At 38.5% G+C, this 72089-nt stretch overlaps 4 protein-coding genes across 5 annotated transcripts; 1 reads left to right on the forward strand and 3 right to left on the reverse strand.

Annotated features, from left to right (window-relative positions):
- Positions 1 to 11660: 11660 nt before the first annotated feature.
- Positions 11661 to 17961, reverse strand: LOC6566131 (protein yellow). The gene is made up of 2 exons (XM_001992163.2): positions 17579 to 17961; positions 11661 to 13210 (listed from the first exon to the last, which is right to left on the reverse strand). Exons 1-2 carry the CDS (start codon positions 17808 to 17810, stop codon positions 11802 to 11804), a joined length of 1641 nt encoding a protein of 546 aa, XP_001992199.1. The 5' UTR covers positions 17811 to 17961; the 3' UTR covers positions 11661 to 11801.
- Positions 17962 to 30256: 12295 nt separating this feature from the next.
- On the reverse strand, positions 30257 to 40676 carry LOC6566134 (mucin-19). The gene is made up of 6 exons (XM_032738995.1): positions 40608 to 40676; positions 39800 to 39920; positions 33106 to 34682; positions 32326 to 32484; positions 31514 to 32263; positions 30257 to 31394 (listed from the first exon to the last, which is right to left on the reverse strand). Exons 2-6 carry the CDS (start codon positions 39811 to 39813, stop codon positions 31171 to 31173), a joined length of 2724 nt encoding a protein of 907 aa, XP_032594886.1. The 5' UTR covers positions 39814 to 39920; positions 40608 to 40676; the 3' UTR covers positions 30257 to 31170.
- Positions 40677 to 55768: 15092 nt separating this feature from the next.
- Positions 55769 to 56766, reverse strand: LOC6565770 (PE-PGRS family protein PE_PGRS26). The gene is made up of 3 exons (XM_001992168.2): positions 56671 to 56766; positions 55964 to 56601; positions 55769 to 55889 (listed from the first exon to the last, which is right to left on the reverse strand). The coding sequence occupies exons 1-2, from the start codon at positions 56735 to 56737 to the stop codon at positions 56219 to 56221; spliced, it is 450 nt and encodes a 149-aa protein (XP_001992204.1). The 5' UTR covers positions 56738 to 56766; the 3' UTR covers positions 55769 to 55889; positions 55964 to 56218.
- Positions 56767 to 59560: 2794 nt separating this feature from the next.
- Positions 59561 to 68352, forward strand: LOC6565771 (neprilysin-3). 2 transcript variants are annotated; one of them, XM_001992169.3, is made up of 9 exons: positions 59561 to 59609; positions 64615 to 64731; positions 65036 to 65189; positions 65248 to 65368; positions 65838 to 66152; positions 66212 to 66706; positions 66984 to 67813; positions 67878 to 68020; positions 68092 to 68352. In XM_001992169.3, exons 1-9 carry the CDS (start codon positions 59598 to 59600, stop codon positions 68266 to 68268), a joined length of 2364 nt encoding a protein of 787 aa, XP_001992205.1. In that variant the 5' UTR covers positions 59561 to 59597; the 3' UTR covers positions 68269 to 68352. The 2 variants fall into 2 exon arrangements, with proteins under 2 accessions (XP_001992205.1, XP_032594705.1); XM_032738814.2 differs by lacking the exon at positions 59561 to 59609 and adding an exon at positions 62389 to 62783.
- Positions 68353 to 72089: the final 3737 nt, after the last annotated feature.

Genomic DNA, 72089 nt, shown 5'->3' on the forward strand with positions numbered 1-72089 from the left:
AGAGTTTTTTTTTGTTTCTTTTTCAGCTGCTTTTGATTATTGACTTAGCTCTCTCTCTTTCTCTCTCTGTCTGTCTGTCGCGTGCCGGCTGTGAACCGGTCTCTGGTCGTGTGGCGGCTTTGGGGCCCCAAAAGCCGCCAGCAGCAACAGCAGCAGCAGCAACATATATGACGTTTAATGCATTAATAGCCAAGGCATCAAGGAATGAAGATCCTAGTAGACGGGAGCAACTACATATGGGTATCTACCCATATATATTTATATATATAAGTATACAGTTGTGGTCAAAATTATAGTAGGACTGCTTCTCGAAACATTTAATAAAATCGAGACCCCTTCAAAACTTTAAATATAAAAAATCAATTCAATTGAAAGCAAAAATTTTTTAATTTCTCTTTTTGGAATGCTTTAGAATACAAATATTTTCCAACTACTGAACGTAGTAAAATATAATTCCCACAACACCAAGTTTTTAGGAATATTATTTAGCCTCAGGGAAAGCTAGCTTGATTGATTGTACCTTAATAAAATTATCATAATTTGAAACTATATTTTAAGTATTTTTTTAACATTTTCCAATACATATACATATATATATATATATATATATATATATAAGACTGTTCATCGCTACTCCAAGGTCTGTCGCTGCTGCTGCTGCGCTCCTCGGAGGCAGTTATCTATTAACACTTCTAATGCCTTGATGTCCTTTATGGGCAACGTCCTGGACTGGGCTCGACTGGACTGGACTAGGCACCCGTTGTGTGACAAGGACAAGTTGCGCCGCACTCGAAAGCATTTTGAAAGCATTTAGCAATTGGCATTCAGCATTCAGCATTTGGTATTTAGCATTTGATATATTTGGCATTGTTTGCTGTCGCAGCGAGAGTTGTCCTTTTAGGTGTTTTATTTTTCTTTTTGTTGTGTTGTGTGTCCTTTCCGACTTGGTGTTGGTTGCACGCTATGCCAAACCGTGTCAAACGCGTTTGACATTGGACATTGGCAACTGGCAGCGTTCATGCTGTGCCTCATTTAACACTTCGTTCAGCAGCATTTATAGCATTGCATTGCATTGCCCAGATGTTCCACATGATGATGCCAACCGAGAGTTGACCAACTGGTCAACTGATCAACTGATTTGGGAAACATCTTGCCATGCCGTATAATCATTGTTGATGCAATAGAAATTCGCTGTGGCCTCAGTTTTAGTTGCAGTTTGCGTGCACATCGCTCGCAAACGTTCATATAAATTGTGAATTATTTTTTGCACGCTTCGCGTTCCCTTCGAACGTTAACTCGGGGCCAGTTTCAGTTTGCTTTCGGTTGGATTGGTTCTTAATGCCGCTTGAGCAGGCAACAATAACGGAATCACAATTGGCAGACATAATACGACAAGTGAATGCTCTTTTTCGGTACAGCATAAAAAGCGTCAGTAGAGTTCTTACTTGCCGAGTCCTGATATTTATTTCATATATATTATTGGTTCGATATATAGAATTATCACTTTTAAGGGTTCATGTCTGAGAACTGATTAAGTTGGCTCAGAAACATTTCACTCATATCTGAAACTCTATACTCATAATTTTTGTAAATTGGGGTCGCAATCAAAAACTGTTGTTATTGTTGTGGACGCGGCTTAATGCCATTTGTGTGTAAGGTGCAACTGAGATGGAGATGCAGCATGCCGCACGCCGCATGCAGATATATTTAGCAATCAGCAGCAGGCGCTATCGTTACCTGACGCAGAAATTTAATATAAATTATGTTGACATGTTGGCTTTAATATGCGAATATGCAAACGAGCGAAACCCCGTGGATGGGGGCAGATAACTGAACGCAACGCCTCAACAATATGGATCAATAATATTTGGCCGCTTGTAATTGCTAGTAAGACACGGCCAACAGCAAAATGTATCCCAAATGGAATCAGCAAAATGAATCCACACAGCCAGAGTCAGCAAATCCACTGTAAAATTGAAGCTGGCGCGATATCCGCGAATGAAGTCGTCATTAATATCGACTTGGGCCTGTCAATAACTTGACAACGCATCATCATTTCGCTGCTTCTTCTTCTTCATTTTTTTTTCTCGAATTTTTTCTCTTTTTGCACACTTCTGTGAGCGGCTCCTGGAACTCCTTTTCAGATCAGACACAAAATATTCGCAGTTTTACGTTGTTGTTTTTAGTTTCTTCATCCTTTTTTTTTTTTTTTTTGTTTTTGCCAACTTTCAGACACTTTGCGGTACGATTTTTGACGCGCTCCAAGCCAAGGTCGAGCTTCCAGGTATTTGTTGTTACTGTCGATGTTGTTGCTGTTCATTTTCCCTCATTGTTGTTGTTGTTGTTGTTGTTTTTATTACTGCACTGTTGCACTTTGCATAAGTTTAACGTTAATCACATTGCGACTGTGTCATCTTGAATTTATTTTTTTATACACATAAAGTATGTAATGTTAATGATGATGGTGGGGCATCAACAACAACAAATTCAACAGCACCAGGGGTAAATTCCAAAAAAAAAAAAAAAAAAAACAGTCAGCGAAATTTTTGACATTTTTGTGTAGTTTCTGTGTAATAAACTGCTTTTCATATTGCAATTATTTTGTATTTGGTGGATAATTGTATTTTTCAAATATCTACTGAAGTGATATTATTTCTTTTACGCTTAAAACTATTTAAGTTCGAAACAATTTTCTATTATTTTATTTCTCGATGTAAGCTTAGTACTTTGATCTATATTATTCTACATAATTTAGATTCGGCAGTAAATTGGCTGAGATTTGAAGCCTAATAAGAGGGATATCTCGTTGGTATTTGGGAGATAGGCATGGCTTAGCTCTCTCACTCATCTCTTCCGTTTTTTCTACCTCTCTCTCTCTCGCTCTTAATCTGACCATCAAAATGTTTGACATCTTGCCTGTCAATTGTTCATGGCCATCAAATTGCCGCCTGATGTCCACATAAAAGCATAAAAGCCGCTAAATCTAAAGGATGATGCAGTATAAATAGCTGTAGATGAAACTACAGCCACTCTCTGCTGACACCCACTCGGAATGGTGTGGATTCCTTGTGGCTGGTACAGGAGCTTGTTGGCTAACTGATTTATGTGCGGCTGTCAGCGGCTTTTGACTTCTAAGGTGCGCATTTTGACGCCGCCGCCGTCAATTCTATTGGCCACATTCGCAATGATATATTTATGGCCAGCGGTAAACGCCAAATGGGTAATGTAAGGATATGGTAGGATAGGGTAGAGTATCTGTTGTGGCCTGTTGTGGTCGCCAATGTGGATTTTTGATTAATTGTAATGCGAGAACTTTGATTAATTGCGGCCATGTTTTGCGGCGGCCCTCAAAAACATAACAATTTGTTTTCGCCGTTGCATTAAATCAATGTGATAGGAAGGAAACGTTAGCGAGGAGCTCTTCCTCAGTCCCCATCCCTCTGCCTTTCTGCTCAGACGTGTGATTGGATGTCCAACACCTTTGTCGCCTTCTTTTGGCCATGGTCCACAATGATATCGATACACCAGTGGTGTTGATATCGATAGTATTTATGAGTTGTTCGACCAAATTTATGAATGGCCCTAAAAAATGAACAAACGATGTCAAAAAGAGTTGCTCGACAGCTTCTTCAGCATCGACTCGCCGCCTCGCTGAATCTTGTCTTGGTAATTATGCAAAAACTTGTCAAATGCAGCGCTACAAACGAGCACAGACTAGAGGTGCTTGCCGGCCGGCGGGTTATGGGGAGGCGATGGTGGTGATAGGGACGGGACGCGTGGCCGTTGTGGCTATCAGCAAAAAATATAATTAACAACAACAACAACTGCAGCAGCAAGTACAAGCAACACAGCAACAGTAAAAAGATGACAACAGAAAATATTTCGGCTAAAAATGACCCAAAAACTGAAAATTGTACCAGTTTTAGGTTTTTTCTTCTTTTTTTTTTTGGCTTGCAATTTACATGTCTTTCCTCACTGCCCCTTTCGCATTGTACAAGCTATTGTCCTCCCCTCTACCTGCTTCTTGTGAAGCAAAACCAATCAACGCGTCTGTCAGTCGCAGAGTCGTTGCCGTCGTCGTCGTTGTGGTTGCCGCTTATCGGTAGCCGCGCTGAAATCAGCTTCTGGCACTCACGATCACGCTGCGCGTTGCCTGCCAGGCAGCAATACTCAATCCTCCTCCCCCCTCCCCCATGCCCATTCCCATGCTCTGCCCCTACCACCCCTTTGTAAGTCAGCCCATCGGATGACCCTTTTGGCGATCCGTGCTCGTTGCTCCTGTCACAATTACAACAGCAAGTGCAGCAGACTAATGACAACCACAACGACGACAGTCTTCGCACAGTGGGGCAAACAACATCGCAAAAAAAAAAAACAAACAAAAACAGCGGAGTTTATGGTAGTCTAGCTCACTCGACTATAGCTTTTATTAATAATTCATTAATCACAATAAACGATTTCTCATAATCTCGGAAACTAACCTATTCATATTATTATATATAATTTTATCGCACATCGTTGATTGCTAACCTGATTTGTATAGCAAACCATTGATATTTAAAGGGACTGTTTTAGACACTCGTCTTACTTGACGAGGCTAGGTTGCAACTTTTGTGTGCCCACTGTGCGAATGTGTGCCCAAGTTGACACGGGGGAAACTTGATATTTCACACACGAGTCTCGAGTCTCGAGTCTTGGCCCGAGCCCTGGGACTTTTGACTTGCGTCTTGGCGTGTGCGTGCAGTGCAATTAACTTGGTTGTAAGGCAGCAACACTTTGACATTGACTGGACTTGCCCAGTGTCAGGGCAGCAGCAAAGAGACGCGAGACGGGGCAGGTTGCAGGAGGGACAGGTTGGTCTCGAGGCACACGGCGACAATTTCACCTGTTGCAACACGAATGCGAACTGATCGCTGACACAGTAACTTATATATTATTTGCATGCGTCTGCAGTTTAGGATGAAGTCGGACATGTGCCCGAGACTTGAGGCTAAGACTGAGCCTCAGCCTCAGCCACAGCCTCAGCATCATCCTCAGCCTGAACTGGTTTCCCAAGATTGAAGAGGATTGAATGCTGCCACGTGCATATTATTGCCTAGCCTGAAATACAGAATGAAAGAAAAGTGGGTGGATCGGCGGGTCAGTTGAGCTAATTAGACCAAACAGTTTCAGGTGCATTGCTGAATCTTGTTAGGCAGCGGGTATCCTGCTGCGCTGGATGGGCGTTTAGCTGCATTCCGACCTCTGACCAATTAAATATGGGTCGATTTGCAATTATTTGTGATGTTTTTCTTTTATTTTTTTTTGTGCAATGTTTGCAGCTTAGCACATCATTAGTAGCAGCAGCAAGCAGGAGCAGCAGGCGCAGGAATCTTGAGTCTTCACTGTTCATTTTTTAAATTTATTATTATTTGTTGTGGTCAATGAGCTGATTGCGTGCGTCAGCAACAGCATCCGAGTGCCTAACTGATTCTCATTGATTAATTGCCATCATTAGCATATGTGGAACGTCGGCATGATTGACTTGAAAACTGAAAGGAGCAGCAGCCAGAATTGCAAACATTGTAAGCAGACCACCAACGTTGTTATTGATGCTGAAGCAGCAACTGAATGTAACTCTTAATGTGCACCCTATATAAGGGCAGGCAACAAAATGGGGCAGCAAGTGTAGCGCACCAAGGCTTAGAGACTTGATTGCATGCCACAAGCAGTAGCAGGAGCAGCAGAAGCAGGAGCAGATGGAGCAGCAAGAGAAGGAGGAGTTGTTTGTTCGCTTCGGACTGAAGCGATAATTGTTAACAAATTGTTGGGTCAACCCGGCAAGTGGAACCGGGCCAAAAGGCAAATTAAGAGAACGCAAATGACAAAGACACGCGATCTGAACCCCGTCAACCTCGTTGAAATTGGATTGGGTTGGGGCTGGGTTGAATTTGGGTGCATTGTGTGCTGAGCACACGCAATCCGCCCGTAAGTGAAAATCCATTACAAGCCAAGGCTCGCAGCGGGTCACGACACGCAGTTGGGCAAATGCAACTGAAACAGCAACTGCAAACAGCAGCAATAACTAAAGCTGTACACGGTAGCACACAGGGCGACACATCCACAGAGGGCCAATGAGACAGACAATCGGACCGACAGTCGTAACACTCAAACAGTGAGTGGCAATCTCAGCTAAATTGCTGGCGGCCTTTTCAGCTTTTATTAGATGCCAAACAATGTTGCCTGCCGCGGCAGCAATTGAAAAAACCATCTCGTTTTTTTTTGTTTTCTTTTTTTTGATATTGCATTATTGAAGTAATTGCTGGTTTTAGAGCTTGATGTTGATGATCTCGTTTATAGTTTATTTATATATAGATACTTGCAAAAATGAACTTTACTTTACTTTACGAACACATACAAACAGCCAAATAATTTTAAATCTGTGCTGCTTGTTTGAAAGAGTTACTTACTTAGCATTACCGAGAAAGTTGCACTCTTCATTAAATAGCCTCGATACATAATTGAATCTTGACTTAATTCCAACTCTTCCAGTTAGCAAATGGCAAATTTGCTACAAGTGATAATCAAGAAAATCGTTTGATATACTTTTATTTTAAGTACACATACTGTGAACTTGAAATAGTCTTAAGCATTTTCTGTGTTGCTTGACAGAAGTAGATTCTCGTAGCTAGTTTTTGATTGAAATATTTACCTGAGCTTCATTTTAAACAAAATTCAAAGACGCACGTTTCTCTTTATGTTTCCTGTGCTGCTGCTGATTTTTCATGAGTTCGCTGCTCAGCTTTTCAGCTTGTAAACTTTTCAGCTAATTGGACGCTTTTAGGTTGTATCTCGAGTAAGTATGTTATCAATGGCTAGATGGCCGCCCCATAATCTGCAACCATTATCATCAGCGAGAGCGGACTCCAAAAGGGGGCGAAGGGCTAGCCCTGATCACTGGTTCATAAATGCTGCTGGGGCCCCATAACTTTCCATCAGGAGTTTCAATTTCAATATTAAATCGCAATGCGACAGTGGCAATTGAACGATCGAACGAACTGCTACCATCTCTGCTCCTTGGCTTGGGTAAAAGTAAGTAACTACTACCAGTTTTTTGTTTTTTTTTTTTTGTTGTATTTTTTTTCGTTTTTTGGATGAGCAATAAGTGCGTTCATCCATGAATCGCTGCTGTTGATTCGATTGTTTCGCTGCGGGCCACATTGGAAATTCATTTTCACTCTGGGTGCTGCCTCAAGCGATACATTGTCATGATGATCATTGTCGTCACCATGATGATGTTCGACCGCAGGCAAAAGTGTGCTCCAGTTTAATTGAAAGCGGTTTTCAAGTAACGGCCTTGATGGTCAACAACAAAAACAACAACAACAACAACAAAAACTCGGGGCACATGCTTCGAGGTGTGAGCTCTGCTCTGTACGATCAGTCACTGCACTTGTTTTAAATGTGGATATGGTTGTTGTTGTTGTTGTTGCTGCTGCTGCTGCTGCTTCTGCTTTTATTGATTGTATTGATGAAATGGAAATTTGTCAATTCTCACCTGGCACAAAGTGAACCAACAACAACAACAACCACAACCCCAAAGAGATGAGTGTTGGTTGAGCTTTTGCTTCTGCGGCTAACTTTCAGTTTTGAATGCCCCACAGTCAAGGACGGTGGTCAGCAGCACAAGAAATAGGGTAGGGTTAGGAGTAGTGGCAGTGGCAGTGGTCGGGGTAGGGGTAGGGCATAATAGGGAAAAGGTCTTTAAGATAACGCACGAAGCAATCGCAGGCTGTGTGAGAGCAGCTACAAGCGTTTAAACAACTCAATCAAAAAAGTATCTGTGTGTGTTTTTTCTCTCGGTCTCTCTCTCTCTCTCTCTCTTTCTCGGTCGCTTGGGTTATCTTTCCTTCTCTCACTCGCTTATTCAGTCACTTCCTATCTGGCATAGATATCCGGACTTAGAGGCTGAGCCGCCTGGCGACATACACGAATAACCTTTTAATTAAGCCATGCAACGGTTATGGCGACAACGATAACAAAATCGTTTGACGCTCTTCACGCGTGTTTCGTCATATCGCATATCGCCAAAGTCAAAGTCAAGGATCGAGGCCAAACCGAAACCCAAACCCAAACCCGATCCGATCACAGACGCAATCCGCATCCGAGTCGATGAAGCAACTGGCCACGTTATTATTTTTATTTTTTATCGCGGGTTGTCGCACGCAGCGTTGCCAGGCGTTGCTTGGTTGCGCTTCCAGCCAGCGTTTGTTGTTATCAATGAACGCAAAAGGCAAACCCCAAACAAAACCCAAACCAGACCAAAACTCGAGCGACTCATTCGTGAATGAGACTGCTGCGGCCGCTTGACATTTGCCAGCGATTAGATTGTCTGCATTTTGAGTACCCTATAAAGATGCCAGGAGTGTATCCTTTAATCTGGCTCTATGAAAGCCAGCTAATGGAATTAAGAAAACAGCACTCTTAACACAAAATTGTGCATATATCAAAGCTAGAAATTTCGATACACAAACTTTAATCAAGAATATGAGTTTTAGTATAAGAATTAAACTAAGAATCAGATGTAATCAGAAGTTGTTCATGAAATAAATTGACATCTAGTCGAGAATAAATTCTTAGTTCAAGCACTTGAGCAATGAATATATTCTTGGTTCAGAATTGTTTTATCCAGTTTAACAGTACTGTTTGAAAAATGCATGAAGAGCTAATTACGTGGTATATGTGAGTCGTTGCTAAAGTTGTGATGCACTTGTACTGTCTGTGTGTGTGTGTGCATATGGATGGATGCGAGAGTTCTCGAGTGAATATCTCGCATCGCTTGGGCCGAGAGACAAGTAAGTACATTAGTTGCACAGCTGCGTTGTCAGCTCTACCTGGCCGCAGATAGCACAAGATACAATTGTATCTTTCTGGTCGTTGTGTGACTGCACGCTACACTTGTTCTCTGACTAACTGACTGACTGACTGACTGAATGTCTGTCTGTTTGTCTGTCTGGCTATCAGCAGCAACAATTTTTATGCGCCTGCCACCAACAACGCTGCGAGGGGGCAAAAGTGGGCTGCGATGCGAGCAATTTCGTGTCATCCTTTGAAGTTGCTTTCATTAAAAAGACATAAAATGTCAATCAAGATAATTTCGCAGCTTCTCTCCCTCGTTCGTTGCTCTTGGAGCCATTTAAATTGCAACTTGCAACTTGCAACTTAGCAAAAAAAAAAAAACAAAAACAAAACGAAAATATTTGTTGGTTTTTTTTTTGTTTTTTGGTTTGTGTTTGTTAATAAAGCTATTAAGTTGCACTTTCTTTTTCCAGGACAATGCGCGAGCTATTTGCAGAGTACTTATGAGTACTCACTCTCTCTCTCTCTCTCTCTTTCCTTTGCCCCTTTTGCACATTTAATTTCCTGTCCGGCAAGCTTTCAAGCTGTCTGCTTGCTACTGGCGGCATTTCACGCCTTCACTTTTGTACAATCAATTACGACTTTGTTAAATGCGCATAAAATTTGTTGCATTGTTCGATAAAATTAGCGTCGCTTTTAATTGAAAAACAGCCAGCCAAAAATAAGACACAAAAACGAAAGACTTAAGCAACGAACTAGCTTGGTTTTCTCTGCTTTGTTTTTAATTTTTTGGTTTTTTGTTTTTTGCTGCTGCTTGTTAAGATTAAGAGCTGCGACAGCTGCACAGCAGGTCAGCAATTGTTGTTGCAACACAGACAGACAGAGAGAGAGAGAGAGAGAGAGAGGGGGGGAGACTGCAAGTGCCACGCCCACACACTTAAACACCGCCCGCTGCTTGTTGGCGCCTTCAATTAAGTAGCTCAGCTTACAATCAGCACTCCCCCCACCCTGTCCCCCATTCTATCTTTCCCCTATTTGTTGGACAGATTCAAGGCTCATCAGTTGAATTAATTCTACAAAACGGAAGCCATAAATGGCAGCTTGATATTAACGCCCGTCTAGCATAAAATTAGCAACAGCAGCGTTTTTTTTCGGTTTTATTTCTCCGTTTTTTTAATACCCAAAAGGAAACACCCATTCGCGGATTTATTGCATTTGAATATGCGTAGCAGGCAGAACTAAATATAGTGCTGTCGTTGGTCTTGTTATCGTCGCGACTATCTCAATATTTGTTTAAGCTGCACCCGGCCCCAAATTTTCTATAATTTGCATGTGCGGTTTCTCTTGTCGTTTTTTTTTTTGCGTATTTGTTTTTTGGTATCCAGCGAGTTGCTCTGATCCTATGTAAATCATCATTCGGGCAACCGCAAATTAGCCACACGTTTGCATTGGATTTTTAGCTGGTGTCCGTTTCTCGTTAACGGACGCGAATGCGATGCGGCTTCTTCTCCACCTTAATGCTTTTCAATAAATTGTCAGACAGAGTCCACAGAAGAGGCGGCGCTGAAGGGGAAGAAGATGATGCGAAGAAGCTGAAACTGCAGCAGCAGACGCGTTAATAGAGCAAGTGTTGCTTTGCTCACTTTTGGCGTTAAGTGCTTCGCACAGCAGCCAGCAGCAGCAGCAGCAGTGGCAGCATCTTCTCACTCCTCAGGCAGATGGGCACAATGGACGCGGGAGGGCCGGCGGGGGGATGGGGAAGCTGGAAGTGTAGTTCGTATTCGTAATCAAAAAGTAAATAAATGCCGGCAGTCAACGGCTGCTGCTGCTTTCGCCTCGTTTGTTTGTTTTTTGTGGTTTTCTGCTGTTGTTGTTATTGTGATTTTTGGCCTTTGCAGGAAAGTCACTAGCGGCAGTATGCAACAGTATGCCACGCCCATAACACCCATCCATACAGACACTTACATATATAAATCATATGCATAAATTGAACGAACCCAGCAGCACCAGCAGCAGCACTTTGAATTCCCTTTTTGCTGCCTTCTCAGTCTCTCACTTGTAATTATGTGTGAATTTTGGCACAGCCATCATTTCTGAACACACCATATCTCCAGCCCATCCCCTACTCATTACCCCCCCTTACAGCGGGCGTGTTGTATGCAAATGAATGGGCCAGCCGTCGAAACGAGTTTTATTTTTGCTTTTTTTTTTATTTTGACTCTCTTCTGAATAAAAGTGTGAGTGATGAGCGTCGTGTGCAGACTGTGAATTGTATGCATCATCATTCATATTCAAATATGAAATTTAGCTAGTCACACAAAATCAAATAATCAATTGTACTCTCGACCAGTTTTGTCTACTCCTATTATAAGTTATTTTTTTCTTTGATGTTTCTCTTTTTGACAAGCCTAAAAGTACGCAATACAATTTACACGTACATCGAGTGGCGTTCACTGGCGACTGTTACCGGTACTGACTTTAAGAGAGCTCCTAAAATTATGCTATAAAATGTTGGTTTGGTTTCAGTGTAAGCTTCCTCTGGCTTGTGCAAAAGTTGCTAAATATATTTTTAAATATTATGCAAAATGTCACAAATTATTACTAATAACAATTTAGTGGTCGTTTGCAATATGATTATTTGCTGAAAAGAATATGTCATTAATTGAATATGCCGATTTTTATTTACCAGGCGGCATCTTGCGTTCAGGGATTCTTCTGGTTACCGAATTGGCAAATTCAAAACATATAAAAATTTCAATATAAGGAATAAAAAAAAATTTATTACATATAATATACAAAAAACCAACTACACAAATATATATGTATATATTGATATATTCTATTCATGTGAGTGCGCGAAAGTATTGCAGAGAGAGAGAGAGCGAGAGAGAGAGAGAGAGAGAGAGAAAGAGAGAGAGAGAGAGATTTGAAAAGCAGAGTGCTCGACGAGAAATGTCCTAGTCCTAATGATGATGATGCCACCAGCCAGCTTGGCGGGCATTCACATAATTCTTGAGTCCCTCCCGCTGCCCGGCCGGTTGATGAACGGGAAACATGTGCGGTCCGCTCGTCTCATAGTTGAGGCCATTGTGCTGATTAAAGACATACGCCTTCGGCACATCCAGGCCATTGGGCAACAGACCCTGCGATACGGTCACGCTCGATATGCTCTGCCCGGACGATGGCCTCTCCGCTGGTAAATAGCTGTTAGCCGGCGCCAGTGGTGCTGGCGCCCAGTTTGTGGATAACTGGGTCTTTGGTCGCAGATACGATGGCTGATAAATGGAGGTGACTCGTGGTGGTGGTGCCGGTGCTGGTAGTGCTGGCAACGCAGCCTGTGGCTGTTGGGGCAGCGTTACGGTATTCGATGGACCGTACACATTATTCCGCAGATCACAAACCGTATTCTCAATGAGTTCACCCAACGGTGCTGTATATATACGGAAATTGATATCACTGTAGTCGAGATCGGAGAGCAAAAAGACGGGCATACGATCGGACAGCACCCACACATTCTTTTGCTCATCGATCTTGACATCGGCGGGAAACACGAGACCGACATCGTCGCGATCGACAATGCCATGGAATTGCGATGTGTATGGCATCGATGAGTGCCAGCAGCCGACCGCATTCTGATCGATCAGATTAAACAACTCTATGCCATCGTCGCTCATCACACGGGCCGTGGTGTGAGCATTAGGACCACGCTCGTCCAGCGCAATGAACTCATGATAGCTGTCCTCGGTACGCTCTTCATCGCGCAGGATGCGCGTGGAGACGGCAAACTGGCGATGGCTGGCCAGGGGACTGAAGTACAAGATGCGATAGCCATCGGATCGTATCGGCGACAGGGCAATGCCAAAGATGCCCTCCTCGCCCCATTGGAAGTTCAGACCGGCAATGTTGTAGTCGCCCCTTAGGGGATCTGGAAAGAAATAGGAATGGGCGGAGAAACGCCAGGATTTATTCTGCTCCCAGGAGTAGGCAATCAGGCCATAGCCCAGTTCATCTGAGAAATATGCATAGGCATCGTCACAAGTTTTGCCAATATCGACGGCAATGTTGGCAACAAACGTATTCGGATTTGTATCTTCAGCACGCAGCTCATATCGCCGTATACGGGTATTTGTGGTCAGATCGAAGACATTGACAGCATACGGACAGGGATTTGTGGTTGTGTTGCCAATGCCCACAGTGCCCGTATCGAGTACCCAAAGTCTGCCGCATTCATCCACCTTGATGCGATAAGCTGTCGTTATGCTATTCGCACAATCCCCAGCCGTATTGCTTCGCCAATCCGGATAGGGTATCAATTCGGGTGAGCCCGTCAAGCTGTGATCCATGTTGATGTACGTCAATGTTGCCGGAATGCCTACAAAATTATGATTGATTATTATTACATATCTAAATATTGTAAAAATATTATTTCGTCGCAGAGAAAACGGTAATTATAATAAAAACTACAAATAATGATCATAATTGACAACTATATTTTGAGCATGTTTTCTTTTTCACATTTTCCCAAACTATGTGTGCACCATATTATGCACCACTAATATTTTGACAGCAGCTATACATTCAACGCTTAATATAAGTAAGAAATGAGCAAGTTTGACTTGTCAAAATAGTTGCTTTTCCTGTTTACTGACACTAACTGTTATAGCCAAAGCTGGCATCATATTTATTATCTGGTTTAAATATATGACTGGATCGATTAGATAGTTAAATATATCCAATCTGGCTGTGTGATTGCACTCGACAGTAATTGTGAGCCGACTGAATTAACGATTTGCTCATGGGCCGTTTGCAATTGTTGCAACTGCAACTTCCTAAAATTAGACCCGTTCCCCCCTCCCCATCCTCCCCACCCACTATTCATTCACCATTCGCATTTTGTCTCGCCAGCCTCTCAAGTTGAGTGCTAGCAATTTATAATGTGATTATCCACATTTTGAGTAACTGCACACATGTCCACACATATCACATCATTGTCATCATCATTATCACCACCATCATCATCATCATCATCATCATCATCATGGTTAGCAACAAACTTTAAAGTTTCCGCTCCAGTTGAAACGGCGCCAACAGAAAGTCAGTGAAACCAGTTGCGGGCGTGCGACATCACTTGGCACTTTTCTTGGCCAATTTGCGTTGTAAATTTTATCGATCACCTCTTTCTTCTCCCCTGCTTCTGCGATCTTCAATTACAAGCGACGATAAACTGTTACTTATTTTATATTGTATGGAAATGTCGAGCAACTCTGTTAACATACCTATGCATTAATTTTTATTAATATTAATTAAGTATCAAGCCAAAGGTAGTTGTTGCCGTTATGGTAGACTGCATTCCGATGGGAATTACAGCTGCGACCAAATATGGCAGTTAAGTCTTACAGCAGGCGTTGGTTTCTATTTGATTTAATACAAACTTATGGCTACGCTGATTCGTAACGTAAGCTTTGATGTGATTTTAATTAATACATTAAAAGAATTTCACAATTTTCTCTCAGAGTTTCATATGATCAAACTGCCGTTGGTTTTAGAATTGTGATTTGTGTGATTTACCACCCCATTTACACCAATAAACGTAAATATGACTTTAACTTCAACTGAAGCCAGCCCACGACAAATAATAGTTAATTAGTCAAGCTTGAGTTTTTGGCTTGATTACCAGACACTTGGAATGCATTTAACTCAAATGTTAAGCAACAAATCCCATCTATATCACTAAGCCATTTTTTTATCGTGGAATGCAATACCTTTCAATATACAATTGCAAGCATTTCGTGGTGATTAATCGCTATTACTTTATAATCGGGAGCACAAACATCATTATTATCTGTCAACCGGCAATCACACATTTTAAACGATCTGTCGTTACGATCGGACAAGGATCTGCTCACATGTGTATTTATCTTAATTTCATTAACACCAGTTGGCGTAGCGCGCGTTTGAATACTGTAACATGAGCTTTCCATTAGGCAACTGTGGCGACGGCAACCTGTTTGCCAGTTGCCTGTAATCAATTAACCATTTGCTCAACTCAAATGACAAATGAAAATCATTCGTACTCATGTAAATTAATAGCTCAAGCTCATTGTAATTGCTACGACATGACCAAAGCAAGCGTTGGTTCGCCTTAATTAAAATTAAATTAACTTAAAACCTCATTTACCTTTTGCGTCGATATTTATATATGGGTGAACCTTATTGGTTTTTTAATTATTTCATGTCCGAAATTGGAAGTAGTTTTAATCTTAAACTATTGTATAAAATTCATTAGCAATTCCTTTGCGCATTAAATCCTTTTTAGACTAAAACTCAGCTGTCAACCAATTCCTAAAGAAGTTTTAGCAAATATTAAGAAATAATACTTTGCTCCAATGTAAGCAATTTTCCAGTCGTGTTTTCGTCTCGGGTTTCGTTTTGGGGTTTCGAAGCAGTTTCACTTTTTGTTGGAATCAAAGTTTGATCTTATCGATCTGAAAATTCTCGAATGAACATTAAATTTGTAGACTTTGTTCAAATTTCAGTTTCAGTTGATCTGTGAATACAAATTTTTTTTTACGAATTGAAATTGTCATAAGACAAGATTATATTGTACCATTTTTCTACACTCTACAATCAATCTTTCAATCCGAACTAAACACATTTTCAATTGTCGCATAACAATAGTATTGTAAGGCCTATGCTTTGTTTTCCAACACTATTCGATGTAATTTAGTTCACTTGATTGATCAATTCTATTTTTCCATTCATATTTCGCAGTCAGTGGAAGTGAGTAGGCATTCGACAATCCACTTAGCAACCACTCGTCATAAGTCATAACTGTCAACTGGTTGCAAATGTTGTTTCTTACTGTTGTTGTTTTTCATTATGGGATTTACTCAAGATTAGCTAATTGATTTGCTTTTATCCGCTTTTCGCGGCGTGGCTTTCGCTCTTGCGCCTTTTGGCGGCTCAAAATTCATTGAATCCATTGAAGCATTTGCTCTGACTTGTGTCTTGGCCTTTGGCTTTTTATTTGAGCGACCTTCTTACTGCTCAGTGGCATTCCAATTCATTATTGCGATTCTTGAGATATTTAAAAAGTTTGTGTAATATTCAATAGTCAAGCAGCTAAATAGTCAAGCTGTCAAGTTTCTCTCTCTATCTTTTTTTCTTGTCTTAGCGTATCTTTTAACGCAAGTTTCCTAGGATATTTTCTGCAAAATGAACTGAAAAGTTTTGAAGGCACACGGAAGGATTATGTTGAAGAATCCTGTGTGATTTCTGTTTAACTCGATTTGAATTTCGCAAAAGGATAAAGCTAACATTTGAGTGGAAATTAAATAATTTCAACTTCGTTCTGCTCGCGTTTTGCTTATTAAAATTCCTTTATTATTAAATTTCAATAAAACTGCACTCAAACTTAAATAAATATGCACATTTAATTCGATTTCTCTGTGCTTGTCTAGTATTTCATATTTTTTTTAGGAAGCATTCATGCATCTTAGTTAACGGTATAAATTAATGAATTTTTTGTGAATTTCAAGTTCGTTTATTCGGCCAGTTTCTTAACCATTTTACAATTCAATTGTCATATCGTGCAGAACATGAGCAAAAAACACAAAAAATTCGAATATCAAAAAAATCCAACAACAACATGCACGGTGCACTTTAGTATTTACAACTCTCACTTTTCATCGACTCGCTACGAATTGTTGGTTATTGCATATTTTTTATTTATTTGCTTTTTTCTAATGTTTTATTGCTGGTTGATTTGTAACGGTATAGCATAGTCAAGGCTGTAAAGAAGCCTTCAAAATTGCGTTGGTTGTATTTATAGATATTTCACATTAAATTTATTCACTTTGTAATGCTTATGAGATATATATTTATTGAAGCCTTCAATGCCGCATGTATGTATTTATATTTTAAACAGTTAGTTACTCATTTAATTAAACTGAATATAAATTAGGGTATGATTTCAGCAGCTTACACTTGCTTAAAGAAATTGATTTTTGATGAAAACAAGAACGAACAAGAATTAAAAGTGATTGCAGCAAACGTTTTAATATTTGAAAGCCAAAAAAATTCGATGCACAACACAAAGAAAATAAGTAAGTGAAAAGAAGCACTTGGAGAGTAAATATCACTTTCAGCTAAAATCGACCATAAAATACTATCAGCCAATGAACTGAACATATTTATTCATAGTCTTCAACCCCACAACATCTAGATAAAAGCTGAAAATTGACGATTGTTTAAGGATGCACAACTTGTATTCAAATTTTTGTATACAAAGCTATTATGGATATGTGAAATATATATATTTTTTTTTACTTAATGCAAGTTTATTGTGTTTTCACGTCCATTATTGGAGTCAAGGCAATTAAAGCTGTCAGCTAACAAGGAACTAGAAATGTTGAAAGCCTAATTATAGGCAATAATGGGCAATATGATTTTGGTTGTGTCTGCATTGCATACAAGTTGAAAAGGATTGTGCTGCATTTATATGTATTATCAATTAACAGAGCAACTTGCCTTAACGAGTGCTCAGCGAACAGCTCAAATTACACAAGCAAATTTAGCGAAAACAAATTTTGTACATTGTAATTGTAACAAGACTAGCTGGAGCGCCAACTCTAAAATTTGTGTTGTCTTTTGGCTCTATGTAGCCTAAATAGCCAACTATGTCCAAAAATATGTTGTGCGAAACATTTGTTAATTGGACAATTTGGTTGGATGAACTTACCATCTCGCCAGCGGGGAACTGTGACAAATAGCCGATTGCCAAAGTGCTCAACGCCAACGGGGAGTCCGTTCTGTGGAATATAATCGCCGCTGGCGATCGCCTGCTCCTTGAGCCTCTCATTTGGGAAGGCAAAGTCCAGTTGGTTCCAGCTATAGCGCTCCTGCAGTTTGTAGGCGGCTTGAGTTGAACCAGCAGCCAGCAGGATCAGGATGTGGATCAGGTACGGAAACATTAGCAATCCGTTTTTCAATTGTCTTTAAATTTGTATAATAGTTTGATGGCAACTTTTGCCACGGACCACAATCACCAATAACCAAAAAATGTATAATAACAAAAAAAAAGGATTGTTGTAGATTTTCAGGCGTGTCTCAGGATCGCTGTTCGTTTTGGTAGTATTAGCTGCCGTGTGGCTGACGCGTTAACAACTGATGGTTATTATGTTGCGTTCACATTTTATATAAAGTTGCGTTTTGCAGTCGGCGCAAGCAGCAGTAACAACAATTGCGGCGGCAGTAGCAACAACATTTGCCGAAGGCGCAAGTTCGTGGCTTCCTACATTCGGCATAAATCGTTGACGCTTGCCGCTTGCCGCGTGCCGTTAATCGCTCGACTTCGGCTTTGACCCGTTGCTTTTTGATTTGGTAGCCCATGTTTGATTTTCACGCACATTCAGATACCCCTTGCTTCCCTACCACCACTTGCGGGCTGCCGCCCTGCTGACAGCCGTAGTTCCCTTTAATGAATTTGCTTTTAATCAAAGCGGGGCTCAGCAAATCGCTGCTGACAACACACCAAAAAAAAAAAATAAAAAAAAAAATTGGGCACCCGTGACCTAACTGACCACGGAACCCCCGTTGCTGCCCCAACGTCATCGTCATCGTCATCGTCATCATCGCCTTCGCCTTCGCCTTTCGCTGCGATTTTTTTTGGCCTCAAAAGTTGTGTGCGCGATTTTTTTCTTCATATTTTTGCTTTGAGGCCTGAGTTTTTAGCAATGATTCATAGCCGAGGGTCAAATATGCGTAGTTTCCGCCTAAGGTGTTGTGTTCGTATTACTCGTGTACACCAATTTTCTATTCTATTAGATAACTCTTGTCTTGCATACGGCCAGAAACTGCTCCCTGCTCAAATATAGTCTTTAGCAATAACAATATATATATATATATATATATATATATTCATATTAAGACGTTTTCTTTACAATCTCGTAGTCTTTTAATTTCAAATAAATTGTTTCCAATCACTTTAAGTAAACTTTTGCTACAATTTGTAATGGTGCTTAACCATATTGATTGAACTTGTCCATAATCGAATTGTCGCAGCATATTTACACGGAGAAAAATATGTAATCTACCAAAATTAAAGAGTTTAATTTGATTTTAGTTCCTTTATTTGATAATAAACTGGTTCACTTCAACATCAAGAATATATATTTGGGACTTCAGTTTTTTTGCCTCACTATTGATATGTTTTGTACTTGAATTTTCTACTTTCAGATTGCTGATTTTTTTCTGTGCAGCTTTGTAAGTATTTTTTAAATATTGAGGCTGACAAATCACATTAGTTTTGTCAGTAGCTTTGTAGTCTGTATTAGTGTAACAAATTACAGCACTAGCAAAAGAACTTTAGCAGAAACGAGTATCTATGCTTCATTGTTCTTAGTTTCCCCTTTTCTGCTCTTGCAAAAATACAAATTTTTAAAAATAATAATAATTATAATAGAAAAGGCGGCTTATACTCTGAATCCATTAAAATCGATCTATAGGGTATATTAGTAAATGGCAGACGCAATCATCTCCACATCATCAAGAGCCAAGTCGATCTAGAAACTATAAAAGCTAGATACTTAAAACATAAGTTCTTGAATAACATACGCAGATCAAGACTATTTCATTTTATCGATGACTCCCTCAGCGAATATCGAGACAAATTGATTTCCTAAAAGCCACAATTTTAAAGACTTACACTTTCAATTGATATGCTATATAATTTGCCATATTTTTGGCATCGAGTATGCATACTTTTGACCAAGACCAACATCCGCGTCGTCTATCCGTCTACCTGTCTCAAAGAGTCGAGCAGAGAAAGTAAAAGCTTGGTAAAGGTATCGAATTATGGTTGATATGTTAAATACCTTGGCATGTTGTTGAACAACTGTATAGAATTTCGTTAAGTTCGGATACGAAACTCCTAAAAACCAGTTCTCATATTGATCTCATTCCTATCAGCATTGGCATAATCGAAGCAAGTGTCAAAATACTTGTGTATGTGTTTGTATTCTGCATCTACCCGTTTTCTAAGAATGCGATTTTAGAAATACGCACTTATGCAACATTTGTGTTGATACTCGCTTGTCGTAAGTCAAAGATTTTGGAAAAGGCTTCTGACACAAACATGGATTGCATTCATTTTTGTGCACCTTGCGCAAATGGCATACGGAGGCTTAGGCAGGAGGTTGAGGTGAGAAAATAACCAGTCGGCACCCATTAGACGAGATCCGAAAGCCGTCCCTAAAAGCTGGGTACGCCCTTGCTCCTGATAAATTCTGCATTAAATTAAAACTGTATTTTAAATAAATAATATATTTATTAGCTAAATTCAAAGGTATCTCGTAGTCCAGATCACTAGTCTAGATCATTGTTATTGGTTACTTGATTTTTTTTTTGGCGTAATTGGTGTTTGAGCCCATGTTTAATGCCTTACTCAGCGTTTTACAAGGAGATAATCAAAGCACATTCTCTAAACATTTACTATCTACGGATATAAATTGAAAAAGTTAAAAATCGATTTCGATGAATTTGATTTGAGTCAATTGTGTCAGTTTCAAAACAACTGATCAGATACTGTCCCTGGCCTTGGGACTGTGCCGACTGCATGATGACCACGCCCAACTCGATCCGGAATCTCTGTGGGCCAGCCAATTAAAAGTGTTGCGATCAACCTACATGTGAGCCAAGCTGATCGGAGTTGCCGAAATGCCCTTCCTGCTGGCCAGGCCACAAGCCGATTCGCAATACGCATTTGAGTGGCGGCGGCAGGCAACATTCAAAACAACAACATGTTGCAAGCAAAAAAATAGTCACAATAAACCGCAACACTCCACGCATCGTGTTTCATGGTGCGTGTTTCATGGTGCGTGTGGCTTATTAGCCAAATCATTTAACTGGCTGGTTAAGTGGTCGGCTGCAAGGCACTCAAATGCTACCGAATGGGGTGCAATTCAAGTTGCAGCATGTACAAAATCCACCTGATTTTTAGGTAGCTCCAATACCAACTCCTCCTCGCTCCGCTACACATTTTCGATTGGCATTAGTATTATCATCGCAGTGCGAATGCTCCAAATGCAAATCGGTTTATTATAACATATTCATTATGTTGCACATTGATTAAAATACAACCTAAGATCTAAAGTTCATGAGTAAATTTTTGAATTTATAGAAAATTCCTTCTAAAATACAATTGAAATATAGCTCTGGAATATACAATACCAATTAGTTAAATAGTAATGCCTACATTCATTTGCAATTACCGTACAAAAATATTCCAATCAATTAGATTGGTTTAATAAATATTTAATGACTTGACAAAGTAGTTCCCTTTGGTTTAATTTTTCGAGGTGAACCACTCTAGTTCTAAACTTTCATTGCGCCTGTTCCTAAGACACCGGGTCAGACACAACGTTCTTCGTCAGGTTTCTTAATATGTCTGATTTTAATAAAAATCAAGCTGAATATAGTGTAAAAGAAATATACATATATACATCTTTAACTTCATTGTGGTCTCTTAGACAAAATAACGACAAGATAATCAAAATTAATAAAATGAAACATCAAATCATAATAATTTATTTTAAATTTAAATTTAGCTAATTCGTCTGTTTCTGGTTAGCAAAGTCAATTTGGTATCCAAGAATATAGGCGAGAAAGTTAACTTGTATAAACCAACTCAACCTGTCAATATCCGATCTTGGGAATACAATCGAAGCATATCTCTCTATATTGTACACTTTCGTTAACCAAAAATAACCACTGAAATTTTCTAGTCATATCTTATTGGAAAAAATTACGTTATTGCGATTGCAATTTTCCTGTGGAATGTCATTAGAGAAAACTAACACAATTGCGAATTCATTAATCATAAAAGAGATATTAGATGCCTGGAATCTAGGATCACCTTTTTATTATGCCTTTTAATTGGTGAATTTAACATGAATTATGGCAAGACTTTATCTAATTTTCTGGTTTCCCGCCACCTGTAACAAGAAACAAGTATACAAGAAACAAGTATGTATTGACAGGGACTCAGAAGAACGAATAAAAACAAAAACAAGAATTATATCAACTTACTTGGGCACGCCGAAGATTGCACACTCTTGCAAGGGGATTGTATCTGTCTGACATGGTATCTTAATGTTGCTTTTTTATACTCCTTATGTGGTGTCCTATGGTATTCCAGGCTGTCGTCTCCGCGGCAAGAGTTAAATACTTAACTCTTCAACATTCTGCAAAAAATCAAGAGAGCACGTTGTAGTCGGGTCTAATCGGGGGACTTGGGGCGGCGAAGGTGGGCGTGGCATATGGTAATCTTTGAAGAACATGGCCAATAACCAACCAACCAGATTTTGTGATTGTAGCGTGGAATTGTGGAAGATATGTGGCCTTATCGACTTGCGATTATCGATTTTATCGATTTCCTAGCCTCCAAGTGGATGTAGTGGACTCCAATTTGTGCACTTGAAGTTCCAAGTCTCTATCTCTGAGGGTTTCGATTTGCATTCATAGAGACGGACAAACGGACAGACAGACAGACAGACACCATGCCGGACATTGCACAAAACCAATATACCGAAGGTATCATAGTATATAAAAAAAAACTGGAATTGGAACTGGAACTGTAGTTGCAAATGCAGTTGCAATATTTGGCTACTGTTGATGTTGCATTAGCTGTAGCACGGTGAGATGAAGAGAGGGAAGCGGAGAAGTGCAGACATCGACCAGACGATGTTTGTTGATTACTAGCATTGCCATGATGTGCGAATAATTTGTGTGCATGTATGAATTATTTATGAGCTGCACTTTGAAGTTGCGACGATAATGGCAACGGCTTAAGCTTCGCCCAGTTGTATGGTGACTTTTCGCTGAAAATTAGATTGCAATCTAAGGCTACGATTTTACCAGGTGAAAATTAGAGTGCAGCCAATTAGCAGAGTTTCTTTTAAGATCAGCTTAGTTCATTAAAAAGTCTTTCAGCTGCCTGATTTAAATATGAAACCGCCAATGAAATTCAGGAAAACAAAAATAATACAAGAGGAAACTTTGGATAGTTGAATTTTCAATGTCCTTTATATAGAGGAATATATTCGTAAATGTAGTAAGCCCATGCAGTCAGTCATCTTGTCAAAATATAAATACAATAATTGTTTCTCAATCGTCAGATTTTGACTGAGGCTTCATGACAGAATTATTTCTTCAGTTTGTCATATCTGTGAAATATACATATAGATATTAATGTACCTTTGTAGATGATATTATAGTTATAACGTGAAGTTTATTATGCATTGAAGGAGTCGTTTGCGAACCCATAAAGTATATATACATATATATATATATATTAGCTGTGTCGACATAGCCATGCTTGCCGGATCGGATTACTATCATAGAAAGAAAAAGCAACACAGCCAAAAATATTCAAATAGCGTCTATTGAATTACAATTAAACTACAAAAAAAAAAATCGAGTTCAGTATTAGTGTCAACGTCATTTTGTAGGAAATTCATTTCCGCTTTGCGTGAGTGCGGTTTCGAATTTTCTCATTTCAGTTGTGAAGCCGGTGTTTGAATAGGACATCAATTTATTGCATTTTTTGCTTTGGACTCGGGTTTACTTCTTTTTTATTTCTTTTCTTTTCTTTTTCTTGCTGATATTTATCAATGGTAGTTGTTTATTTTGCGATTTAATGGCTTTTTGAGCTCGATAATTATCTCATACCTGAAATTCGCATTGTTTGTTTGCTGCGAATGGGGTCTGAAACTGGTCATCAGTTGTCCAAAACTACCGTTCCAAGTTGCACAACGTCCCCGTTCGCTGTCAAGTTCAATATAACTGGCCGTGACATGCCTATTGCTCTGTGTATGTTTATATTTGTATTGTATTGAATTATGAATTGTTTATCGTTGTTGTTGCTGGCCGCTACTGGTCTTGTTATCTTTTGACCATTAATGTGGCCACCAACAATACCCAAAATACATCAAAAACCACAACTGCAATATTTTGGCATTTTGTTGCACAGAAATTTCCTGCTCCCATTCAACGAGGAGGCGGAGAGTTCCCGCTTGATGAACTAGCTGAACATTTGGTTAACTGCATTACCAAACAGACACTTGAAATTTATGGCAATCTCAGGACCTGTTGGCTACTAATATTAACCCGCTCGGTTTGCCGCTGGCGGCCAGTTTGCCACTTGTTATTTTGACACCAGCAAAAATGTCGTCAAATAGGTGGATTTTAATTGCATTCTTCGATATCGCATTCACCTGCAGTTGCCAACTGGCAGCTACACTGTGAAAAACAATTGCCTTGGATTATGAAAATATTTTTGACTCGAGTAGAAAACGCACTAATAATATTTATGTGCCTAGATTGCGTCTGGTTTTTTTTTTAGTTTTAATTTATTTATATTATGAAAACAAGATAAATAAGATGAAAATAATAGTAGTGTACACATATATTTTAAAAAATTAAGAAAACAAAAGATTAAAATATATCTAAAAAATTATGAACATTTTGTTTAAACACAAGCAATTAACACTGAAGATAAGTAAACATTAAAAGTTGGCATAGCTAAATATCAAATAATTAAATTATTATTTAAACTTATAATTATAATTCAGCTAAATAATATTTCGAAAAACTAGATATGGATGTATTTAACTACTTTTAGTATTTGGAAAATAATAATAGTATTTTAAAGCATTCTCAAGGGAGAAAGCAACCATTTTTTGTTTTGCTGAATCTAATTTTTAGTCGAATCTTTATACCCCTATTTCAAATATAGGGAATGGCTCTCAAGTGTCTCCTTTATAGCACATACTAAATTTGTGTCGGGTTATCTCAATTAATTTGTTTCTTAACTTTTTACTCTGCTCTACATAATCTAATTTGTGCACGTAAATATTCCAAATTGGGTCTTATAAATGTTATTATTCAAAGATAACTTCTTTAATTTATTGAATATTTAACACTTGAATATTTTAATACATAATAATAAATGTAAACAAGAAAAATCTATGATAATAGCTGTAGTGCTGGTATGTTCCTTACCACCACCATGGTTTTGGAGGTCGTTTGTAATCGTTGACATCAATATAGTAATCGTTGGATATCTCCGCTTTGGGCTCAGCGGACTCAACCGAGCCAGAGGTGTCTGCCTCATCGACAACCTCGACGGGCTGCTCAGCATATGCAGGCTGCCCGGCAGCGGCTAGCGCCTCCGCTTCAGAAAGTTCTTGCGATTCAGCAGGTGCGGCTTGGATCAATGGGGCAAGTAACGCCATTGCAAAGACAACGGCCAAAATAATGTGGCACCTCATTCTTAACAATTACCCGACTGCTCAACTGAGATCCAATGTGTGGATTTGCTTGACTTTCTCTAAACCAGCCGCTTTTATATGATTCCACCACCCACACAATGATTAACAATAATTCGCTTTGCTATTAGTACGTCTTACTATATATTTGCTTTACGATTTTTTTTACCAAACCTAACTGTTTGCCTACTTAGGAGTTATCAGACAAATAATGTGTCTGGCGTTAGCGTCAGACGCGTTTGTATGACAATAATACTAGAACGAGAGAGAGAGAGAGAGAGACCAAAACTCTCTGTAAATGTGGGTTATCTAAATGAGGTTATTAAACTGCTGCGATCTGGAAATTTTAGCACTACATTTTAACAGTAAAGAGAAAAGCTCCAGCTAAATAAAATATACATAAGTACATTTTTGTACTCATTCGATGTTCGATAAATTGCTTAGGTTTCTTAACAAAAATTAATTATTGAGCCTCAACCAACATCTTGTATTGAATAAAATGTTTATAATATAAAAATATTCACTGTAAATCAGTCTAGTTGTTTCTCTTTCAGTTCCTAATATTTGCATAATAAAGTGAACTTATCTTATCTGAATTCTCTTGGCGAGAGCAACCTGTCCAGATATATTGTTTGTTATCAAGCAGATTCATTATCAAAGTGAATTCTCTTAAGAGGTGTATATGCATAGTTATTATCTCTATTTTATCTATTTCAATAAGATAACAGCCAATTCATTTGAAGAAAGTAATTATTCAAGTTCATAGTCTTATATATAGCTACGAGCGTTTTCTTTTCCAGGACATCTATTGATTGTCAGTGTTGCTTCATTACCTCCAGTATCCATCATTAAAATTTTAAAAATATTTTCGTTTTGCAAAGCTTTTTATCGCAAAATCTCGTATGCAAATTCGATGGAATCGATTGAGATAAGGAAGACACTGACCGCTTAGAAAACATTGGCGAATTTCAAAATATTTTATTGAAATCATAATTGGTCACTTTGCTGAATTAGCTGTCCGTTCAGATATGCGTGGAAGTTTTCCTTCGTTTTTTTGTTTTATTTATTACTCTCAGTTTTTCCGTTGCAAGTCTCTTTTTTTTGTTTTCTTGTCGGCTTCCTGGTGAAAAGTTGTCAGTACTGCCAGCAACGGATGGGTGCCGGTGGTATTGGCAGCTGGTGGCATTTAAGTGGCTTGAATACAAATAACGAGAGACGATAAGATGCTGATGTATCGCGTACATTTTCTTTCCTGTTTGGAACTCGTTCAGCTCAATTAGTTTCCATACAAATACTATTTAAACTATCCGTTTCAATGCAGCTGAATTGTCTGCCAAAACAATCGTCAACTATTTCGTAGGCTGTTTTGCGAATTTGACCTACACATTCATATACTTCGCCTTGAAATGAATAAATAAATATTTCAATTCATTATCTTGCCGGCGAGTGCGTTCGTTTTAAGATCAGCTCGCATAACATATTGATTAATTAGTTGGCCTCTCCTTTTGAGTAAGATTGGTTATTTCGAGTAGATATTTAGGTATTATTTCTTGGACAATGGATGCCCTGCTGACAATGCGAAGGACTTGAGTTAGCTGTTTTGTCAGCCATAAATAGCTTACATATCTAATTATGCGTGAAAACTGTGCTTCTTGTGCATTGTGAAATTCAAATTGGTAATTGCTACGAAGCTTGAAACCATAAGAAAACAAAGAAATAGAAATAAACGGCAAACATTTAATTAAGAACTGGTCCGAGGTATTACTGCCTTTTGCTTATTGCCTGAACTAAGTGAACTACATGACAGCTTGTTTGGCTAATAGACGAGAGTCGGGTTGTTGTTTCGTCGTTACGTCGATTCGTCGTCGTCGATTTTTGTTTGTACAACTGCACAACAAACTGTGAGCCAGCTAAATTATAAACTGTGTTAAATGAAGTTCTGGCAACCGCCCCGCGCTCATGTTACTTAGACTTGGAAAACTCCACACACTGTCTATGTATGTGACTCACTAAGTATATTTATCTATATTCATACATATATATGTATGCTTATGTCGACCTTGCCACGGTTCTGCTCTGCTTGCTTCTTTTGACAACAGACAACAGACATCGAAATCGGAAATCCAAATTTTAATGCGAACACAACTCTTTTTAACTCAACCAAAAAATGTATTAACTAGCTAATAAAAATGCATTTGGCAATTGTTAATTGTTAAGCGCAATCCGCAAATTAATTTTACAGGGTATACGAAGCTTATGCCAACAATAGTTTTTGCATTTATAAATATTGCAATTATTTCTATTTCTACAAAAAAACATACAAAAATATAATAAAAGTTAAATTCGAAATTTACTTGCACTTGCCTGAACTTAGCAAACCTTGTGCAGAAAATAACAGGGTATCTGCTAGTTGCTGCACTCTTGATTTACTTATTTTTTTAACGACTGATTACGTATACGCCCTAAAAGCCAAGGCTGACAATGAATTAGCAGGCAAAACAGCAGCTTGTTCTTTGATTTGTTTATGAATTTGGCATTTATGTTGTTTGTTGTTTGTTGCTACACCTTAATGCCACAAGAAAAGTCCATGCCACAACCAACTGCAAATTGGCGAACAAAGCAAACAAAGTGCCAAACCGCCAAAAAGTGACCCGCGCTGCCCTCCACATGGCATTGGTTTCTTTTGTTTTGTTTTTTGTTTTGTTTTTGCTGCATTGCACGAGCCTCCAATTTTTTCAATCAATCAAATAAATTTAGCATTTCACTTTGGCTAACCGCAAAAAAAAAAACAGAAAGCTGAAAAAAACTCTTCACTCGCATAAAAGAATACCCTTAATAATTTGTGGTATATTAACTATGTTAAACAGCTAATCGAACTTCTTCAACTTAAATATGTGCATTATTTAATTGGCCTTCTTGAAGACAACGATGAACCCATTTTATAGATAAATTCCATGATTTTTATTTTTATTTGCAAACAAATCAATTTATTTGCGCACGCACTAAAGCTGCTTGCTATGTGCCACATGTGGTCGGTGTCTTGGCTAGAGCAAAGGTAGAGCACAACTTTTAAGCAAAAGGCTTAAAAAAATATTAGAAACAAATAAATAATAAAAAAAAAAATACATCTGTAATACTTGATAAGTTAGAACCACCAGGGCAATGGCTGTGGCTCATAATCCCTAACATCGAGATAGGAGGGATTCACATTGTCCTCCTCGGTGGATGGATAGGTGCCCGAACGTGATTGCGCCTTCAAAGCAGCCAATGCTGTCAATGCTGCCTCTTCTCGTGTGTCCAGCTGTTTGCTATTGGTTCGCCACTTCATCCGCTTGCTGTTGGGTCGCTGCACCGCCTCCAGGGTATTTGGGGGCTGTCGTTGGCCAATCCGCAGCAGCTCGTCGTCATTAATCACTTTAAAAGCAGCTGCCCACATTCGCTTTATATCTGAGTTATTCACATTTTTAATATTTGAGATATTGTTGCTGTTGTCGTTTATGGTGTTGTTAGTGGTGCAGGTGGTGGTCTTGCAACTGCTTATTGCAAGCAAACCCACAATAATCCATTCGAATTGCATTGCTGAAACGGTTAATGGCTTCTGTTCGCCGCTCGGCGCTACTACTTCACTTTTATAAGCTAAGCTCTGTCGAGTGTGTCTGGGTGTGTGTGGGTGTTTGTGGTTTGCTGGGAGGTGTGCCTCAAACAGATAAATCAATAAATAGCTGTGGATGTCGTTTAAAAAAAGTGACATACTGCAATAGTCGCCAATGTTAGGCAAGTCTTGACATCATTCAGATCATAATATTTAAACTGTGCGAGAATCGAGAACTGTTCCCTCTGCTCCTATTCCTCTCTCCCTCTCCATCTCTCACACTCTCTTCAACTACATCAAATGTATGTCGTTCGCTTAGTCTAAATTTCTGATTAGCTTTAGCATATGCGTAAACACTTAAGTTACGTAACGTAAGCCAATATGTTAGATGTATTTCAACATTACGCCAGCATTCATTATCTACACAATAATAGGTCAAGATCATTCGTAGCACATGTATATTTCCCAAGATTCACCTATAAATCCAATTTCAAGAAATGCTCTTTTAACTTCTTAAGTCTTGTCAAAACTAATTTAGCTCCACTTTTAATTGAATTTCATTTCAAAAGTCTATCACAAAATATGCACTTTCAAAGAAAAGCCCAAAAGTTGGCTACAATACTTAAATGGAATATGCTCGAGCGCCGCAAACTTATCCCAAGTATAAATATGCTACTATTACTGTGGGAATCTTAGCCGAGTAAGCGATGCATATATTCAAATCTAGATTTGACTATTCTTTTATTTGAGCCAATCGACTTACTTGCCCAATTTGCAGCCAGCTGCAAATGTTGCTTTTTAGCTCTCTTGGCAACAACCAGTTGCTGACAGTCTGCTTTGAGTGCAGAGCTCAGAATCATTGGCCAAAACAAATGAGTCGCAAGTTGTGTTCAGTTTAGTTAAGGGAATAGTGGCAAATTTTCGAAATATTTCTTATTGCTTATAAATTGGCCAGAAGTGTCTTAGAAATGTATGCTTGAATCAGGCTGTCAAACCGAAACGAATTTAAGTTCCGATTCCAATTTTGGTATGTAAAGTATAAAAATTATGCTACAAATTCTGGTATTCTTCCAAACATTTTTACGATATTCGGTTGCGAATTGGTACCTTGATTTATGTTTTATGTTATGTATTATATTGAGATCTGCAAGGGTATCTTATCTTCGGCGTGGAATACATTGTGACAAATATCGCTGCCAACTTGTTATAGCTACTAAAAGGTCAGTTGGTACATTTAAGGTTTCACATGACAAGTCTTTTGATTTTTTCGAAGACTACAAATATATATGTTATATATTTACTATGAGGAAATGTCCAAATGGTCGAGGTATGCTAAATAAACTGCCAACCCGTTTGATATGCATATTTTCTGTATAGTTTAACCTTTTAAAGCCAGAAAACTGATTTCATTATTTCATTCGTTTATTACCGAAGCTGTCAATTTGCTTGATTATTTTAATATTTATGCCCAACTGGATTGAAATAGACATTTTTCATGTTTAGTGTTTACTTATTTTCGTTTTTATTTAAAAACATATCGTTAAAAGTCGTTGTTTATATTGTATCAAAAAAAAAAAGAAGGTAAATGAGAGAGAGAGAAAGGAATACATTTTATAATATATCTTGCTATTCATAGACACACACAGACAGATGCCAGATCTTGAGCTTTATGTTCTCTGGCTAGCTCAGATGTGCGAGAGTTATGTGGTATTATTTTTATCAATCAATATTATTTTTTGTTCAACTTAAGGATCTATAAGTGGCTTCGCTTTCGCTTGCAAGTTGCTTTATTTTTCTTCTTCTTCATTTCGTTCTTTATCATTTTGCTTTTCTTTTATTTTTTATTTTATATTTTCATTTGATTTTTGTTTTTGTTCATTTTTCTCATTTTGGTGACTTTATGTTCGCAAAGGGGGACTTAAATAATATTTCAATATTTTATTTTAATTATTGTATGTGTAAAAAGCTAATCGCGTTTTAAGAACAGTACATAAGAAAGGCGAAACCTATGAGAAATTAAAACACACAAAAATTTACAAGGAGACGAGAGAGAAAATTGTAAAAATTATTATCGCTGGTTCGGGTGACTCGGAAACCACCCAATTAGGAGAATAGCAGCAGGACAAGGGACACAGTAAGAAAAACAGAGAAAAAGAGAAAGAGAGATAGAGAGAGAGAGAGAGGGAAAGAAATGGCAGGAGCAGTTGGCAAGGAACAAGTGGAATTTTTTTTGGGATCATGGTTGAGGAGAAGGGTTAAGAATAACTGCAACATCTGCTAAAGTTTCATTTCCATTCCAGCTTCAGTCACATGAAGTCTACTTGCTGAAGTGGTAAGGGGCAGGAGGGAGGATTGTAGTTGCTGCTGTTGTCATTTGACGGCGTTTCTGTTTTTTTTTTTGTTTTTTCCCAATGTTTACAGTATGGTGCCAGGCTTTCGCAGCGGCAGACGGCGACGCTGGCCAAGAAGGCCGAGTCCTCGCGCCTGTTGCTTGGTGGTTGCCTCAGCGGCTTCAGTTGTATCCTGCTCCTTGGCCGCACTATCCCCGGCCTCATCGGAGTTGGCAGCGGATGCAGCGTCATCCTTGGCCTCCTGTTCGCCGGATCCATCCGATGCGGCTCCACCCTCAGCGGGCGCCTCTGCAAAAACAATTTCAGAATTCAGTTGGACTCAAATACAAGCGAGAGGAGAGCAATTTTTTTGTTGTTGTAGTTTTCGGTTTGTAAGGATTAGGATTTTGATATTAAATTAAATTTACCTGTGGTCGAGGTAGCCGCTGCTGCCGCCGCGCCGCCCAAATGCAGACGACGCTTGGCTAGCAGCGGATTGATTTTGCGCTGCCCAGTTGCCGATGAGGAGGGAGCGGTGGAGGAGGAAGCGGGAGCAGCCGCACCAGCTGCGCCGGCAGCAGCGGCTGCCCTTGGCTTGGCCGCCGCGTCAGTCTTGTGCAGCGCATTGAGGCGCGGTCGATTCTTGAGGCGATTGAAGCCGGGTGCGTGTCCGGCATGATTGGCGGCATCGGCCTCATCAGTCTTCTCCTCAGTCTTGTCGCCAGCGCCCGCTTCTGCCTCGCTGCCCTTGACATCGTTGTGATGGCTGCTATCCGCCGCCGAATCTTCGGCAGTCGAATCCTTCGGTGCCTCCGTGCTCACACCGGCACGTCCCAGCTTGCCACGTGGCAGCAACCGGTTGCCACCGGCCCGATGATGCAAATTGAAGCGAGATGGACGCACAGGTGCCGGCTCAGCAGCTGCTGGCGGTGCTGATTTCGCCTCATCTGTGCCCTCCTCGGCATTGGAGCCACTCTCTGCTGGCGGCGCCTTGGTTGTGGTGGTGCGACTACGTCCACGCAAACTCAAACCCGGGCGACCACGCAGCGTGCTGCGTGCCGTGGTGCTGGGTGCAGCATCGGCCGATGCACTGTCGACATCGGCGCCCTCCTCAGCTGCTGCGGATTTCTCGGTGGTGCTGGTGGTGCTGGTGCCGCGCAAATTGAAACGATTGCGTGCTGAAAAAATTTGTGACGAGTTATTGGATAAATTTGTCATTTGAATGAATGCTACTACTTACGCCTGCCACGTCCGAAGCCGGAACTAACGGGTTTCACTTCCTTGGCGGCAACAACCTCCTCCTCGACAGCGTGTTCAGCGGCGGCGGTGGGCTCGGGACTGGCGGTGGTGCGAGCTCCAGGACGAGAACGGCCACCAATTGAGGGACGCGAGAAGCGATCTAACGAGAGATGTGATTAATCAATTCTGGTTTCTAGCAAATAAGCCTTCCCACTTCCAACTTGAAGTTGCTGCTTAACCAACTCAATTAAATTTTGTATTTCAAAATGAATTAGAAAATGTTTGGGCATACTTCGAAGTAAGTTCCAATCAACTTTATTGTTCTTTCGATTTCTTCGACTCAAATCTGCTGAAGCTTTATTGTAAAGTCAAGTGACTAATTTCTGACTCTATATTAGTCCAGACAAAGTTGTAAGAAAACAAATTATGTGTTCTTATGAAGTCCATATTCACGAAACTGATGAAATGTTCAACTACCTTAACCCTACTCTGCACAGGATACTTCGCATGCAGGAGCTCCTTCAAATCACATGCTCACAAAACTACCTAATCAAGCCCACTTTGAGGACAGGGCTCTCGCTCGTATTTCGAAGCAGAGGAGTACATTTAAATCACCTTTAACCTTTAGCCTTTAAATGCCTTCCTTACTAATTTCTAAGCTTTTTCGGCAAGGTGCAGCCTATGAAAGAAAAGTTTCCATATCCAGTGGCACATCTTATGAATTCCCTTCAATCACATACCCACAACTTTAGTTAGATTTGCTCCATTTGAATACACTTACTTCTGCCAGCTTTCGTGGGCTCTGTGGGCGCTGATTCGGTGGTGCTGGTGGTACTGGTTCCGGCACTGTCACGCAACTTGAAACGATTGCGTCCAGCCAAACTGCTGAGACCGGAACGTCTGCCGCCGTATAGAGATGGTGTTGCTGTCGTTGTTGTTGTCGTTGTTGTGGGTGCCTCCGTTGTTGTTGTTGTCGTCGTTGTTGTCGATGTTGTCGTCGTTGTTGTCGTCGTTGACGAGGCGAGTTCATCCTGCAGTGTGGTCAAACTATCATCATCATCAGTGCTAACGGTATCTGGACTAATTGTTGTATCATCCACGTTATCCGCAACGGTTGTCTCATCATTGTTGAGATTCTCATTGGTCAGTATCGCATACAGATCAAGTGCTGCCTTCTCCATAGAGGGTGTCGTCTGCTCACCCTCCTCCTCTAGTTTGCCTGTGATCTCCCTTTGCATTTGCTCTTCCATTCGCTCCTTGGCAGCCTTTGCTGCTGCTGCGGCTGCGGCTGCGGCTGCTGCTGCAGCTTCCTGTTCGACGGCAATCACTGGCTTCAGCTCCTTGTCGCCGTTGCGTGAGCCCTTCAGCTGTTTCTCATCGGTGTTGAATGTCTCGCTGTCGACCAGCTCCAGGCTGGGTCGCTTAACGCTTATCTTCTTGCGCTCCGCGGCCGTTTCCAGCGAGTCCAGCGCTGGCGTCGGCTGCACATCGATATTCTTGCCACGACTTGGGAAACGGGTGTTCAGCGGCAAACGTTCCACCTCAATATCCTCCGAGTTCTGTTCACTGACCGCCGCATTCGAGGCACGTCCCTTGGCCTTGCCACTGTGCAAACTATTCTCGCTGGGCGTTGCCGGCGTGCTGCGATCAATGTTCGAGTAGCGCGTCTTGCCACGTGTATCTGCTGTGAGATCGGTGCCTGCTTCGCCGGTTGCCGGCTTGGCCTTGCCGTCGGCAGCAGCATCAGCGTCTTCCTCCTCGTAATAGTAGACATACTCGTACTCGTAGTCCTGGCCATTGGGTCCCTTCTTGATCTCGATGCGTGACTTCTTGTTGTTCTCGCTGCCGGCGCCATCAAGCGCAAAGTTCTGATTGACAAAATCATCGTGTGGATCAATCAGCATTTCATCATCGAGATTGTCAATCTTCTTGGTTGCGGCGGGCGCCACTGTTGTCAGCTGTACGATTGGTGGCTCGGTGACAACCTTACCCTTTTGTGCCAGCTCGTCGAGAGCAGCCTGCTCGATTTCACGACGCACCTCGGCCAGTTCCTCCTCCTCGATGGCACGCTTCGCCTCGATGCTCTTCATCACATCCTCGTTGATCAGCGCACTGAGCACCGGATTTAGTTCGGGTCGTTCCTTGGTCGCCAGCAGATTCATCGAATAATCAGCCGAATCTGCCGCACGAATGCTTATCTTGTGTGCCGTATGGAAACCCTCATCACTCACGGCACTCGCCTCCGGCACCTTGTGCGCTGTCTCAAATTCACTTGTCGCAATCTCTCTCTTCTCAGCGGATGCGCCCACAGCCAGCTCCTCGCCGGCCACCAGCATCGCCAGGCAGCTCAGTAGACAACTGTAATAGTAAGCACATTGAGAGATATGAATTAAATTTGTGCTGCAAACATTTAAAAAAATGTTTATTTCCAATACAAAAGAATTCCCATGATTATATCTTAGTTAGAATTTGAATCTGAATTTGCATGAATTGGAATTCTTCCATGAATCTTCTTACATTCATAGAAAATGTGCAAAATAATGGTCAACTGTAGCTGGAGATAGATAGATAGAGAGAGAGTCTAGCGAGATACCGATTTCTCATTCCTAAGATTTCGCGTTTCTCTTAGAGTATTCCCATATCTGGATCTTAGTTCTATCAAAGTTTAGCGATGGTTACACTCATACATAGTTGGTTAATCAGACTGAAATTTGGTGAGCACAAAATATGTCTAATGAGTTGATAATTTAAACAATATTATTGACGGTCAAGCCCTTGGATATGAATAGATCTATTTAGATACCCCAATGACCTCAACAGATTTCAAACAAAGATTAATCGATATACAACATAATTGAGTTATTAAATTTCAACGAGAAAGAAAGAAGGAAAAAAAATATATTATATACAAATTTTGGTGTGGCTTGCAGCGTGAAGTGATGATTGATTTGGCTTAGACTGAAGATCATCGCGTGCTTTTTTCTGTTTTTTAATGACCGATCATGTCTGGGGCCATAGACGAACGATCGCGTCGCTTTGTGCTGCATCATTTGTTAATGTTGATTGTGGTAAACGAAAGAAGACAAACAAAAATAAAAAATAAAAAAACAAAAACCTTTCACAATTTCATTAGCCGTCTGCGAACTACGTTTTAGGCGCCTCTGCTGATTGCGCATGCGATCTCTCGCCCCATGTCTTTCCGAACATGAATCGTAAATATTGTGGATATTGTAGATATTGTGAATATTGTGTGGATATCGTGAATATCGTGGATCGTGCAATTGCAGCAATACATAGTTCATTGGGCTTTGCGAATCCGCATTGCGATGCATCCAACTCTTAAGAGATAGTAAGTATATATATAAATATATATAGTATATATATATATATATATATATATAGAGGCTGATGGAGAGAGGCGAAAGTGAGACGGGCAATTGCTCAAGGCAAACCACAAAATGTGAAACACAAAAATAAACAGACAAACAGACTCAAGTAATTGACCAGAGGGCCAGACTCTAGTTGAGACAGGAATCGATGTATATATATATATCTATATATATATGTGGACATGTATATTGGCTTCAACCGGTTTATATATATGATTTTGTTTTTTTTTTAACAAAAGGTGTTAACCCATTTCGATTTCAGTTTCGATATCGCTGGCCATTGCAACAGAGCCTCAGCTTCGACTTGCAAGCCGAGCCCAGTCCCGTTAAAAAGCAACCAGACGCGACGAGACAAGAGACAACAGAGAGACAGAGAGAGAGAGAGAGAGAGAGAGACTCCAGAGCCGGCAAAAATATAAAATAAAAAACAGCACACGACTGTTCGATATTTAAAGAGCAGACCTCTCTAACTAACTCACCCCTGTCCAACTCCCCCGACCTACTCCTGCTGTTTACCTCCTCTTCACATGCTTGGCGCTCTTGACGATAACTTTTAACATTTTGAATTATGTGCAGTTGGCGTAGCGTCGTTTGAAACCACTCGCTTAACATTTATTTTTTTTTTAAGTTTTTGTTTCACTCAAACAAGTTTCGACAACAACAGTAGCAGCAGCAGCAGCAGCTTGTTGTAAAGGTAGACAACTTCAACTTATTTTAATTGCAACAGCCAGCAACGGCAACAGCCCAAATAGCCCAAGCAACAACAATGGAGGAGCCCAAGAAAAGTTATAATTATGTCTACACACATCACACATTGCAAATTGCCAGCTGCACCAGCTGAATAGGGGGAACTGAAGGGTTAGCAGCAAAGCAACTTTTTTATTTTTATTATTATTATTTTTGTAATATTTTTTTTTTTTTTGGTTTTTTGGTTTTTTGAGTTTTACGTCTTTTGGGGTCCGACTTCTTGGCCATGTTATGCATGAGGTGACAATGCGCACATCGCCTCTCTCGACACCGAACGGACAGCTACAAAAAGATTCGCATAATAGAAAAGCGAATGTGCAATATTGGCAACGGTGCACAGTGGAGCGACACACATAGGCAAAAAAATAAAAATAAAAAATAATACACACTCGTAGCGTTTGTAACGCCCACAAGCTCGGAAGAAAGTTATAATTAAAGATCGTAAATGGGTTGAGTTGTGCGGAAGTAAAATTGCCTCACAGTTGCTATTGACTTTACTGACAAATATGTACATATATCTAAATATATTTATATATATATATATTATACATTACCTAATCGTTCGAATTGAATTCCAAATTGATGAAAAGCTTGCAAACTCTATTATAATGCATAGTTGAACAAATAATTTTGAATTATTATTTTCATTTTTAATTCCCTAGTCACAAATAGAAATGAAATGGGTATAATTGTTGTTTATTTGGTAATCTCTTTTTTATATACAGTTGCGGTCAAAATAATAGTAGTGCTACTTCTCGAACTATTTACAAAAATATTACTCATTTTATGGTGATAACATTGAGACCTCTGCGAAATATTCAATATGAAAAAAATTTCTGAAATGTTTGATTTCTCATTTGGGAATATTTTAAATTACCATTATTTTCGAAATACTAAATGCATATATGTGTGCTCTAATCGTATATATTAACTATAATATGACAAAATAACTGAACTGTCTATCTGTGTATGTATGCAAGTCGTCGGATACTATTATTTCATATGTAAAATTTGCATTCGTCTGCCTTACATGGCAATATGCAAGGCAATTTCCATTTTGATTGATTCAAGGTTGAGCACGCCCCTTGATCGTGATTGATCAATCGACAATCAACAACATTACTTTCATTTCCTCTGACATTCTAATTCTTCCATATGCTGGATGATAAAGGCAATTTCAGGGCACATTCTATTGGCCTTGCCCCACTGTGTCTGAGACAATGTCAGAGAGCACTTAACACAAGTGATGTGAATGTGAATGACTGATTAACTGCCTCTGACTCGGCCAAGTGAGTGTGTGTGTGTGTGTGTGTGTGTGTGAGTGTGTGAGTGTGTGCCAAGTAACGGAGCACAGATTGTTTTACGGGTACTCGTCGTAACTTTAGGCGAAGCGAGTGTGCAGTTGACTGAGTGAATGAGTGTGTGAGTGAGTGCATGAGTGAATGAGTGAATGAATGACTAAATGACTGTGACTTTAGCTCTTTAGGCCCCAACGCTCCATTGTCTGCTTATTCTTCTTCAACCTGGTCGGCTGATCACATTTGGAAAGGCCAACTGCCAACTGGCAAATGGAGGGCTGCTGCAGGCGGGCAGCGGGGTGTGTGGTGCTGTCTTTGCGGGTGTGGCATGCAATTTGTATTTCACATTTGGCAATTCATTTTTGTCTTCTTTTTTTTTTTTGGCTGCGTTTTGACTGTTTTTTTTGGCCATTTGATGCGGCAGCTGCGTTGGTGTTGGCTTTAGGTGTATGTTTATAGACACCGCTGGAGGCCATTGACGTCGCGACAAGCGTTGCGAGCGCAGTGAAGCATACAACAACAACAACAATAGCAACAACAAGAGAAACAATCATAAGAGCCATGAAATGTAAAATACGTTTATTTCTGTTGCATTGTTGGATGCGTCTTTTTGAGCTATGCCTAAAAGGTTTTTGACTTATGCTTTTGGCCATGTTTCTTCTACTTTGCTTCTTTTTTGCCTAACCTTTTGTCACACCTTTAGCAATTGCCAATCAGCTGCTTTTGATTTGGCCTTTTGCATTTCAACTGTGCGCAGTTGTCCCTCACTGCAGTCATAATGAAATTGATTGACTGACTAACTGGTTAACTGACCAACTGATTTCGCGACTATAATGGCCAAGTTAAAATTGTTACCCAAGGCCAACAATCTGCATGAGCCGTTTTCACCTCCCTGCACATACATACACACACACACACATACACACACCCAGCTACGCCTTAAATAGCAGCAGCAACAGCACCATCAGCTCACATTTTGATGTTCACGCTTACAATTTAGGAAGCAGAAGAGGAGAGGACATCATTGTTGTGCACACTTCACCTGTGTGTGTGTGTGTGTGTGTGTGTAGGTGTGTAAGCTGGATAATTGAAATTTAAAGTTTATCATATGCTGCGCTCACGCAATGTGCATATTTTTACTAAGCTGATCAACTTATGATCGATATCAAAAATAATCCTATTAAAAATATATAAATAGATAATAAAAATTAATGAATATTAATACGTTCGGCTTTATATATAATTTCATAATATTCAATGAAAATATCGACATACTTTTGGGTCTCGGTATGCATATATGCATATATATTTTGATATTTAAATAAAATCACTTAAAAAAGTTGAGGAAACATCCATCTGGTATTCAAATGTGAATAGTCAACATAATGCTGATTACCTTGTCGCGGGCATTAAAATATTGTTACGAAATTTGATGGAATGCACGCTTTGCATATGCATAAGGCATTGAGTATATTATAGTCAGTCGTTATTAAGATGATCAGCATTTTCGCTGATTATCTGCTAACTGATCTCTGATGTCGATCTCTGATGCAGTTATTAGACTAGGTTGATTGATGTATGCGATCAGATTTAAAGAATATGCAGCATAAATAATTCATTAGATTAACTCAAACTTTGATGAATTTTCTTCTACTTATTAAGAGTTATTGGTTAAGACTATATTTAATATTATTAAAACAAACTTCCTCCTATTTGGTTCAAAGCCGAATGCATTTGTTTTTTATTTATTTTATTATTTTTTGTTCAAGAGATAGCATACTAAGCCAGACAATAATTCAGATTTTAAATAGTTTGAAAAACTATTTACTCTACAGAATTTTCTTACATTTTACGATTTAAGAGATATAATTAATGATATAATACTAAATTGAATAATTTTTAAGATTTTTAATTAGTTGGAAAACTCCTTTTCTAATTTATTTAGAAAAAAAAGGATATTTTCGTAGCAACTTTTTCTGCATATAGCCTATGTTGGCCATAACACAGATGAATTTTACTTTTTTGGGGGTTTTATACTCACATTTTGAGCAGCATTTTTGCTTGTGTTGTTGTTGTTGTTGTTATTGTGGTTTCTTCAGCGGCTGTTTGTTGCCCTTTGTTGTAGATTATTGAATTTGCACTTTTGAAAATCAAACGTTCAACTATTCAGAAAAAAAAATAAAGTAAATAAACAAAAAATAAATAATAAAATTGAATTAAATTTGTGTTGATTTTGATTGCTAAGCAATTTGTTGCTGCTGCCAATAATATTGTTATTATTGTTATTGTTGTTGTTGCTTGTTGCTTGCTTGTTGTTTATTTGTTTGTTTGTTTCATTAACTGTTTGTTGTTTACTTGTTGTTGCCGCAGTTGTTTTTGTTGTTGTTGTTGCTATATTCACATTGTTGCACTTTCACTTTTTCACTATTTTCAACAATTTTTTCTTCGACACAAAAATCAATTACAAAAAAACTTCAATTTTAACTTTAGCCCCACAGCAGCATTATTTGTATGAGTGTGGAAGTGTGTACATGTGTGTGTGTGTGTGTAAGTTACAAATTTAAATTGTTTCAAGTTGAATCAAAAACAAAAAAAAAAAAATTAAATAATTTAAATTAAATGTAAAAAGCAAAAAATTTTTTAATTTATTGCACTTTGCCGCTTTTTTCGGTTTTTTTTTTTTTTTTTTTTCTTGAGATATTTTGAAGTCTTTAGTTTTTTGGTTTTGGGTTTGTTCGCGTCGCATATGCAATGAAGTCGCGGCACTTGTAGCGGCTGCCTTTATATGGCCAAAATACACACACACGTGCAGACACACACATATAAGTGTATATTTGTAGCTTTTATACCATGAAAAAGGCTGTTGGAAACGTCTTCGTCTGCGTCTTTTTTTTTATTTATTTTTTTTGTTTTATTGATTTTTTTAGTTATTATTATTATTATTTTTTTCTTTTATTGGGTTTGGGGAGTGCTCTGTTTTTCGGGGGCTGCTATTTTGTCTTCTTCGATGTTCCAAAAAAAAAATCTTCAAGCTTCGATCTTCGGCTCGCAGCACACGGAGCAATCACTTTCGATTTCGCTGCCAGCTGAACGTGAAATGGCAAAATGATGAACGCAACAGCAATCGAAAACCGTTGCCGTTGCCGTTGTGCCAAGCGAGCAGCGAGAAGCAGCAGCGAGCAGCGACGTCAGCAGCATAAAACGGAGCAACAGAGACAGCAACAGCAGCAGCAACAGCAGCAACAACAGCAGCAGCAGCTCGATTGGCAGGAGCACTTTGGCTTTTGGTTATGGCCATGTTTACACTAAATCATTCACACCTGCCCCGCTGCCGTTGTCGTAGTTGCTAACTTCTAATTGTTGTTGCTCGTTGTTGCTGCTAGTTGTTGCTGTTGCTCTTGTTATACTTTCTGAAACGCAGTCGTTTTTTCAATGGCGCTGCAACGGCACTAGGAAGTTCAGTTCAATTGAGCTGCAACACTTGCTAATTGTTGCAGTTGCTGCTGCTGTTGTTGTTGCTGCTGCTGTTGCTGCTGTTGCTGCTGTTGCGCTTGTTGGTGCTGCTGCTGTTGCGCTTGTTGTTGCTGCTGCTGTTGCTGTTGCTGCGGGCAAAACCCATCGACATTCACTTGCATTTTGGGGGATTCTCTGCAGCGTGCTTCTCCACAACATTGCTCTGCTCTGCTCTACTCCACTCTGATTACTCTCTCATGCCCGCTCTCTCTCTCTCTCTCTCTCTCTCTCTCTCTCTCTCTCTCTCTCTCTCTCGCTCACGCTCTGTGGCTGTTGCTCTCTGTCTGTCTTTCTTTACTGGTATTTCATAAGCGGCAAACTGGTTAACTGTTGCTGCTGTTGGCCTCAAGGCCGTTTGGCGTCGTCATCATCATCACCAGCAACAGCAGCAGCAGCAGCAGCAGCAGCGCAATAACATCATCATCATGATGCTTCTCATTATTAGCATTAGCATCGTTGATTAACCGCATTACACATACGACCCGTTGGCCGCCGTCGCCGTCGCTTTTAGCTGCAATTAGCAGGGCAGCAAAGTGCCGAATGCCAATCGCCGAATGGCGGCAAATCCCACAAAAAATGCCGAACGAACGAGCAGACTGGCCAAACTCGTAACCACAGCCGCAGCCGAACCCGAATCCGCATCCGAATCCGGCAACAGGGCAATCAGCAATCAGATGATCGCCGTTGTAAATTATGCCAAAGATTTGGCTTCAACTCCGGCCGGCTCTCATTTTTTTTTTTTTTGTTTTTTTGTTGACCAAATTGACCACTCGCGCAATCTACCAAAATGTTGTTGTTGTTGTAAATATTATTATTCAATCTTTTGGCTTATTGATTAACCGTTGTTCATTTGCCTATTTATGCAATTTTATCATTTATGCCACATATTTAATTTTCCTGAGTTTTTTTTTTATTATTTCTTGTCTTACTCGATGTGTCTCTCTCTCTCTCTCTCTCTCTCTCTCTCTCTATCTGCAAAATGCACTTTCAGCAAATACCTTATAGAGCATGTTTTATGTGTGAAATGTGATCCATACTTGAGATATTTAATCTGAAAATATGTACATATAATAATATGATCGATTGAATAATTTGCTGTGATTAACTTTAGCTATACTGCAGCATCAACAAAGTTTCAATCATGCTTGAAGTAACTAATTTTTACTTAGTTTCAGCTACGAATAACGATTGTTATTATTATTTAAAGTGGGTTCATTGTTGCTGCTCATTTCCACTTTCTGTGGCTATTAATTTATTATACATATCTACCCACGCCCTCTTTCTCACAACTCTTTTCCTTTTACGATTGATCAATCGATTTTCTAATTAGCACTGATTGTCAAATTTGCGTTAGTTTGTTTTTGATTTCCTTTTCCTCTTTTCCAATTGAGTAATGATGATGATCATGGGAAATGTGTGACTCTTAAGTTAAGTATATTTGCTGTGGTAAGAAGCAGAATTAAGTTCGGGCCACCGAACCGGGAAGTGATCCTCGTCCAAGCCACAACACTTGACAGCGCATCCCCACAAAAAAAAAAAAATAAAACAAAGAGAAGAAAGATCAATATAAATATAAATATAAAGCTAAAGGGCAACTGAAATGCCCAAAGCTGGACATGTAATTAAGGTACTGGGGTTTTTACATCTTTTTTCATGTTTTTTTTTTTTTTTGCTTGTGCTGTGATATTCTCCCCTCATTATTGTTGCGCTTTTTTTGGTCTGGTTGTCTTTTTAATGGCCTTGGAGATGGCAACGTTGCCAGGCCGATTAAATTTCATGTGATCGCCGCCTGTTGATTGCTTGCCCCAAATGGTTGCCGTTGCTGTTGCTGCTGTTACTTGGAGCCAGAACTCGGCTCGACTTAAGTCGCAGTTGTGCCAAGATGAAAATGAGTCAAGTCAAGTTATTCCGAGGTCACGTTGATCAAGTTACCAAGTTACCAACCAGCCCCGAATCGCACCTCGTTAAACAATGAACAACGTATAACAACCAAAAAACAGAAATTGCTGTGGATGCCTTGTAAAATTACAGCAGCAACAGGACAGAGAGACAGAGAAAGAGAGTAAGTAAAGAGATTGCCGACCCTCGAAGGACATTCGAAAAATGCTAATGATAATAATTCTGTCTGCGTAGTTTGGGAAGAGATAATTTCCGATCAGATTAGGGGCAAAATGCGACAGCTCAATTAATCGATGATAATGATTGACAACTCTAAAGAAAAATAGACACACAGCTATTGGAGTTTTTCTATAATATGTCAAATTAAGTAATTTTAATTATAAGAAGTACGTAAAAAATAATAATAAAGACTCCCTTGAAGCCTACAGCTATTATATCTTCTCTATAACATATCAAATATAAATACGAGATCAATTATAAGAAGTACTTAAGAAAATAATAAAGGCTCAATTAAAGCGTTTATATAATATATCAAATTATAATTAATATTGAGTACTAAAAACCAATTGACCTTCGTAAGCAATATAATTATTGTTGTCCCCATATTGCGTAGCTCTCTTTGAAGTCTTTTGATTTGTAGATAGCAAATATATTGTCGAAATTGATTTCAGTTTTGATATAAGAAATACTTTAAGTGGACATTTGTTAGCTCAAATGACGTCAGATTTTTTAGTTTTAAGCCGGAATTGAGACTCATTTTCGCAATCTGTTGACGATTATGATGATTTGACTATAACACTTTACCAGACCCCGCCTAACCAGCATTTCCGCCTACTCTTCAGGTTGAACAAATATAAAAAACTATTTAAAATCCAAAAAGCGAATCCAAATGACATTCAAAGTTGCGTTTGTATTTGTGTTTGTGTTTGTATTTGGTATGCGATATGTTGCCTGCCACCCAAAAGGAACACACACACACACGCACACGCACACACACACGCCTATTTAAATGCATACATTTAGAGTGAAAAATAAAAATAAAGTTGTATATAAAAAGTAAAAAGTACAAAAATCACATAAAAATAAACAACAACTGTTATTCAACAGGGAGACAACAACATCTCTGTGTGTGTGTGTGTTGATGTCTATGTGTGTGTGTGTGTGTGTTGGAGTGTGTGTGGCCACTGTTTGCTTTAGTATAAATAAACAGGAGTGGCCAACTTGGAATGTTAATGCGCTGCAATCGTTGGTGTTGCCGAGAGCCACTCCAAAAGAGTCGCACGTAGGCAACACGTCTCTGCCTCACTCGCAGTCGCAGTCGCAGCCGACGTCAACTGCGCAGCCAACGCCAACGCAACTTAGACGCCAGCCGAGCCCTGCCCTGCAGCTGAGCCCAAAAAAGTTACGTGAACTTTACAGTGGAAAGAGAAGGGAGAAATGGGTCGAAGGCAGGGGGCGGAGAGGGTGATGGGGGGGGGGGGGGGGGGGGCTAAACAAAATTCAAAAAAATTAAATGGCCTGCATTTGAAAGACAACCTTCTGCTTAACTTACTTACCCCCCCCCCACACACACACACAAACACACACACCCACACCCACACACACACCCACCCCCACCACCCACGCTGTCTTATTGCTTGGGTAGCCAAGTAAAATTTATAACTGTCAATTATTATGCAAGAGCTGTGAACAACAGCAGCAGCAGCAGCAGACGACGACGACGACGACGACGACGACGACTTCTTCGCCTTTCTCCCCGTCGACGCTGAAAGCAATCAGGAAATACCCGAATCCAGAAAAACAGCCGACTCGAGACGACAGAGACGAAGCCAACAAAAACAACAACAACAACAACAACACACACACACACATGCATGTTTAACCGAAATTAAGTGCCGCCTACCTGCCCATTCTGCTACCTCAACACAACAAAAAAAAACAAGTGAGAACATTGCAGTCGGGCGTAATCGACTGCGAAATACTCTGCAACCTATAGGTAATAAATAAAGTACCGATCTAGCAATCTGTTCTCAAAGCTTGGCTTTAAATTGCAGTAGATATGGGCTATTGTGTGATTGGGATTGGGCGTGGCTGCACTCCAAGTTTGGTATCTTAATCTCAAAAATTGATAAGGCTTTTATCGATTTTGTGTATTCGCATTTTGAAGGATGTTACTAACAATATACCATTCCAATTTTGTAACTCTAGTTTTCCAATTGCGTGAGCTATATTATTGTATCGATTTTCACCATCAGTTTTGGAAGGCGGAGTGGGCGTGGTATATGCCGATCTTTGAAGGACATCGCCAACAACGTAAGAACGAAAATTTGGTGGCTGTAGCTTTAAAATCGTGGCAGATACGTGGCTTTATCGAATGCGATAATCGATTTTAATCGATTTCCCAGTCTCTTAGTAGCATCACCCAAATTTTGACACTTTCTCTGACGCAGGCATATATCACTATATAAGTTGCAAGTTGCAAGGCTCTGGCTTTAAGTTGTGTTCAGACGGTGAGACGGACAGACAGCATGACGGATATTGCACAGAACCAATATACTCGGAATACCTTCGATCTCAGCGTATTAGCGTATTAAAAAAAAGCATACCGCAATCCAATCGCATAATCGGCACACGTACTACGCAATAACTATTCTACAATCCCTTACCCACTACCTATCCCACATACCCATACCCATTCCCATTCCCATTCCCAATTCAATGTTCTTTCCCGTTGCCAGTGAGAGCCGCCTTTGAAGAGCAGATTTTGTCTGTCGTTAAAAACTTCAATTCCTATTGGCCGAGACACATGCGTAGATACCCTGTACAAGGCTAGTCACAGCTTAAAGGCATTTAAACTTGAACATGATTTCTAAGCCATGCTTGTTTGTGACAGAGATTTTTTATAAACCCAAGAAGTACTCCTCTCATAAGTAATTAATAATAAATGATAAATAAAATGATAAATAATACCGATTATATTTTCTGCTCTACACTGCTATTTACATATGTTTTCAAATATAATTAAACAAAATTAAGAAGTTTAAAATTGTACAGGGTATTTTTTGTGCCGGCACACTCGCTTTTCTACCGATCACGTCAAATATTTGATGACTTTTTTTTGTATCTGCCTTACAACACTTTATAAATATTTTTGTTTTGCAGGTTTTTCGTTTTTGATTGTTATTGGGGAGTGGCTCGTCCAGAACCGTACCAACTACCGATCCCGCTCCGCCCCTGGGTTCAATGGACGTCAACTGGCCGGGCCCGAAGAGCCCCTGAAGAACTTTACCTTGGCGGCAGGCAACGCAACGCATCGAATCAAATCGCATCGAATCGCATTGCGTGCGTGTTTGGGGCACCAATTGACAGAATGACAATCCCATTATGTTCATCATAATGATAATGATGATGATGATGTGGGCTGTTATTAAATGAATCACTATGCAACAGTTTTTTCTTGGTTGTTTATTTTTTTTATTTTTACGACCAGCCCAAAGCGTAAAAACTTGAAGCAGATTCTCAATTGGCAACTGATTGAAATGAGCGCCGAACTGTGACCTTCAGTGGCGTTTTCACGATTTCCGGTCTGTGGGCTTTTTTTTTGCTTTTTTTTATACATACATATATATATATATAAGGTATTATTATTCAATCTTCACTCTTTAAAGTTCGAGTAGTGCATAATTAAGTTTAAAGTAGTTTCAGCTCATCGGGAAGGTCTTTTTAATCATCTACCCATTTATAGTGCAGCTTGCTGAAACTTTAAAACACAAAAAAAAAAAAAAAACAACAAAAAGTACATAAAGGAAACGAAATGATCTGCATACTTAACACATTTGGCGAGAAGGACAAAGATCCAAACGGCTATAAATGGAATGAAAATAGCTTCCTAAGCTTAAACACGTGCGGTTAAAACAGTTCAAAGAGAATAATAAAACTAGAAATTAATGACTTAGCACCTTTAACAGGTTGATCATAGTTAATGGTCCACGAACGGATTAGACTCTTTTTGATGATATAATAATAATGAATAAATACCTGTAACTAATATGAACGAGAATTGATAAGAATGTTCAACATGTGAATAGAAACCCTCTTTGACAGCTTATGACTTTAACGAAGGAGATATTTCATAAGAGAAGCTGAAGTAATCAGCTAATAAATATATAGTTAATGGCTAAATGATTACAAATTTGTGGCATTATTGAAATGGCAAAATTCCAACGTCAATTCGTAATAAATCGTTGAAATTCTTCAAGCTACAAAACTTGTAACTCAGTCTGTGTCTGTGTCTGTGTCTGCGTGTGTATGGAGTGTTTCATCTGAAATTCCTCAGTAATATTCGTCTGTCTGTCTGTCTGTCTGTCAGTCTGTCTGTCTGACTGGCTGTCAGTCTGTTCGTCTGTCTGCCTGGTTACATGAATCATCCATCTATCAAATATGTAAGTGCGCAATTTTCTTTGGGTCAAGACTTGTCTGCAAAATTGTTGCTGTTATGTTTCATAAATCTTAAAAGGCCGCAACTGACTAACACTAAACTAAACAGTGGCCACCCCTTGACGCCTCCAAGCCAGTCCCCCTGCTGTCTAATGACTGTCCAGTTGCAGTGGGTCGTCGCTCGATCTGGCCATCAATCAAACCGTCAATCAATCAATGCGCCATTGAAACTGTGCAGCAGCAGCAACCCAGCCTCCGAGCCAAAAGTCTCTCGCAATGTCTCAATTCCAAGTGCAAAAATCAAAATCGACACCAACAACAGCCACAAAAATTATTATTAAGTTATGATCAAGTTTGAATGCGTATATATATATATATATACATATATTCGATTTTGAGTATTGAGTATTCGGTTTTTAGTATTTAATCGCGTTGTAGTTTTTGACCCACTTTAAGTTGTTGTTGTAGCTGTTTCCTTTTTGCTGCTATTTCATTACAAAATTTGTTTAATTTAAAATTGTTTAACTTGAAATTGAGTCACGGCAGCAGCAGCAGATATCGACGTCGACGTCGACGTCGACGCTGGCAGCGCAGCCTCGAAGTTACATAAAATGGCATTAAAACGATTCAAAGATTGAGTTGTGGGGACCAAAGCATGACTGCAAATGAAAGAGAGAGAGAGAGAGAGAGAGAGAGAGAGGGGAGAGTGTAAACGTCTCTGTGTGTGTGTGTATGTGTGTGGGAGAGGTACTGCAAGAAGAAGGGGTACTGCATCAACCACTCCCCACCACATCCCCCGCAAGGCGAAAAACCTGATGCGAGTCAAAAGACGAACGAGCCATTTGGCATTTGCATACTACAGACTCTGTGTGTGTGTGTGTGTGTGTGTGTGTGTGCGTGCCGATCAGGTGGAACAGCAATCAGAAGAAGTAGTAGTAGTAGTAGTAGTAGTAGTAGTAGTAGACACTGCAGTGACAAGACACACAGACAGGCAGACAGACAGAGAGACAGATCTGAACCAAAACGAATCGATTTAAATGCACTGGAAAAAAACGTTGATTCACGTTAAAACTGCTAATTGATATTAATTGAATTCGACATCAGCCGAAATGATTCAGTTTGAATAATTCCAAGAATTTATTGAATTCCGTCGAAATATTTTTTTTAATTGACAAAAGTAAGCTTCAAGTTTGTCTTAGTTGAAACTGCTCTTTCTCTCTCTTTCTCGTTTTCGCCCTCCATATAAAAATCTCTTTCTCTCTCTCGGTTTTTTTTCTCTTTTTCTGTCCTTTTTCGGTACCTTTTAGTATTTACTAACTTAAATTTTAAATTTATTTTAATTTTAGCCTTTGTTCTTTTTACATTTGTTTTTTACTGTGTATCCGAACGCCGATTGAACCAGCTGTAAAAGGTGAACAACATTCCCCCTGCAATCTCCTACAACCCCCCACCACCCCTCATTCCACTTCTCACCTCACCGCATCTAAGCAATGTGGAAATGCTGTTCACTTTAGTTTTTAAGATCGCTTTTCCCACTTTTATTTTTTTATGTGCTGCTTGCTTTTAATGGCATTTACCACTTTGACATTATTATTGCCACAGTCACAGACAAAAGTGATGATGATTAGCAGACGATATAATCATCATGATCAACGAATCTGATTCTTCTTAAGATCATTTGCAGTGCGGTTTCCATCTCGAATTCCATGAAAAAACCCCAAAACCTAAATGTTCCCCTGCCCAGATACAAAATATTTTTTGTTTTAAATCAAGCAACAAGTTTATAAAAAATTATTGTGATTTTTTTGATTTTGTTTTTGTATGTGATAATACCAGATGGTAATTTGCATTAGCTAGCTAACAAGAAAAAATAAAAATAAATTAAAATAAAACAAATTCCTAATGCTCATCTTCTCGTGTCGCATTGTGGTCCATTTTTAATGGTCTGGCCAGGCCGCATTTGAATGAAGCTGATGCTGACGCCGATGCTGAAGCTCAAGGCCAATCTCAAAACTCAGTCGAATCGTCAGCATTAGCCTTAGCAACCAGATTTGTATGCTAACTAACTAGTTGAGCTAGATTTGTATTTGCTTTGACTTAGTTTTTAGTTCGCTTCGGTTCGCGTAAGACACCGAAAATTTCAATTTCATTTTAATTCAGAACTATAGTGATCTAATCGTGTCCGTAAAGACCAACCAGTTAACCATAAAAAGAGCTTATGGAGCATGTACTGGCGATGAGTAAGCCAAGATGGTCGTGCTCGTGATCTACTTGTCAACACCTACACGACTTTTTGGTAATTTCGAATCGATGGTTCCGGTTTCCATTTGCCATTTACCATTTACCATTTACCATTTTACCATTTACGAATTACCAGTTACCGATTCCCAAGTGCCGGTTTCCATTTTTGACGTTTCGGTTAAATGATCGCCGATCGCTGATTGCTGATCGTCAGTCAGGTTATGCATTTGGCATGCTGGCCATGAGTGTTAACTAATTAAGTGTGGAACGCACTTTGAAATTGGCTGCGGATTTGAATTTTAGCCACTGACGTAACAAAGAAATGAGTTGGACAAAAAAAAAAACAAAAGCCGAAAAAACCAAAAACAAAACAAAAACGGCAAAATTGATAAAAATGATGGGCACCAATTTTGTTGTTGTTTATGGTGTTCGCCTTAGCTTGATTGGTGAAAAGCTTTGTTTTTTGTTTATATGCATATAGCGCCGTGTGGAATGGAAAGTGCATGGGAGCTTCAGCGTCGTGTTGAAAGTCGAGAAAGATGAGCTAGGGCAATCAAATGACAAGCAATTAGCGACGCACAACTCATACTAATCGATTAGTAATCGCTGATCGATGATTGGCGATGATTAGCGAGCTCATAAATGATCAATTGCCTTTCCAAAAAGGGGTCTTTCTTTTTTCTCTCTTATTGATCAAAAGCTGTAGACCCAAATATATATAAATATAACAATTGTTATGTAACTCCGAAACTAAATCATATTCTCTGGCCTCAGCTATTGGTTAAATAGATCTTGAGTTGATCCCTTACTTCATCTTAAATATATATTTTTCGATTAAGTTCCTATTATGAACTATAAATCTATGAACTTGAGGCTGTAATTTTTAATTCACGGTTTTTCTTACTCAATGGAAAATTAGTGAGTCAAGCGTGTTTTTAGCATAAGGTATATAATATATTTAATCAAATAAAAAAGGTCTTCAACTCTGTTAAAACAATTTTTACTAATAATGCTGTATCGTGTTTTTATCGCCTTTTGTGAAGGTTAGTACAAAGTTAAGGGGCTTCTGGCGGAAGGTCAGTCTTTTGCTATAAAGATTTTAAGTTATTTTTTTCTGCTTGAGCTAAAGCAATCTGGCTCAAGAAGATATACAATAAATAATGGTAGCATATATATGCTAACCATCTTTTGATACACATATTTACATGTATATCCTCGCAGAAACTCATTAATTGTCTATCAATTAGTGCCTTGTAGAGCAGAGATGAAGAAATCTCGTTTTGGGCCGGCTTTGACTTTGAAATCGAATTGAAATTGGAAATGAAAATAAATATTGTGACTCGTCCACTTCCACTTCCACTTTTCAATTGAGAGTCAGGAGACATATTTTCATGCACAGAGAGTTGACCAAATTGGATAACGAAGCATTCATCGGCCAATAGAAGAAGATGAAAAGCGACTGACAATTTCAAGGCTAAAACATGGGAAAACAAATAATTGAGAGCGTGAGTCAGAGAGAGAGAGGCTGTTGTTTGCTGTTGATAGCTGCAGCAAATTGTGGAAATGCTTAGAAAACTAGTTGCAAACAACAAAAATAACAACAACAATGGCGACGACTTTCATTATTCGATTGAACAATCGATGAGCGCTTTTGGAAATTGGCAAAAGCTAAAAGATTGCCGGCAACGAATATACAACAATGCCATAGATACATAGATGTCTTATGGTCGTATATTCATGAGTGTATTCATGAGTATGTATCTGCGCCAAAGCGAAAGAAATGCAGTTAAATGGCAAAGACCGTGAAAACAGTAAAAACCGTTGCGAGATATGCTGCAAATGAAAAAAAAAGAAAAAGGAAAAGAGAAAAAATAAATGGGGTTGCTCACTTTTCATATGCCGTTTGTAACGTTTTTGTTTTTCAAGATCTAAAGTCTATTTATTCGGATGATCTTCTCTTTCTCTTCACTTTCACTAACTTGATCTGTGTGCAGAGAAAAATAAAGATTCCTAAAATTTAGAATATAGGTTCTTGAGTCAATTAAATTCTGGAATTAAAAGCAATGAATATATTCTTCTTCATGTATGCTATTCGTTGATTAAGCTTATTTATTTTCAAAATTAACAGATTTTAATCGAGTTTGTCATCTCTCATTATCATTCTGCATTTGAGTTTGTAAATATTAATTTGAGGTTAAAATATTTAATTTCATTCAAAATGGAAAATTCGTGAGTCACATTTGCTCCATCTAATTTTCTACACGCTTACAAAAATTCTGTTTGGGTGCAAAAAGAAACATTCTCTTTTGTTTTTTAATTGATTTCAGGATTTCTTTCAGTTTTTGATTTCACTTAAAGTATACAGGGTATTCAAGCCGCCCAGATCGGATTGTTTGGCTTTGGTTTATTTTTTTCGTTTTCTTTCTGTTATTGGTAGTTGGTTTGGTTATTTTTGGAGCTACTCCGACGGCTGCTCTCTGCTTACCATTCATCAATTCGAAACTGTGCGAAAACAAATGTTGTTAAACCAACAACAGGAACAACAATAACAACAAGTTTTATGAACACTTCACTGGCAGCCCTTTTCACTTTTTATTGGCACTCTTAAATTATGAAAAAAAAAACACAATAAAAAAATATATTAAAAAGGTAATGCATTAGTTTATGTCATTTGTTGGTCAAATAATATAAGAATAATGGAAATTAACAACAACAAAGCAACATGAAATGTTGTCCAGCCTTATTAGTGCATTTGTTTATTGTTTAAGTTTTATTGTTTTTTTTATTGCTTATGCATACATACACACACACACATTTCATATTTTCTGCATTTATGAGGTCCTATTTCCCACTCTCTCTTTCTCTTTCTCTCTCTCTATGTGATGCCTTTGTGAGCTCTCTTTTCAAACGCGTCCAATTACCTCAACTGACTTTCCGTTAATGTTTCGAATTTGGAATTAAAACTGGCAACCGAAAAACCAAAAACACAAAAACAAATAAGTAAGCAACAAACTTAAAAATAAAAAAAAATATTAAACTAAAAAAAAACTCCACACACAGACAAAAAATGAATACAAACATAAAATGCAACTGGGAAACTGAATTTTGGGGTTTTGGAATTTGAATTGGGCTCTGGGATTGCAGTTTGCAGCTGGGTGGGTGTAGTGATGTGTGTGTGTGTGTGTGTGCTTGTGTGTGTATATGTGGGTGCAGTGTGCCATGAAATTACACACACAAGCACACATTAAAGAAGTCTGGAGACTGGGACTGGAACGAAGACTGAGACGCCAACTGAGACGCCGGCTTAAGCAGAGACTTCAGCTGAGACTTGGTTGACTGCCTCAACGGACTCTTGTGGCAGCCAACAAACAGCTAACAAACTTATGAGCTGCTGGCAACTGCCAACTGGCAACTGGCAACTAGCCAACTGTTGCACACGTCGCCAACGCCAGCAACATTATTGTTGTTGTTGTTGTTGCTGGCGCGACCAGAATTGTTGATTTTGTAATTGTTGTTTTGTTGCTGTTGTTGTTGCTGTGCGTTACTGCTTTATTACCTCAGTTCTCGCTTTATTGCGGTTTCTACCTTACCTTTTTTTTTGTATACCCATTATTGAAATCAATTCCCAAAGAGGGTAGCCCTGAAGTTGTGCCAAGAAAATAATGAAAAAACACCTGACAGATATTGTCAATTGAAATGATCTTCATTTATTGACATCGATCTTACTTAGAATTTTTATTGAACTTCTACTTTTAGACCGCACTGGTGACAACCTTAATCTAAATAAGCTTAAAGTTTTAGACTATATGTAAGCTTCATAAAAAAGGTTTACATTAAATAGTTGAGATATAATAACTTTGTTATTTTATGAATTTACACGAAAAATTGCAATATCCACAAATTACTATATTTTTCATTTCCACTTTCATTCGAACTTTTTTTTCAAGAGAAATTATGCTTTACTGTGACTTTTTCAGTATTATATCTGTAATATTCAGCTTCTTGAATTCTCCTAATTGTGTTTTACTTTATGTGACAGAAAATTTGCTTGAAAATTTGATTTTATGTTGAATATAATGATTTTTCACTATGGTAAAGTGTACTGTTTGAATATTCATATATTAAAATATTAAACAAATACAATAAATTAACAAATGCACCAAAAGTAAAATTAAATGTATAGTATTATCTATAGTTTGCATATATTTTACACAGTGTATTTCAAACGATTCTTCTCTGATTTTAGTTTTCAGGGTCATTAAGTAAAACGGGCACATGAAAGTGGGACAGCCAAGCCTCAACTAGGCTGGGCTGGCGAACCTGCAAATGATTCAGCGAATGGTCGAACTATTGAAGCCGTCCACACAGATTCAGCTGGTGGATACACATGCCAATAATGCGATCCTGATGTGTTTTATATCACAGATAATCCTTGGCCGACCGATTTGCATAAAGAAAAAAGAGAAGGCAGCAAAAATAACAAAATAAAACCGTTCGCCCTGAAATTTTGAATAAGTATTTGATTTCACAGATGATCCGATAATCGTTGACTGTAGTTTGAACTACATGAATATCTGTAAATCATTGATGGAGCAGTAACAGTTTCTACGTGCGCCTCAAAGTATGCCATAAATTTTGTTTGCTTGATTTGGCGAATTAATGTGTGCTCCTAAGTATATGCTCCAAGTTAACCAATAAAAATTATGTGATTGCCTTACCATATATAGTTCATATAGTATGTATTCAAATCTATTAATATAATCTAAAAGAACAATGCAGTCATACAAAACTGGATGCAGTATAAGCTTATTTCACTGAGCAATAATAAAGAAAAGTTTTTAAAATGTTCGATTTTGTTGCTACTTATCATAATGTGGAAATGCCATTATAATACAATATAAAATATAATTGGTAAAACGGATTAGCCATCGTAAAAAAAAAAACATAGAAATAGTATCATTAACGCACTAACAAAACATTTGTTTTTTATCTAAGTCAATATATATCTTTCATGGCATATCTCTCAGTAACGCGAACTTGGTGTGTGTTTTATTTCGGTTGACATAGATGAGCTCATAACTCCCGTGACTCAAGTTTTGCTCGTGTTTCAGCAACAGGTGTCTGCCACAATTTACAAGCGCCTCTTTTGGCTACATTTATATACTTTTTATATACTTTGCTCTGTGAGCGTTTTGCGCCAATTAGTTGGGCGGTTCTGGGTGATATCACTTAAACAATCCCAGCTGCGTTGACAGTCCATTAAGTCGTGCAGCTGTGTGAGAAATTAAGAAATCTGTTCACTAACTGAGTTTCAATCATCTGCTTTTCACATACTCAGCAGTCGTATAACTTTATGCTTATATCTCTTTTGCTTAACTAATTAACATTGAGTGCTTGAAATTACTTCATGTCCTCTTATTAAATTTATTTAAATATATACTTAAACTTGTTGCAGCAGATGGCCAGAAAATGATTGTCAATGTGTAAATTTTGAACCGGTGTCTTAAATCAATTTGTTCTCTATTGCTTTCTTGATTGTTCATATGGGAGCTACCTGATACAGTGTGTAGTATATATATACATTGTGTGGAATATAATAACACATACATTTTGTGAGACTGGTCTGAATATTTCCGTAAAAAAAGAAATAGTTTTAACACAAGAACATTATTACATTATTGGTTCTAAGCGCTTCAAACTACACGACAAAATTAGCGTATAAACATTTTTAAGTCTAAGGTTAAAATCAAAATGTGATTAACACTTCGACTGCTTATTGAGGAGGAATGGGAGTAAACGCTTTATTGAGATGTCGTGCAACTTAATTGTTGTTATTGAACACAATTGAAATGTGAAATTCTCAGTGCATTCATAAAGTGCTGCCGGAGTCAAAACAAAGCTTCAATCACAAATCAAATACTTGAGCAGAACAACAACAATGTGCTAATAGTTTCAGTATTTTTCCATAATTTCTCGAAAACAGTGAAATGTGGTCTTGGTGGCGAGCAGGAGCTGGTGGGGGGCAATGGCATTGACTTCATCTAAACATTTATTTATAAATTATAAATATTACTAATAATGTCTTTATATAACAATAACCTCTATTTGTACTTACTTGTTCATGTTAAGCATCTGTTTACATTAAACACGATATCCTTTTTTCTAAATAAAAGCGTTTTTGCGAAAGAAAAGATGAGCAGTCCTTTTTTTTTACAAATATATCCAACAATGGTTTTTTTTAATCACACGACACGCGTCGTAATAGCTTTGTTACTCATTTTGTATAAATAAGACTTACAAATTACAAAAAAAAATACAAAAAAATGAATGTGAATTGCAATGCACATAGACATTTGTGAGGTTCACATGATTATGATCTGGAGGCCAGCAGCGCCAAGGCGAGTGCCATGCCCATAGACGCCATCACCGCCCCCGCATCCGATCTGTAACCATAGTTGTTGGGATAACCGGGTGGCGGTGGCATGGACTGGCCATTTGAACCGCCATTATAGGAATAGGGTCGGCCATGCTCATCGGTGCCGCTAACATAGTAGCCACCATTGCCGCCAGCACCGCCATAAGGACCACGCGAATCAACGCCCGCATACCCATAGCTGTACTGCGGATCGCTGTTGCTCAAACTGCCGGGCGGACGCATGCCCGCTCCTTGTGCATTGGACCAGGCACCGGCCCCCGCACCCCCAGCAGCACCATTACCAGCACTCCAGTTAACACCACCATTCTGGCCGTGCACTGCGAAGAGATAGAGAGACACATAAACACTGGTAATCCGCTTGGGCTTGGAGATTCACCGAGACTCACCCGTCGCCAGGCAGGCGAACGCACAAATCCAGATCACAACGGAACAGCGACGATCGGTTAAAGCCATGTTTGAGGTTTGATCGACTAGCTGCAACTAATTCGCTGGCGGCAACACGTCAACGGTTTTAAGCTCGTTTCTCAGTCGGGCGCCACCCGCCCCTCCCAGAGCTTATCTCGCCCCGATCCCCCCACAACCCAGATGGGCTGACACTCCAGTTTGTTTTTACATTATTTTTGTTGTTGTATTTTTAAGCTAGTCGAACTGCGACCGCAAATTTTGTTGTTACTGTTGTTGTTGTAGAGTGGCAGCGAGTCATCATCGTTGTTGTTGCTTTATTTAATTGTTTAGCTACTCATTGTTGTGGCCTCACAGCGGGCATAATCGTTATGTCACGCAGTTCACATTTGCTTTTTGAAGTATTTCATTCGCTTTTGAGTATTTTGAGCATTTCAGAGTATGCAAACTTCGAACTGCAAAAGTATCTTTTTTTTTGTATTTTGTTTTTGTTCGTATGATTGCAATCGAGAACACGCAAATTTGTGTAAGCCTTTTCGGTTGTTATTGTAATTTGTACGAGTTTACGTGAGAGCCTCGAGTTTTTTTCCGGTATAGAACACGTTAATTTGCTGGCTCATTAATGACATGCATGACGAAGTGATGGGCCTGAGTGCTGAGAATATTGTCTTGGCAGCAAACGGCGACAGTCAAATGCCTGTTTTTATTTTCTTTCTCTCTGTTTTCATATATATACGAGTATATAGCTGATAAATATGGAAAAAATAAACAACTGTATTACTTTTACTTTTATTTTGGGAAGAGGCGTGGGCAGCGATTTGTTAACACTTTCCGTTTACGATCGAAGTCAACTGGCAACTGGCAACTGGTGGCAACTGGTAAACAATACAAACGCTTTGTTGTTGTGGAAATGACGCACAAAACAATGGCAAATATTTGACGCTGTTGTTACTTGCCACAATTGTCGACGCATTGTCAAAAATAGGTCACAACATTACTGCATAGGTGATTGAATTCATATAGACAGCTTAGGCCAAAATAATAGTGGTGACAAATCTTATGGTGATAAAATCAAGATCTCTTCAATATCTTTACTGTTTACTTACTTTCAGAATTTTTGTTAAAAAAAAAAAACGCTTAATTTGTTAACTATATTTTATGTATTTAACATTTTTCAAAACATATGTGTGCACTACTATTATTTAGACAGCAGCTGTATATCTGACTTTCATCCAGCTGCAGTTGGCTGATAATTACACACTACACACTTTGATAATTACACATTACGAGAATAAAATGAAATCAATTTTATCTACATATATTATATACGAGAACTTATATTCAAAATTTGCACTCGTCAGCCTTTATAGTCACTGAGGTCCGCAGACAGACAGAAAAACGATCAAATTTAGAGTCTACATATCTTATAGACGGACGGACTAGATCGACTTGATTGGTGAACCTCAACAAGTATATTCCTTATGGAATCTGAGATGATTTATTCTGTTACAAACAGTGGCACAATTTTATTATACCATTTTTAATTATTTTCAGTGTGTTCAGCCTATAAATGTAATTAGTAACTTATTTGTTGACATTCATTTAAAAAGAAATAAATTATAGTCGAGACTGCACTTTTATTTATTTATGAATATTAACTAATATACATTTATTGTACAACACTGGAATTGAAACAGATTTGAACATTTTATAAATCGTTATCATATATAAAGTTTTAAGAATTTGAGAACGAATTAATAATTTGATGAAAAGCATAAAGAAAGAATTTGTATCTTGAATAAAGTGAATTTCAAATGCATTACTTATCCAATAATAATACCTATTTTAAGGAACGCCATCTGGCGTATAGAACCGAAGGTAGCCGATGTGGCAACACTGGCAGTGCTGCCACTAAAATGAGTATTGCAGCTGCGCAGTGGCGACACACAGGGAAGATTCGAATTGGTAATCACAAACCAGTAGGGCAGGTCAACCCCCCTTGCAACCCCCCATTGCCTGAACTAGGCAAGGGTAAGTCACTATGGCCACGAGCATATCCGTGTGTGTGTGTGTGTGTTTTGGGTTTCGGACGTTTTTCCAGTGCACACTGGGACAAATCACATTTTTCTTGTGGCTCCAAATTAATAACTCAGAGACGAAGCGCACTTTTGCTTGGTTTTGGCTTCAAAACAAAAGAAATTAATTATTAAGATATGTAAAAAAACATGTAAATATGACAGTTGTTATCTATTTGTGAGTAGATGATGTATTTCTCAAGATGATTTTTATTTACCATATGGGGGTAGTTGCTCCATAGTGAAATGATAGCATTTCAGAGCGTCGACTCTCGGCTGATGGCTTTGTTGTGCCTGTGTGTGTGTGTGTGTGTGTGTGTCGGTTGGTTTTCGCTACTCGTTGTTGATAGTGGCATTGCTCGGCTCGTTTGCCATTGACTTAGCTTTCGGAGGCTTCAGTCTCCTGGTTCTGGTGGTGAAATTTCAGTTGCAGCACAAGCGCCAGCCAAAACAATTCGCATTATTATTTTTTGTTTTTTGTACACGTTTGGCTGTCAATTAAGAAGCATAAACAAAAACTAGCAGACAGAATGTGGCTCAAATCAAATTAACGCTTTGTGCCAGCAGGCAGCAAAGCCACCAAATTCAACATAAAACCAAAACAATAATCTAGAAAATTCAGCATAAATAAGTGAAACTAAACGCACAAGCAACCAACAAAATTGAGCTATATGTAGCTGGAATCAAACAAAATCACTACAAATTAGACAACGGCAACAGCAACAAGGAGCAGCAGCAACAAGGAGCAGCTGCAACAACAACAACAATAGCAACAAAGAGCAGCAGCAACAGCGCAAGAAAAAAATCTATTGCATCTATTCAGGCGCATAAGGAAAATGAGCGCAAAGGTAGGCAAACTGCGAGAGCAGCCCTCTCTTTCTCTCTCTCTCACACACACACACACTCTCTCTCTCTGTGTCAGTGTGTGTGTGTGTGTGTGTGTGTGTTTGTTTGTGTACTTTGCACTTATTTTCAATGCTGCACGCTAAACGCCGCTTCTGGTTGGCCCCCAAACACTTTGCACGCAGTAAATGAATTTTTTAATTGGCTTGGTAAATTTCATTAGCACTTGATGTGTTCAGCAGCCCCACAACTTAGGAATGTGTGTGCGTGTGTGTGTGTATGTGTGTGTGTGTGTGTGAGGTAGACACTAATTGCATTGCCTGCATTGTCAATTGAGCCTGCAGCCATTTTGAGACAAGACATATGTCAAACATATGTCATACAAGTCAACGCAAGAGCTCCAGAGACAAAGAGCAAGAGCAAGATAAAGAGAGAGAGAGAGAGTGTGAGAGAGAGAGAGAGAAGTGTAGAGAGTTCATATGTGTGTGTGCGTCTCCTCCGATTACATTTATGTGATAGCATCAGCAGAGAGTTGAACTTGCCTCAAATGCAATTTGTCGCATGAACAGCTGCTGCTGCTGCCGCTGCTGCGGCTGTGGTGGGAATTGCATTTAAAATCCAATTCGAGCACTTGAACCCCGATCTCCCCAGTTCAAACAAACGCGCCCACCCCGCCCTCGTTTGCCTCCCACCTGAGAATTCTATGAATTGAAAACGCGTTAACATTTTAATATGCGCAGTTGGGTAAACATTTTTGGCTATAATTTTTATTTTTGATTCCTGATACACCCTTTGCCGAGCAGACCAATGACATTGTTTCAAGAATTAGCTTTGGATCAATATCATTTAAAATACATATCAACTAAATGCTTTCTGAAATGCTTCCAAAATAAATCACAGAAATACACTTTATCTGGAGCCAACGAAAGATATATTTAAATTAGAACAAAAATAGGTCACCAAACAAAAAAGAATTAATATCTTAAAATTGAGCGCAATGAAAGCTAAAAGAATTTCATAAATAGACATAAAATGCCTCATAAATTGGAAGTTGGAAAACACATTTATAGTGCGTGATTTTGCCTTGCAAAATTATGATGTTTATTCACACTGGGAACACACTTTAAGTTCTTCAAAATGGTCTAAATTGTTAGTGGGGGATTTATATCCCACTATAGATCTTCCATCCATCCTGATTGTTGTACAAATTCAATCATTTATGTCCCGTTTGGGATTTCTTTGTCTTTCCGACATGATAATTTCCTTGGATCTGTCTGTGGCTTAAGCGACATAGTCTGCTCTGCTTTGAGAATTTCCTCTAATGGTTTTATTTTTAATATGATAGTTCTGGAATTTAATATACTAAAAAGTATTCAATTTCTCATTTGTATTATTGGTATGGTTTTTAAAAATTACCGCTTTTAGTCGACTTGTTTAACTCGATGATAATCCCAAACATTTTGGCAATAGTGTTTGCAATTCAAACGAAATTCGCGACAAAGTTGTGTCTCATGTATCTTCTTTTTACAGATAATCAGTTGTTTCCGTTGAGCTTATGTACATACATACATAAATACATACATATAAACATGTGTGGCTGGCTCAAGAATCTCACAACATATAACGAAGAATATAACTTAAATTATTCATTTCCGTTGCAAGTTGTGATTTGCCGGCTTCTGAGTGTCATTTAGTTTGCTTTCAAATTGTATTGCAAGTGCCATACAAATTAAATTCTGTTTACCTTCAAAGTTGGCAGCCTTGAGTAAATATTACCCTTGTATACAATAAGGATGACCACAGGCCCCGTCAGACATTCATGAAAACGCGCAAAAAGTAAACTGCGCAACAGTTTTCAAATGCGCTGTATGTTTATGTGTGTGTGCGTGTGTGTGTGTGTGTGTGTGTGTGTGTGTGTGTGTGTGTGTGTAAGTGATGGTGTTTGTGATAAATGGCATATTGTAAGCCAATGCAAAATCAATACAGTGGCTATTGGGAAAGTGACACGCACTGCTGCCTGTCCAATTTTTAGATCATATCAAGTATACGCCATATATTTGTTCTTTCTTTTTAATGATGATTTCCACTGATTAATGATAAATACAACTTTTTGATTGATTTTTGATGTGTATTGATGATTACAATTTCTTGTTATATTTTTATAATTTATTTTTTAATTTTAATGACAATAAATTTATTTTTACTGCTACTGAATTGGCTGTTAAACAAGCATAGATATGTGGTGAAAAATGGTTCTGTGTTGTACATAAAATGCTAACGTCGTCATTTCGCAAATATTGCCTGCTCGTATTTGAAATATTACACATGCATACATAAATAGGCATATAAATAAATACATATACAAATATATATACGATTGGTTGTTTGTTTGGAGATTTCGAGCATATTTACAAATGTTGAATAAACAATTGACGCACGAGAGCGCTAAAACAAAAGCGGCAATGCCATTTAATTGTTCGGCAATAACAATTCATATTTAGCGAATTCCTTCGTGTTGACTGTATTAATATTTATGTAGAAAACACTGGATAGGGAATGGGGGGCAATGGTCTCACCCACATTTACACAATTCACTCAATTAATTTGTATATAGTGCAAAACCATTTGAATACGAGAACCCAGAAGCATATGGTCGCACATACACACACATAAATAAATATATATATATATATACATATGTATATAGTTGGGCTTCATTGTTTTTTGGTATCGCCATCGGCATCGACATTGAGAGCTGCTCGGTATCGTTGTTCGGCATCGTTCAGTGTATTTTCAACGGTCATGGGATGAGCATCGATGTATCCTATATACGCGTTATCTCTGGCGCCCCCACACTCACTCACTCTCTTTCTCACACTCTTTCTCTCTCTTTCGCTCTTTGCTTGTGTGTGTTTCTCCCTTTCTTTCTTTGTCCCTCTCGCTCTCTACCTCTCTCGCTCATAGACCAAGATCTAGAACGCGCGCCAATATTTGTCCAGCAAATTAAGCAACAATACAAACAAACACAAACAAAACCAAAATAAGAAAGAGAAAGAAAAAGAAAAAAAAAACTACAAACTCGGGAAATTTACGTTATGTGCCAAGTTCATTTTTATTGTTAAGTAGTTGTTTTATTTGCCGCCTCATTGCTGAAAATGTGGCTCACCGATTGTAGCACGGTAGGTGTGGAAGTACGTGTGTTACTATGTGTGTGTGTGTGTTTGAGTGTAAATGAATATTTGGCTTATCGCTAAACTGAGAAGAATTCCGATTTATATGGCCAACTATGTAGCGATAAAATAGTAAGCAATAAACATCATTAATGTATATATACATATAAATAAATAAATATACAAGAATGTATACATAAACTCTCTGAAATGAATATTCCAAGCTATTGTGCAGTTTTTTTTGGCTGTTCAGTATTATTTACGTGACTGCAACAGTTATTCAACAGGGTAGTGAAATTTCCATTTTGGATGATATTAATTAAAAATTAAGAAATTTCGCTTTTGCATTATAAGTGACCTCATCATAAACGAATTCGATGTGAATTTGAGATATATTGAAAGCGTCGGATATGCTTGAAAGAAATTGAGTAACTAAATGATTCATTTCAATAACATTTGTAGCCACATAACAATGCTTCTATTGTCAAATTTCCAAAAATTTTCTATAAGTTTTAAAAACTATTTCGATTGTTCGTATTGAAACTATATAATATAGCAGTTGGAGCTCGAAGATTTTTTATCTACTTTTTAGCAAGCATAATTGGTGAGTTTGATTGGTATAGGTTGCAAAAAAAGGGCTTCTTAGAAGAACTTATCTATCGACCAGTTGTACTTATGGAAGCTATATTAGATGTTAGTCTGATTTCAAAGATTTTCTGACATAATTTGGAGTTATGGGATATATGGATCTGATACGGCTGGAGACTAGTTTTTTTCATATATATACCTTACAAACTTCACGACTAAAGTAGTATAATCCCTACAACAGTATAATAATATATTTATATGCATTATTACTTATTTATTTTATACTTTTATGCCAGCTTAATTTGATGTACAGTAATTTTCTTTAAATGCTCAGTGCGTAATTTGCATTTTAAGAATTGTATAAGTTGTCAGCTGAAAATTTCTTGAATATAATATTCATATAATTCTATTGAGCTCTTTTATGCATTTAAATGCACATAAAGATCTTAAATAGAGATCAAGCGTTTCTTTTCATATGCAAAATAGTCGAGTTTACACAACAAAGGGTTAAAATTATTTGAAATACTTATACATATACGTAGACCGGCTCAAATGCCAAATTTGAACAAAGGTCTAGGGTCTGTTTGGGGACAGTCTCTCTACAGGCGGGGCGAGGCAAACGCAATGGCAGAAAAAGCACAAGTTATGAAGACGCCGCTAGAGAGGGACAGAGAGAGAGAGAGATAGAGAGGGAGAGAAGGAGAGAGCTGAAAAAAGTATACAAATAAACATACGGGTGCAAGTATAATGTATATCTTTGAGAATTTCAAGCTATTATCAGACGTACAATAAATAATCAAATAAGCACTTACTGGCTACAGTGCTGGTCATTTGTCTAGCGACAGTGCACAATTTAATTTTCATCTTGAAAGTGGAAGTCAAATTTATTTAACATAATTATAAATAGTTAATATTGCAATATTTCAACAAAAAAAGCAAAAGTAATAGATACATAATTAGATACAAAATTAGATTAATCGTTGGTTTTTTTCTGTGATACTCTATCAAACTCTAGTTTCGTTATAAATATTACTTACTGCTCCGATCTGATTAGATCTGATTTAAGCTGAGCCATAGCTTGACTACAAATTTACATATATTAAACTTGAGTTGAGGTCTTTGACAACTGCATTGCTGATAAGAAGAATTTTCAACTATAGCCACTTGGATGTGTGGATGTTGCCTGTAGCAACATAAAGTGGATCATAACTAACAGCTTGTCATTGTGTGTGTATTTGTATGCATCTTACAGATGACACGCTATAAACAGACCGAGTTCACGGAAGATGATTCAAGTTCAATTGGTGGCATACAGCTGAATGAGGCGACGGGACACACCGGCATGCAGATACGTTATCACACGGCCCGGGTGAGTACGATCCATAAAATACACGTGCCTGATTCGGTGGATAGGGTGCGTGTCGTAGATTTGATTAATTTCAAGGTTACAAGTTTTAAGTACATTTTGACTGTGTTTGCTTTAACTCCTATAAGAGCAAATCTTATAGGCTACCAAGAAAACCAAGTTAAAGGCTTTCCCATTCGATACTTAAACTCAAAAGCAGAACCTACAAATTTTGAGCTTCTATTTTCCTTTAAAGCTCGATATTTGGCTTGTTGATCACAAGGCTTATATGGTTAATAATATTTTTATTATTTGCATTTGGTTACAGGCTACATGGAACTGGCGATCACGGAATAAAACTGAAAAATGGCTGCTTATAACGACGTTTGTGATGACGATTATGATTTTGGCACTGCTCACGATGATAATCTCAAATGGCTCTGACAAGACCAATCATGTGGTACACGTCCAACATAAGAAGGGTGAGTGAAATCATCTAAGAACAACAAAAATGTATTATTTAATTATATATTATTGCAGACTGTGTGGGGGAGAATGAGATGCCCTGCCTCAACGAGCATTGTATATTTGCCTCCAGCGAGATTCTCAAGTCTATAGATGCCAGCATCGATCCCTGTGATGATTTCTATGGTTATGCATGGTATGAAAAGTCACTTGGACGGTATTACTAAGTATTACAAGTCAAATATAACATCGATAAAGAGGAAAAGAATATCGACGAGATCAATGAAAATCCATGATATTAGCTGGTACTCGACAGGGGCAGGGGTATGTAACCTCAGTCGGCGGTATTGCAAACCATCAGGAACATTTTTGATCATTCAGATATAAATATATATAGGGAAAGGGTATATTCATCTTGTCAGCGATTAGAGCATTGTCAGCATACAAGGTTATCTCAAAGATGGTAGAAGAAAATATCAATAGGATAAATAACTGCTGGGAATGAAACAGTTTACCCCAATTTACACCATAAATACAAGCCAAATAGACACAGCGTTGAGTTATTGATATTATAGAAAATGTGTCACTGAGAGTTATCTGAAATGAATGAAGCTTAATAATACTTATGGAATACTTATTTAGTAGCACATTATTTGCCATTGCAGCAATCAATGGATCAAGAACAATCCGATACCGGAGGGTAAATCGACGTGGGGCACATTTGGCAAGCTGGAGCAGATGAATCAGCTAATAATACGCAATGTGCTGGAGAAGCCAGCAAAAACCTTTAAATCGGATGCGGAACGCAAGGCCAAAGTATACTATGAGTCCTGCCTGGATGTTGATGAGCATATGGAGAAATTGGGGGCCAAGCCAATGAACGATTTACTTTACCAAATTGGTGGCTGGAATGTGACGCAGAGCGGCTACAATGTGACCAAATGGCAATTGGGCACTACGCTCAAAACATTGCACAACAAGTGAGATTCAATGGAATGCTTGTGATGACAATAACTATAATGCTCAAGCTATTTTTTAGATACAATTTTAACTGTTTGTTTGGCTGGGCCATCGGCGAGGATGATAAGAACTCTACACGGCATGTCATCCAAATAGATCAGGGCGGATTGACGCTGCCCACCGCCGACTACTACAACAACAAGACGGACATTCATCGCAAGGTGCTCAGCGAGTATATTGAATATATGACCAAAATATGCGTGCTCCTCGGCGCCAATGAGACTGAGGCACGCATCCAAATGGAGGGCGTGATCAATTTTGAGAAGAAACTGGCCAATATCACAATACCGATGGAGGATCGACGCAACGAGGAGGCCATGTATCATCCGATGGAACTCAGGGATCTTACCCGATTGGCACCGTTCCTCAATTGGACGGATCATTTCGACAATGCCATGCAAATGGTCAATAGGCGTGTCACAAACGAGGAGGTTGTCGTCGTCTATGCCCCCGACTTTCTCAAGAATCTGTCCAACATCATTATGAGCATGCAGCAAACGGAGGCGGGCAAAATGTAAGTTTATATTTCAATACAGACTCTGAACTGATGTCGTTATGACAACTGTCAATAGCATTAACAAATTTCATGTTTGGATGAAATTAATTAAGAGCATCGTACTCGATGCAAATTACGAGCGTCGTATATACTTGAAAGCCACATAACAATGCTAAAGAGAATCTGAAGAGAATCTGTTCATATTAAAATCATACAATATATATTGATCTGATGTCGTCACGGCAGCAGTTTTGATTTATCTATGCCTTTAAACTGACTTGTATTTCATCCGCAGAACGCTGAACAACTATCTGATTTGGCAGGCGGTCCGGACGCTGACCAGCTGCTTGTCCAAGCCCTTCCGGGATGCGTATAAGGGCGTGCGTAAGGCGCTGATGGGCTCCGATGGCGGCGAGGAGGTGTGGCGCTATTGTGTCTCCGACACGAACAATGTGATTGGATTTGCTGTGGGCGCCATATTTGTACGCCAGGCATTCCATGGCGTTTCCAAGCCAGCGGCGGAACAAATGATCGGCGAGATACGCGAAGCCTTCAAACTGAATTTACAGAATCTCAGCTGGGTGGACAAGCAGACGCGTGAGCGGGCCATTGAGAAGGCCAACGAGATTTCGGATATGATTGGTTTCCCCGACTATATACTGAATGCCGAGGAGCTGGACAAGAAATATGCCGAGTTGAACATTACAGCGAATGCGTATTTCGAGAATAACATCCAGGTGGCAATTTACAATCTGAAGAGTAATCTGAAGCGGCTCGATCAACCGGTGAATAAGACCAATTGGGGCATGACACCGCAAACAGTGAATGCCTATTATACGCCAACGAAAAATCAAATCGTATTTCCCGCCGGCATACTGCAGACTCCGTTCTTTGACATCAACAATCCGAAAAGTTTGAATTTTGGCGCCATGGGCGTTGTCATGGGCCACGAGCTGACCCATGCCTTCGATGATCAGGGACGGGAATATGATAAGTTTGGCAACATCAATCGGTGGTGGGATGCGAAGAGCATCGAGCGATTCAATGAGAAGTCCGAGTGCATATCTCGCCAATATGGCAACTACAAACTAAACGGACGCAATCTGAATGGCAAACAAACTTTGGGTGAGTTCTGCACTTGATTTGGGCTGCATGGCAAAAATTTAAAATCTCTTTGCTTACTGTACAGGTGAGAATATTGCTGATAATGGTGGATTAAAGGCGGCTTATCATGCCTATCTGCGCACCAAGCCCGAGAAGGATGCTGATACCCTCAAATTGCCCGGCCTCAATTTGACACATCAGCAGCTCTTCTTCGTTTCCTTTGCACAGGTGCGTCTTGATTAGTTAATTGAATGTCTATATCAAATTGAATTGTAAATTGTTTGCTACTTTTCACATAGGTTTGGTGTTCAAGCACCACGGATGAAACCAATCTGCTACAGATGGAAAAGGATCCGCATTCGCCATCGCAGTTCCGTGTCATTGGCACCCTGTCCAATATGAAGGAGTTTGCGGAGGTTTTCCATTGCCAGGCCGGCAAACGCATGAATTCGACCAAGAAATGTGAAGTTTGGTAAAGACACAATACGTAAAACAGATCTCACTACGTCATCGAAATACCAACAAATAAACAAAAACCAAACCAACTAATTACCAAGAAACCAAAAGAAGCCCTGTTAAACTGCAGCACAAGAAAACTATTGTTAGCAAACGCAAAATGCTATAGAATTGGTGTGTTCCATGGAATGTGTATTTAGCTTATAGAATTTATTGTTTTAACTGTAATTTGTCTTCTATAAATATGCATAAGCTTGCAGATTGCCAAAATCACTTTGAAATAAGTCTGTCTGTTGCCTAAATTACTTATCGTTAAATTCAACGGTTTCCATAGCCACAACAAATATTTTAAAATATTAATTGATTAAGTAATTAAACCTGGCAGATGTCATTCCACTCACGTATCCAGCTGGGATTATCTAGATTATTGTATTGGTCTGTAATTGGATAAGGTGGTATTAAGAACTGTGTAGATAGGTATTAAAATAATAATTCTGTTTTTTTTTAACATTTTTTTTTTTTAAGAAGTTTAGTTTTTAGTATCTGCCCAATATCACATAGCATTTAAAAATGTACAAGGTAATTAGGTGCATCTAATAAGTCGATGGCTGATGCATAGTTACAAATCTCTTTAATCAACTTTTTTCATATTCAATAAAGCTGTGCCCATTTACAATTTGCAAGCTTATGGAGTGCTTCGGCTAGCCGAAACTTAATTAATTTAATTCGTATTATGTTTTACTGAGAAACGTCAGTCATTGTGCCTAAGTAAAAATGAAAGAATATCTGACGATAAATCCTTTGCATACTTTTGGGAGCGGGCATTTAACGACTCTAAGCCGAGCCTGGATCGCAACAAATACCAAAGTAAAACAATAAAACAGCAACAACAACATCAGCAACACAATACTTAAACGAACAACTCTAAAATTAACGCATTGCACACAAACAAACCAAAAAAAATTAATAAGAAAATAAATGTTTTAAGTATTATATATGTATGTAGTAGATATAAACAATTTGTAACTTTAAACGGCGGTTCACAGTCAGTGCCCGCTATAGATAACTGTGTGACTAGCTACTTGTAAAACGATTTATGTATATTGTATGTAAAGAAGAGCTCGATTCGAACCGGCAAAAGTGGGGTTTACTATATAGATATATAGAGAAACAAAAAAAAGAAGAAAAAAACTGTATTCTGTATTCTTATTATGTCAAAATCAAAATACACACTTATGTATGCTTGTAAGTTAAACTTGCCCCAAAAGAGCTGTGTTTGTGTGTGTCCGAATGCATGAGCGAGAGAGCAACGCTATGAGAGTGAGCGAGAGGGGCGAGTGAGAGCGAGAGGGAGAGCACATGTTTGGGATAGTACATCTGCCTTTTCGTTGCCAAACTCCAAAGTGCGAACAAAATACCAAAATACCAACAACAACAAAAACGAAGCGAATAAATCAATTTGTATTTTTTTATATATACACTATAAAATTGAATAAGTTATGGGAATGTAGCAGTTTCATTCTTGAGTATGAAATAAAAACCCTTCTTTTTTTTTTAATAACAACATAATCTTAAGGAAATGAAATCAAAATATAAATATGTACGTGTAGTCAATGTTCATTTATTCTTCGGTTTTTTTTAACGCCTTTGTGTGACCGTAACACAAAACCAATACCTATGAAATGCATGGACATCTTATAGTATTTAGTATAAATTACAAACAACTTTCGTATACCGAAAACTAAAAACTGAAAATCAGTAAACGAATATGGTGTAAGTCACCGATGAAGCATTTGGCATATCACTTATATGTGCTTAGTAGTACCACTAATGATACGATACTATGCTATCATACAATCTATTTACAACCAACCCAAACACCAAATGTATGGAATTTATTTAATACGTAACTAGTCAGATTTCCACAGAACTAACATATACTACATATACCGAATACTAACTGGTTAATGTGTAATCATAAATAATAATATACATGTACTTGTCTTGTATGTAATATGCTCAATTGTACCAAATTCCACATAATTCATAAGTAAACTACAAAAAAAAAATAATAATACTATAATTATACATATATATATATATATATATCTATATAGATATTTGCAGAGATCTGTCTACAAACGGGTTCCTTAATTCAAAAACCACACGAAACGGATATAAGAAACTATATATGTATGCGAATTGCACAAATATTTGAATATCGATAGCATTGATTTATTTTATCCTTTCTTATTTTTATAACTAATATATATACATATATATATATATATATATATATACTACATATAAAATGAAAACCAATGCATTTAATTTTGATTTGATTGTTCTTCAGTTTTATGAAATTAAGTTAAAACGAGCTATGGCTAAACAATTTGAGAGTCCAACATTTTATGATAATACACAGATACATATATATACATTTATGCATAGGTAAATGCAAATACATGTAGGCATGTGTATGGATTTCCATATATGTATGCATCAATAAACAAATAATAACAATATTATGAAATATGCATCTGCAACGTGCATGTGTGTGTGTCGAGATACAAATTATTTTTATTGTCATCCAACACATTACTATATACATATGTCAGCGTAATAAATTCAATAACTAAGTGTAACATAATTTATTGTGCATATTGCGGCTAGAAGCATCCGAGCCTAAAATTGCAATTGCGTTCAACAAAGTGGAACAAGTGCATACGTGTTTTATTCCATTCCATTGCTGCCTGCTTTGCAACAATCCTAATTATTGTTTAATGCGCACTAAAAAACAGCTGCTACAGTTGCCATCGTTGCCACAGTTGCCACAGTTGCCACAGCTGGCCCCGTTTACTGTGCCGTGTGCTGTGCTTGGTGGCTACAATGAAACTTTCCTCTACATGCAACATGCAACTTCAGTTAAGATCTCTTAAAAGCCCAAAGTGTTGCATAATTTCATTTGACTTTTACACATCTCAATGCTGCTATGGAAAAATGTGGTAAGATCAGCATCATCTGCTTCATCGGCATCTTTAGTAGCATAGATGGCAGACCAGGACTGCCAATTATTTTCATTCTTTCGCTTTGAATCTTTTCATCCTTAGAGTATATGAATGTTGACAGCATACATGGGAAGATTAACAAGATATCCATCTGGACATCGAACGGATACAATAAGGATACTGTTCTGGCCATTGGACACAAGATACTCCAAGCTTTATGCCTGGGTCATAAGCATTCGATGGCCAAATGTATTTGTAAATGTCTTGCAACTATACTCCAAAAATTAAGAAACAATTTTCATTACTATTGTTTCTGTATATTTACGAGATCGATCTTTGAAAGGTTGTAGCTAAATAACTAATTAATAACAGGGTGTTACTTTATTCCACACATTCTCAAGATTGCATTTAAATTCATGTTTTTTTTCTATTTTTTTTTCAGAAAGTCATTAGTCCATTATATAGCTTCTACTGAATCGATATGTTGGCTTCCTTAAATTGTTTTACTTTGTTGTCTGAAGTCATTCCAAATGCTTAAACCGGCTAAAAATTAGGTTGTGCAAAAGTATGTAACAGGTAGAGCAAGGCTGCCCTGACCCCATAAAGGATATATATGAGTTCATATGTGCGTCTGTCCATCTGTATGGACAAGCCTATCTCAGAAACTATTACAGATAGAGACTACAAAATTTAGAATACAGTCTAATTCAGATTATTAATAACTTACCATATCGATAAAAATCGATTAAGCAAACAGCTTTGAGCATATAAATTTCAAATCAAGAATGTATATCCTTTCATATATTATTGATCATCTGTACAAATTGTCTTAT

Source organism: Drosophila grimshawi, unplaced genomic scaffold, assembly GCF_018153295.1.
Source record: "Drosophila grimshawi isolate 15287-2541.00 unplaced genomic scaffold, ASM1815329v1 contig_848, whole genome shotgun sequence".
Taxonomy (NCBI): domain Eukaryota; kingdom Metazoa; phylum Arthropoda; class Insecta; order Diptera; family Drosophilidae; genus Drosophila; species Drosophila grimshawi.

What these genes read in the sequence shown, in the direction of transcription:
- LOC6566131 (XM_001992163.2), bottom strand. Translation starts at nt 17,810, where the DNA reads ATGTTTCCGTACCTGATCCACATCCTGATCCTGCTGGCTGCTGGTTCA. An exon ending in AGTTCCCCGCTGGCGAGATG is followed by an intron (nt 13,211 to 17,578) that starts GTAAGTTCATCC and finishes ATAATTTTGTAG; the next exon opens with GCATTCCGGCAACATTGACG.
- LOC6566134 (XM_032738995.1), bottom strand. An exon ending in GCCCACGAAAGCTGGCAGAA is followed by an intron (nt 32,485 to 33,105) that starts GTAAGTGTATTC and finishes ATCTCTCGTTAG; the next exon opens with ATCGCTTCTCGCGTCCCTCA. An exon ending in CGGCTTCGGACGTGGCAGGC is followed by an intron (nt 32,264 to 32,325) that starts GTAAGTAGTAGC and finishes AAATTTTTTCAG; the next exon opens with CACGCAATCGTTTCAATTTG.
- LOC6565770 (XM_001992168.2), bottom strand. Translation starts at nt 56,737, where the DNA reads ATGGCTTTAACCGATCGTCGCTGTTCCGTTGTGATCTGGATTTGTGCG. An exon ending in GTTCGCCTGCCTGGCGACGG is followed by an intron (nt 56,602 to 56,670) that starts GTGAGTCTCGGT and finishes ATCTCTTCGCAG; the next exon opens with TGCACGGCCAGAATGGTGGT.
- LOC6565771 (XM_032738814.2), top strand. Translation starts at nt 62,760, where the DNA reads ATGTGGCTCACCGATTGTAGCACG. An exon ending in CTCAAAACATTGCACAACAA is followed by an intron (nt 66,153 to 66,211) that starts GTGAGATTCAAT and finishes GCTATTTTTTAG; the next exon opens with ATACAATTTTAACTGTTTGT. An exon ending in GAATGGCAAACAAACTTTGG is followed by an intron (nt 67,814 to 67,877) that starts GTGAGTTCTGCA and finishes CTTACTGTACAG; the next exon opens with GTGAGAATATTGCTGATAAT.